At 27.7% G+C, this 72089-nt stretch overlaps 4 protein-coding genes and 1 long non-coding RNA gene across 6 annotated transcripts in view; 3 read left to right on the top strand and 2 right to left on the bottom strand.

Moving 5' to 3' along the window:
- The first annotated feature begins 3104 nt into the window (after positions 1-3104).
- LOC136084100 (uncharacterized) lies at positions 3105-8593 on the top strand. 2 transcript variants are annotated; one of them, XR_010640332.1, is made up of 4 exons: positions 3105-3321; positions 3407-3478; positions 8012-8074; positions 8518-8593. It is a non-coding gene; the product is annotated as an uncharacterized LOC136084100 (long non-coding RNA). The 2 variants fall into 2 exon arrangements; XR_010640331.1 differs by having other exon boundaries at positions 3407-3483.
- A 41329-nt stretch (positions 8594-49922) lies between these two features.
- On the bottom strand, positions 49923-51977 carry LOC136084158 (uncharacterized). The gene has a single exon (XM_065804294.1). It carries the CDS (start codon positions 51975-51977, stop codon positions 49923-49925), a length of 2055 nt encoding a protein of 684 aa, XP_065660366.1.
- A 4654-nt stretch (positions 51978-56631) lies between these two features.
- Positions 56632-57482, top strand: LOC136084157 (uncharacterized). The gene is made up of 2 exons (XM_065804292.1): positions 56632-57183; positions 57282-57482. The coding sequence occupies exons 1-2, from the start codon at positions 56632-56634 to the stop codon at positions 57480-57482; spliced, it is 753 nt and encodes a 250-aa protein (XP_065660364.1).
- A 15-nt stretch (positions 57483-57497) lies between these two features.
- Positions 57498-58325, top strand: LOC136084156 (uncharacterized). The gene is made up of 2 exons (XM_065804291.1): positions 57498-57620; positions 57675-58325. Exons 1-2 carry the CDS (start codon positions 57498-57500, stop codon positions 58323-58325), a joined length of 774 nt encoding a protein of 257 aa, XP_065660363.1.
- Positions 58326-68086: 9761 nt separating this feature from the next.
- Positions 68087-72089, bottom strand: part of LOC136084155 (uncharacterized) — a 20133-nt gene continuing 16130 nt past the window's right edge. The window contains exons 2-5 of the mRNA XM_065804290.1: positions 71249-72089; positions 70793-71170; positions 70415-70666; positions 68087-68133 (exon numbers count right to left, since the gene is read on the bottom strand). The exon at positions 71249-72089 is cut by the window's right edge and continues 1319 nt beyond it. Coding sequence (XP_065660362.1) covers positions 68087-68133; positions 70415-70666; positions 70793-71170; positions 71249-72089 — 1518 coding nt within the window. The remainder of the gene's footprint in view (positions 68134-70414; positions 70667-70792; positions 71171-71248) is intronic.

Genomic DNA, 72089 nt, shown 5'->3' with positions numbered 1-72089 from the left:
CAACTTAATTAAGTTTTTTTTAAAAAAAACTTCCAGCAAAATGGCAGCAAGTAACTATTTAATTTTGAACTTAAGAAGGAGTTAAGAGTTAATGAAATAAGAGCATGAAGGGAAAGATTGAGTTTTGGTTGATGGAACAAGAGATGATAGGTTATTTTAGCAGAGAAGTAGTATTTGTGAAAAAGTTGAATAATTGCAACCTTACAATGATAGGAGAGAGCCTAAAGCTTGGTAGTAGTTAGAGCAGAAATACATTTTGATGTTTTCTCCATCTTTTCTAAATTAGAAAAGGGCATTATTAGATGTTTTAGCTTAAATATGACAGCAGTCTTCCATACAAGGACAAATAAGAATTTAATTTTTAAAAGCAAGAACTTATAGATTGTGACAATCTTATCTAGTTGATAAAAAAATGATGGTATTCTTTTGTATATCAAAAATGTTTTTAATACTAGATTGATTTCTATTGTTTTTAATACAAGATTGATTACCAATTTTATACCACAATTTTTATACTATATTGTTTAAGTAATTACTGTTGTTACAATAAAAATTTAGGTTATTTCAATATTTATTATTATTGTTATTATTATTATAAAACAATTAGGTTCTCAAAAGATTCATTAACCACAAATGGTTACTGATTCTGATCTGAGACAAGGCCTTCTCAAACAGGCTGCTCATTTCCTGAAATGTGCGACAGCTCATTTTCCATAAAATTAGCGAAGGCCGACTTTTTTACGGTTAAATTATTTTTTATTCTTGGTTTTGTAAACAAACTTCAGAAACAAAGAGCTTTATGAGAACAAAACATTTTGATTAAATTTATTTAATTTTCGGATTAAATTTCGGAAGCAAAAAATTGTTTGAATTTTTTTTTACGTCAATAAGTTAGTTACAATAAAAATTTAAGTTATTTAATTTAAGTATTAGAGTTTAGCTAAGAATGACTAAATCTTATTTTTAAAACTATATGTTTATTTTAGCTGTTTAACACTTGTAACAAATAATATATTTTTTGATAAAAACAAACAAATATATTACTTTATTAAAATTATTTTGACTTTTTTGACTCAAAGTATTTTATTTTCAAGTTGAAAGTTTTAACTGTTTATTAAACATTTCTTCCCAAAATCTTTAGAGTGTTTTTTACAATAATTGTTTAAAAAAATGTTTGCCAAAATGCAGCAAACCTTTTTAACACTTCAAACAAGCAATTGAAATTTACTATTATAGTTTCAACAAATACTTGGCACACCTTGCTAATCTTTTATAAGTTTTTTGCAAAGCACTCTGGGTATCCATTGTTAACTTTTTCTCTCTTGATTTTGAATTTATGCATTTCAACTTTTCAGCAAAATAAGTAGTATAGTTCTCTAAGAAATCTATTTACCAATCGTTGACTGAAGTAAAAGGTTTTCTTCGAATATCATTTAATCTAATATCTAGACCTTTTGCTTTACTGTTGACAATAAGCCACCACTTGACAACTGTTTCAATAAAAAGTGCAGTATCTTCAGCATCAGGAAAATTTACATGTGATGCTGCAACTGTTTCGTCACAAAAAACTTTTAGAGCTAATCCAACATTTTGTTGTTCATTTGATTTTGGTGACACAGTTTTTTGTGTTAATGGCAACTTAACTATTCGATTATCTGCATGAAGTTGAATTATAAATTTCTATTCTGCAAGTTGCGCAGTATCGTTATCATTTAGCAGTTTATATTTTAAAGATTGTATTTTTTCAGTGATCCAATAATTTCGAATACATTTTAAAATATGCACTGTGTCATTGAAAAGATAATATTCTGCATTATTTTTTGCATTAAAATATTAAAATGTTTTTTGATTTACTCGACAGTTATCCATTATTAACTCAAGAGCCTTTCCATCTGCAATTATAATTTAATTCTTCACTAAATCCATCACGCTTGTTTGAAAATTTGTTGTAACTTTACAAACTGGAAAAACTTTTATAACAAGTTGTGGGCCACCAAAAAGACAAAGGAGCATTAGTGCTAAAGCTGTTTTTGCTATTTCTTGGACATTTTTTGTTTCACTGTACACAATCCCTATAATCAAACAAAATTAATAACTTCTTAAAAAATAATTTTTTTTTAATGATTTATTTTAACTAATTGTGAGTTCTACAATTATTGAAGCTTATCAAGCAATAGTTTAAAAATAAACTAAAAACAAAAATCTTGGCTTTCCAGTTGGAAGTTAAAAATAACTTACCACCAGAATACTGTAGCACAGGTTTTATGTACACCTCATCAGTCAAGATAAAGCAGTATTTTTGAAATTCCTGAAGTTCTTTAAATATCATCTTTAAATATTCATTATCTTCAAATTTATTTAATTTGTTTTTCATTCGTTGTAACTCTTGTACACATGGCAAACAAGCTTCTTTATGTGGTCAAATTATAGATGCAATGCATCAGAAATGTCTTCTAAAGAAAATGGTGTGTTGTTTGTTTTATTTAATAAAGCTACTTGATGCCTAACATAACTTGCTCACTTACCATCTGTTTCATTATTAATAACATAACAGCATTCTCCAGTTGAGAATAATATTTAATAACTCCTTTGTTTAAAAAGGTTAAAATTGTAAAAGTTGGCCAGTAAAATCTTCTAAAGTTATGTATATTGAAAACTTAGGTACTGACCCACAATGTTCATATGTTATTAAAGATATATTTTTTTCTTTTTCAACAACATAAAATTTTTCTTTACAGTTATTTATCATTGACTTCAAATTTTTTACAATTGAATTAAATAGCGTCCATTTTTTTGAAGTTTTTAAACTCATAAGGTAAACTATTGCTCTCAGAGCACATTAACCCAATGACATCTCACTTTCTAGACACTATTGGAATACAAGACACTGGTATATCTTTAAAGACTGTTGGAAGGTGCACTGGAACAAAACTACCACCTTTGACTTTTTAATTCTGCATCTTTAGGCCAGTGCTGAGCAAAAATTTGCTCATAATCTGTTAGCACAAAGTTTGCATTTAGAAGTTTTTATTACATAACTCGCGATCCTCGGATTTAATGGGAAATCTATACATTGTGACAGTATGAGTTGTCGCGGCCTGAGAGCATGAAACAAAAATTGGTTCGCAAATCGCTTTGTTCTTACTTTTGCAGTTAAAATTTTTTTATTATAGCCTACCGATGTTTGATTGCCATGAACATACAGGATCTGGTGGGGAGACAGTATTTGTAGATGGTAAAGGTGCTGCTCAAAAGTTGAAGCTTACTAATCGCGATGCTGTGGAGTATTTAGCCAAGACATAAATTCCGCCCACATATTATGTATCTTCATTATTTTAATCTTTGATTTTACTTTTTATAATTAACATTTGTTAAATTTATTATTTAAATTCAGTTATTCATTTAGGAAAAAGATTGTTGTTCAAAAGCTTTAGGGCCTATTATAAAGATAAACCCATGCACAAAAAAAGTTTATCAAGTCAGGTTAATTAGTTTTTGGATTAATGTTTAAATCAGTTTAATGTATGTATATATGAACTTTTCGGATATTAAAAATCCAGCTTTTTTAGTAGTAGCAGACAAAAAAGTTAATGAAAACTGATGGAATTTCATAATATATGTGGGGAATCTGTTCCTTTTCAACAAAAAATAAACTTTTTATTCAAAAGTATATGAAAATCCATAAATAATCCGAAAAGCCCTCATGCTACGAAACGCTGCTACTACTGCCCGTTTTAGATACAATTCTCTCTTAAAAAAAGAAAAAAAAGATTAATTTTATTTTCATTTCAAAATCATAAGTTTGATTTTATAATAAAGTTAAAAAAATATATAATTTTGAAATTTTGTCTTAACCATTGATGCGCTATATGTTTAGGTTACATGAGGGCTCCGAACCGGGATTATAGTAGTAGTAGTAGTAGTAGTAGTAGTAGTAGTAGTAGTAGTAGTAGTAGTAGTAGTAATAGTAGTAGTAGTAGTAGTAGTAGTAGTAGTAGTAGTAGTAGTAGTAGTAGTAGTAGTAGTAGTAGTAGTAGTAGTGTTCTGTAGAGCATATAAGTATTGGTGCCTAATATGTTTTTTCATTTCATTTCCACACATGCTCTTAACCAGTTTTTTGATTTGATCCTAGACATTGTCATTGTTGGATTCATTACAATGATTATTCATTACAATGATTAGATTTAATATGATGATTAGATTTAGGTTTAGGTTTAATATAACACCGATCACACAATTCCTATTACTAAAATAATTACATTTTTAGAGTTAACCCGTAAAAACCAAACATTTTTAGGTTCGGGACTTTTTGCCCAAAATGGATAAAGACAACTTTTGTTATTTATTATACAAATTTATAAATAAAAAAATTATAAATTGTTCAAAAGTTACACCTTTAAAATCGTTTTATAGCAAAAGCTTTTACCAGAAATGAGACTGTAATAGATTTGGTTATATCATTTGGATATGACTGTCATAAATACGTCATTTGTAAAATACAAACCTATGTCATGGATAATAATTAATGTATAATATAATTGAGATACTGTTTATTTATTATTTTAATATATTTTTGTGACAATAATATAAAAATGTTATAATTGAGTAAAGTAAATTCGTAAATATATTTTCTCGATTCATCATAATTTTATAGAATTTTACTGGAGACATTCCCATTAAAATTAAAATTAAAAACATTGTTCTGAACCTCTTTTGAAATGTTCAGAATTATTGAAATTTTGTAACTTTATTTTCACTACCACATTTCTCTATATGATTATATAAAAAAAATACTATAAATATGATTAACAGCTTCCTCCATTAGGTGCAACTCTGGTGGAAAAAGGTAATCTACCAATAAGTGGTCGCTGGATTCTGGGTGTTTCAATTGAGGATTATTACCATTACAAAAATCTTCAGCATTACGTTACATTAAACTTGATTGTGAGAGTTTTTTGTAATGCCGCTCTAATAAACCAAAAGTTTTTAACTTCTTTTCTTAAAATGGTTTCATTGTTTTCCATTTGCACATATGGCAAGGTTAGCACTTTGAGATAAACCACACATTATTTGACAAAGTTTAAAACCAGCTACAAATAATCATTTTTTCTAAACTATCTTTTTTTTAAATTTTATCTTTTATTTAGAATGTTCAATAATAAAGAAACATTGTAGTGACTAATTGTAGGGACTTTCAGAAACATTTAGAACTAAAGCTAATAAAAAAGAAGTTTTTACAGAACTTTCTTTATATTTTGAATTTAGAAATTCTTCATAAGTACTCCTGGTTGTTTTGTCATTGCAAATATTTTTCTTAACTTCTAAACCTTCTATCTCATTATCTGACAATAGGTTTAAACTGATCTAAAATATGAAAAATTTTATTTTACCAAATGTTGTACCTTATATTTTAGTTTTAGCTGAATCAAGCTGAAGCATATTTGAAATGAAATAGAAAAATAAAAAACATATTTTATTTACCTTTAGAAATCTTCTTGCTCCATCACGAGTTTGGCTATTTGACGAAAGACGCTTGCTCTTAAGAGCAGTGCCCATTATAGTATTTGTAGAAAGAGAAGCAACATTATGACAATATGATAATGGTTGGAGGTTGGTTGCAAGAGTAGGTCCAACATTGTTTTCAATGCATTTTTGCACCTTGTCTAAAAGGGTAAGGGCATCTTTAGAAGATACGCCCCAGATATGGCAACAGTATTCCATACAAGGCCGTATTTGAGATTTATAGAGATAGAGAATAGAATCCAAAGTAAGAAATTGTCTAGCTCGATAAAGAGATGCAACCTTAGCAGATAACTAATTTTGCAACAGATTTGATGAATGGCTTCCAAGAAAGTTTGCAAGAAATAGTTAATCCTAGAAGATGAAGAGTAGATGACTCATCGAGTACATCACCGTTCATAAATATAGAAAGACCTAAATTATTGCGATAACGATTGGCTGAAAAAATTTGAGTTTTATCTGTCTTGAAGTTCACCAGCCACTGTGAGCCCTATGCTTTTGCAGAAGTGAGATCTATTTTAAACTGAAATGCCCCCTCCAACCAATCAGAGAGTGTTCGCTTCTTATCACAACAAGAATAAATGGTAGTATCATCAGCAAACAATGCCACCTTAGATGTGAAGATCATTATTGTAAATTAAAAAGAGTATAGGGCCAAAGATAGAACCTTGAGAAACCCCTGATATTACAGAATAAGTTGAAGAGTGCTGTCCATCGAGGACAATTTTTATACTACAATTGGAAAGGAAGGATTCAATAATCTTAAAGATAGCGCCAGATACACCATAAGATGAAAGCTTATGGAGAAGACCAGCATGCCAAACTATATCGAAAGCTTTTGAAATGTCAAGAGTGATGGCCTTAACCTCTCCACCTTCACATGATAAAACCTATCGTTTATTACTTTTTTATTAGGATCTTTTCTTTAATCACTATAAGCGAATTAAGAAACTCTTCAATATCTGCACACTTGATAATAGAAAAACTTTTAAATTTGCAAATTTCCTTTTTTAACATCAAATTTTTGAAAATGTGTTATAAAGAAGTCTTTAAGTGCACCGTCAATTACTGGAAGGGATTTTTTCAGGTTTGCTTGTATGCAATTTTTTTCTTTAATTGATGTTCTATTCTAATTTTCTAATTTTTATTTTATTTAATTTTGTCTTAACATTAAGATTAGCTATATTAGTTAAAAAGAACATGATTTTCGAAAAATTGTTTTACCTGAGTTCTTTAGCCAGCTGTATGAGTTTCTTGTTGGACAAAGTAAATCTTTATTGAATCCTTTTTAAATTTATAATCTCAAGGTTGATTTTTCAAAGATTCTACTGATATTTGTAAAGACACTTGTAGCAAGTGATACATGCTGATATTTGTACAGATATTTGTAGCAAATTTACTTTTTTTTATCCTTAATTTTATACTTTTCTGAGAACTTAAAATCTGTTCTTTAACTTTAATTGAGGTTTGAAGTTTTTTATAATATTTTTGTATCTAAAATTTATTTCCACATTTGTGTTTCTTTCCCTTTCCGATGATTGAAAGGCAAGATTTACACATTTTTTTATGGGGGGAAGGCGACTTGGAAAACTTACTACTGCTTCTTGTTCAGGTTCTCCCACGTAAACTCGTTATTTTGCAAATTTTGCAGTGACAGTGACTGACAAATTGTTGCAATGACAAATTGCAGGTTAAAGCTGTAACATTGTTTACCCGTCAAATAAAATACTTGATTTCAAAATAGGGCCCAGTCTATTATTAAATCCAGAAAGAATCTACCTAGTGGGCATTAGACATCCTAAGACGTCCGAAGAATGTCAAGGGGACGTCCAGACGTCCAATGGATGTGTTAGGACGCCCGATGCCCACTGGGTAGTTTTTTTGAGATATATTGTTTCTACATTTATGTATTTATTTACACATATGTAAAATGGATTTTTAGTTTTAAACAATTAATTTTCTCTTTCTCTTTTAAACATTTAATAGTCTTGATGTTTTGTGTGCACAAAAATGGCAAATCTTTTTTCTGTTTGTTTTATGATCACATTTTTTTTTTGAAAATTGTTTTTATTTATATATCTATTATTAAACTTTTTAAAGTAGAAAATGATTATTTTTTTAAATGCCTAAATTACGTGAAGCAAAAATTCATTCAGTGGCCCTTAAGAAAACATAATTATTTTGATAAAAGGAATTTTGTAATGTCAATGAAATATCACGCCTAAGTCTACACATTGTAACAACTCCAACAATGTATAACAATATATGGGGTCAATTCACAAAACTAAGTGGTTGTGTGTTTCATTATTTAAAAAAATTATCATTAGTTGATTTTGATGTTTTCTTTACAAAACTATAAATTGAAAATCTGAGGAAAGTTATGCGTTTTTATAATAAATGATGGAGATCGTGATGTTTTAAATTGCTTGTCATTTGATGAAATTGAAAAATTTTATAATTATTGCATAGCTTTTTTGGATATCATTTATAGCAAGGAACAAGAGTTTCGATTTGAACTAACTCCTGGAAATTTATTAATTGTCAACAACTGGAGGTTTGTTTTTATAAATGAAGTTTAATTGCATATTTTAATTTTTTCAACATTTATATCGTAATGTTTCTAATGATGCATGTATATTAATAAACATCCCAACCGGCACTAAAAAGAACTGTCATTTTAGAATATAAAATGTTAACACCTTTTAGACGTCTAAGTTCAAATAACTATAAGACAACTAATTGTATTTACCTTTGAGAGTACAAATAATTGCTGCCTTAAGCCGTCTAAAAGAAGACTACTATTAGATGTCTTATATTTATCTGAATTTTGTCCTCTAAAAGGTGTTAACATTTGAGATGCGAAAAAAAACGTCTAAGAGACGTGTTTGTGCTGGCTGGGATTAATCTACTTTTCTTGTGCTATCTTCTATTGCAATATATTATTTTGGTCTTTTTCTATTTTTTTCCATAATTTTAGGAGGTCGTGAATTATTTTAGAGTTCTTCATGGACGCACATCATTTACTGGAAAACGTAGTTTGAGTGGTTGCTATATCAGCATGGATGACTACTTATTACAATATACTTAGTACAATTCGTGTCTTACGTGAAAATTTAAGCGGAATACCTTTTAAGTAAAGAAAATAAAAAGTTCAGATATTGTTACTAATTGAAAATATATTTTGACTTTGCTCATATTTTGAATACTTGAACAATTTAATAAGTTATAAACATTAAATGATGATCCGATAAATTTTTTTATTAAGATATTTTTAAAATCTTTATTAAGTTTTTAAGTAATTTAAACATCAAAATATTTGTGCATTGGTTCAAAGAAAAGTTCTATTAGAGTTTTTTCTTTTATTCGTTTTTGGTTATCATTTTAATAAGTTTTGTTTTAATGTAATATATAAAAGAAAAATATAATGGAAAAATAAGTTATTAAGACATGAATAGTTATTAAGACATGAATAGTTATTAAGACATGAATTACACTTAAAAAATATATGTATACTTATTATTCGTTTTATTAAGTTAATAGTTTTTTGATTTGTTAATTTGCGAAAGAGTTATTAAACTAAATTTTGTATTTTAATATATATATATTTTTTTTATGTTGGTTTTATTAGGTTAATATACAATATTCCATATATTTTAGAGCACGATTTGTAAATTAAAATATTTTTTCTACAATAAAAAGTGAAATATTGATGCACTGTCGTTTACAAGCGCTGTTTGGGTACGCATGTGTATGTAAATAATTGTAAGTAATCAATCGTTATCAAATGAATATCGGATGAATAATTTATTAGTTCGATTACTGCATGGTCCGTTAAGTGATTTTTCTAAACCCAAATTGTTTATTATATAGTATTCTCAGATAAATAATTTTACAGTCTTACATACATAATAAGTTCTAATAATTTCGATAAACATGGTAAAACAAAAAGAGGTCTATAATTATATTTGTGACATCACTAGTCTTGACAATAGGTGTGATTTTAACAATTTTTGAACTCTGGTACAATACCGGATTTTAATGAAAGGCCTAAAAGGTTACAAAGAGACAATTCAATTATGTTGAATATTGCTGAATAATTTAATATTGAATATTAAATTAAAACTTTGGCGTATTGATACCATAGTCATAATAATGTTTACAGATATTTGCGGTGATTAAAGCCTGAGAATATCCGCCATCTAAAAATGGGTCTCTAGTCCCATGCATGGGTCTAATGAAATTAAATTTTATTCATAATATCTTTAACTACATCGAAATTAATCGTAGGATTTAAAATTTCACATAAAATAATAAAAGAAGATTTAAATCTTTTTTTATGGACTTTTTCGTGGTATTTTTCATAAGAAATTTACAATAAACGTTTTATATTTTACTTTTACAAACTAACTTTTCTCAATATATAAACTTAATATATAAACTCAATATATAAAAAAAATGAAAAGAAGTTCATTCACACTTTTTGAAAAGAGAATGGTGACGGGAGATGTATGTAAATTAAGATGTATGTAATTTAAGCTTTAATAAAAAAAAAATTTTTTACTTTTTTTTGTGTGCATTATTGTTTTTTTAATTATTAGTTTAAAGAAAAGAGAATTTTTACAAAAAGTTATAGAACATTGAGATAGTTTTACTATTATCAGGCATTTAAATTAAAAAATGAATTTAAGGAAATGTAAAACTTTTTTTGCAAGTTACATCTACTAACTTTGCAACTAAGACAGTATTTAAAACCCTTTTGATTGGTTTCGTGCAAAATCAGAAGTGCGTTACTTGTTAATTGAAAAGGTTTTGAAAAAATTTAAGTGAAAACATAAAGAGCGCCAAGTAGAGTTGAAATCAAAAAAAATTCAGCATTGAAAATAAAACAGCAACTCAAAGCAGGTACAAAAGGAAGGCATCTCTGAAAGAGCAAGTATTGTAAATGAATTTAATTACATGATCTTTTTATAAAAGGTACACACTAAAAAAAAAAGGTAGAAATTTCTACCTTAGGGTAGGATATGTGATATACCCTTAGTAAGGTATAATTTTCTACTTTTTAGGGTAGAAAGTTATATTAAAAACAATTATTTCTCATACAATTTTCTAACTTAAAGGTATAATTTTCTACCTTATAAGGTAGAAAATTATACCTTACTAAGGGTATATCACATATCCTACCTTAACTAAAAATTTCTACCTTTAATTTTTAGTGTGTACGATCTCTTTAAAGTTTTATAAAAGGTAGGATCACTTTAAAGTTTTATAAAAGGTAGGATCACTTTGAAGTTTTATAAAAGGTAGGATCACTTTAAAGTTTTATATAAAGTAGGATCACTTTATAGATTTATAAAAGGTAGGATTACTTTTTAGTTTTTTTACTATTATTAATTGGTAAAGTTATTATTATTTAAATGTAAACAAATATTGATAAACAAATGATGACCAAATTTATTATTAACATTTTACTTTTACTTTTTATTTTACTTGCAGAAAATATAATCACGATTAAATGGTTCTACGATTAAATGCTTCTACGATTAAATGCTTCTACGATTAAATGCTTCTACGATTAAATGCTTCTGCGATTAAAGGCATCTACGATTAAATGCTTCTACGATTAAATGCTTCTGCGGTTGTGATACAATTTAAACAAACAAAAAAAAAGGTTAAGGATGATTTTAAATTCGTTGTTTGCTTTTTTCTTAATTTTGATTTTGTGTATTTTTACATTTGCATTAATTGTATTTTTTTCCATAAAAGCTGCAATTTGTTAACTAATGTTAATTTTTATGGGTTTTTTTTTAATTTTTTTTTTTTTTTTTTGTTTACATTTGACGTAATATATATAAATTACATTTTTTTTTTTCAAATACAAACAAGGCTTCTAAAAGAAGATCAAATGATCTTATCGTCAGAAGCCTTTTACAAAATAGAGAACGTAAAGTATTATAAAAACGCCTTTTTCCAATAAGAGAACGTAAAAAATTAACATAAAAATATTAAAATAGTACTTAGATAAATAGAAACAAATTGTCAACAAGTATAAAACAAAGATTGAACATACATTTCAAAATTATTATTTATCATAAGACAAATTAAAAATATTCTAAGATATTTTCAATAGTGAGAATGAGATCTTTTAATTTAATTTTAAAAACAGAATAAGTTATGGGTAAGCCGAAGTTAGGCAAAATAATTTTGTTCCAGAGATGAGCTGCACGATAAGTGATACAGAATTGATTGAACTTTGTTCGACAGAGTGGTTTATTTAAATAGTTATTATTCCTCATGTTAAATTTGCTTAAAGGTTTCAAAATAAAAAGGTCTTTAAAAATTAAAGGAGATTAATCATACTTCCACATAAAAACAAAAGATAAATTTTTATATACGTTTAGTTTTTAAACATCGAGGATTTTCATTTGATTGAAAAATATTGAGGAATTTGAGAACCGATCTGCAAAATTAATTACACGGATCGCATGTTTCTGACGGCGATGGAGACATTGTAACTTGCTTTGATCAGTACTACCCCAGGCAATAATTCCATAACTTATATAACTATGAATAAAAGAATAATAAAGTTTAGTTAAATTATTTTTATCTAAATGAGTACGCGCCTTATATAGAATTCCAATACTTTTTGAAACTTTCGAGCAGACATAGTTAATATGATGTTTCCATGTGATGTTCTCGTCAATGAAAACCCCCAGGTATTTAGTTACAGAATCTCTTTTTATTTCATTATGGTCAATAAAAATTTTTGGTAAATTTTGGGGTAGAGAACGTTTTTTGGAGAGCGGGTGGAAAAAAATCCATTTTGTTTTGTTTACATTTAATGCTAATTTGTTACTTTTAAACCATTTAGATATGTTTTGAAGTTCTTTGTTCATAACGGAGAATAGTAGGTAGATGTCACTGTTAGAGAGAAATAAGTTTGTGTCATCACCAAACTTAATACTTAGAAGATTTGATGCTTTATGCAAGTCGTTGATATAAATTAAGAACATAAGAGGGCCTAAGATGGAACCTTGCGGAACACCACAGGAAACATTTAAAAACTGTGTATGATTAAGTTCATTACAAGAAACAAATTGTTTTCTGTTGGATAAATAACTTTGAAACCATTTACTAACTCTTTCATTTATTCCGTAATAATTAAGTTTATAAAGTAAAATATCATGATCCACAGTATCAAATGCTTTTGAAAGATCGATAAAAATTCCTAATGTAAATTGAGATTTTTCAAAAGAATTGGAAATCTCACGTACCAACTGAATAATTCCATGCTCGGTTGAGTTATTCTTCTTAAAGCCAAACTGATTGTTTGTGGAATAACTTTATCAATTTTCAATTGATCAGGAAAGACTCCTTGTTCGATTGATGATTTAAAGACTTTAAAAAGAATATATTTTAATTGTTCAAAGCAATCTAAAATTATGTTACCATTGATTTCGTCCGGTCCAACTGCTTTATTTTTTTTAGTGCTTTAAAGGCTTTTTTGAACTCATCAAATAGTAACTCTTTAGATAACTCATCCGAGTGAATGCAATTATCCATCGGTACTAGAAAATCTTTAAATGATGTTTCAGTGTTAGGAATTAATTTAGATAGTTTAGGGCCAATTTCAACAAAGAATTTATTAAATTCGTGAGCTATTGTTTGAGAATTAATTATATTATTGTTATCTACTTTGATCATGTGTGACAGGGAACCTGAGCACGGTTTTGATTTACCGATAATTTCTTTTATTATTTCCCAGGAGCGTTTACAAGTATTTTTGGCTTTATTGAGAATTTTAGAATAGTAATGTTTTTTTAAGTTTTTTCAAACTTTTTAAAAGGATTTTTATAGTCTTTGTATATTTTCTCATTGGCGAATGATTTGTTTTTTAGATATTTTATGTATAATTTCTGCTTGACTTTTGATGATTTTTTTAAACCTTTGGTAATCCAGGGAGAACTAATGTTTTTTTGATTTAATGTTTTTTCATGTAAAGGAAAATTAGCATCATAAACTGAGTAAAATGTATTAAAAAAATCATCGTAAATTTTGTTTGCGTTATCACTAAATATTTTCTGTTCGTATTAAATGCTAAAATTCTTTATAACAGTCTTTTTAAAGTCCATAGACTTAAAAATTCAACGTCTAGGTAACAGAAAATAAATATGTATAATTAAAGTCTAAACAAAAGTATCTGATAGAAGATCCTAATGATCTTATCCCCAAAATGATCTTATCGCCAGATTAATGATCTTATATCTAGTACCTTTTTTCAAAAACAATATGTGTTACAATACCAGAAAGAAAATACTTATAATCAGGATTGTACCAAGGGCGGGGCCGGCCGGGCCGCGGCCTGAGGCGCCGATATTGGGAGGACGCCAATTTTAATATATTAAAAAAACAATAATCAGTTTATGAAACAAATTTTCACGGCGTTGCTGCTGTTGATAAGAAAATTAATTAAAATTCCGCCTCTAGACACAAACTCCTAAATATTAAAGCTCATTTACTGAACACAAGAGCGCCCTTTAACACTAACATACCTTTGATAACTTTTGAACATTATGATTCTATTATAAATCGAACCGAAAAATTATCTGGTGCTGAATTTAAGAAGAAAAGAAAACAGCGTCAAGAAAGTGACGAGAAACTACAAAACGGTTTCAAAAAGTGGTTGGTAACAAACTCAGTGAAAAAAAAAATTATTTCAGATGATATTTGTATTGAAGTTAATGACAATTCAACAGATTCTATAATTGACTTAAGTTCAGATTACCATTTGGAATTAATTGAAGAGGAGATTTTCATCAGCCAAAGTCAAGAAGAATTTTGCACAACTGATTCAGAACCAACAATGGAAGATGGAAATGCCCAGCTTTCAGCCCAAGCTGAAATGGACGAGGATGAACTTCATTCAGAAATCTCAAAAATTCCAGTGGCCTCGGAAGAAAATTTTCAACACAGGGATCCAGCAACATGGCCTAAAATAATGGACAAAACATGATGTTTTTTGACTGAGCATGGGCCAGAGCAAGACAGAAAAGAATTTTTTCCAAACACGCTGTGTGATTTTGAGAACAGAACGCGACAATTCAGCTCAAAATGGTATGAAAAAATTCATTTCAATGATGAAAAACTTCTTCGCACTTGGCTGCAGTACAGCAACAAAAAAAAGATTCTTTATTTTATTTTTGCTGTTTGTTATTTTCAACAACAAAAACCAACAATTTCTCAGAAATTTCCAAAGGGTTTGTGAAATATGTGACTGGAAAAAACTAAACCCAAGAATTCCTGAGCATGAAAACAGCAATCAACACCAAAAATGCTATTCTGATTGGAAAACTCTTGAAAAAAACCTCAAGGAAAGAAAGACCCTGGATTTTGATTTGCAGAGAGTTATCAGTGGAAAAATGAAAAAGTGGAGAGACATCTTGAAATTGGTTGTTGATGCAATTTTGTTCTGTACCAAGAACAATCTTGCCCGTCGGGGAACAGCAGAAGACATTGGTCAACAAAACAGTGGCATTTTTCTGAGCTTAATTGAGTTGATTAGCCATTATTATCCTTTAGTGGCTGAACACATTGCGTCCGTTAAAGCAAAAAAAACCACAACATCCTACTTTTCTCCTCGAATTCAAAATGAGCTGATTGAGTTACTTGGGCAGAAAGTCAGGAACGAAATTTTGTCATGGCGAAGTCGTATGGGCTAGTTTTTTAGTCATAAGTCAGTTATAAATCCATGCGTAGGTGTTTAATCCATCATGGTTTTCTGGAGTATGACTGGGCTGGCTTGGTGTAGTTAAGAGATAAATCTTTTACGCTGGTTACTAACAACACAAGACTCTACTGAACGACATAAACAGCACGGACTTACACATTGCACTTATACACCCTTATGCACATACAGTCTGTTTACATCGTTTGCATGGTTTTTGTTCTTTTATTAAGATAAACTATCTTTGTTTGAACTCATTCTTATTTAGGTAATATTTTCTTTTAATATATAGTATGTGGTTGGAATGTTAAATGCAGAATTGTATATTATGTATATGTGGTTATCATGTGTGATTGATTTTTCATTTAAGGATTCATATAAATATATAAAAGAGCGATTCTTATAAACTAGCGGCTTTCAATATGTTTTGTTAATGTATTATTTTTCGTTGTTGTTTTGTTATGTTCTCAAAGTGGTGCTTAGTTCGGACCGTGGAGAAAACTTTGCTTTTTGGGGTTTCCATTTAGATATGGTTTTAAGGTTGCTTTTAATTTAAAACGTAGAGTAATCTTTGCTTCTTGACAGGGAGTTTTTATCATGAAAATATTTTAAATTATTTATAAGTTTATTGGTTGAGCATGTATTAACTTATATTAAAACTGTGAAAATTTCTTTTAGTTTAATTATTTTACGTCTATGTTACCATTAAGTTTATCGTTTTATGGTGTCTATCATTTATTTACAAATCCACAAACATTAACGCTGTGTTTGCTGTCTATCTGCTTTTTTTGACTTTAAATTTTCTTCACTAGTTATCTGTTACCTCTTACTAATGTTGTATTTGGTTATTACAGGCATCTTTGATAAATTATTTTTCTTCAGGATCAACAAAGAAAACTGTTTACTCCATCTATCGAAAAAAGAAATTTTGTACCATTTACTCTGGCTAAATTGTTTTCGTCAAAACCACATAGCAACATGAGGCATTATAATAAAGATATTATTCAGGCTAAGTCAAATTTCTCACATCAATTTAATAATAAATTAGTTACCAACATATCAAAACACGTCCTAGCAGACGATGAAAAAGAGCTTTTAAGTTTAGGATTAAATTTTGTTACTTCAATTACAAATACGTCACTTAATACTCACATAACGGCTTTTGGAACATTTAAAACAACCTTTCTCCAACAACTCTATTTTGGAACCGAAGAGATAACGAGGCATCCATTTCAAAAAAAATCAAATTAGTCTTCCCCTATGACGGATAACAAAACTATTATAAGTTATCTTAACTTAGTAGAAAGTGATATAACCGCACTTGTTTTCTCGCAACTACCAAAAGATGAAAAAAATTTAACTCCTGAACTTATTCACGCACTAAACTCCCTCATGCTGTGACACACAACACAGATGACTCAGATCATCAGGTATGTCCACATCAGTGATGAAACCTGTACAATTAAGGAAAGCTTTGTGGACTTCATTGAATCTCACCAAAAAACCGGAAAAGGTCTTGCAGCAGAGATAACTGAAAAATTGGAGAAAGATGGTCTAAAAATTTCCGATTGCCGGGGCCAAGGCTATGACAATGGAGCCAATATATCTGGAAAATACAATGGCGTCAAAGCTCACATCCATTCTCTTAATGAGTCAGCAAGATTTGTTTCATGCGCAACTCACACTTTAAATCGTGTTGGTGTTCATGCTGCTGAGGTTTTTTGGAAAGATTTTTGGAAACGTTTTTTGGAAACGTTTTTTGGAAAGATTCAAGCCATCTTAAACTTTTTTTCAAGCTCAACGTCAAGATGGGAAAAACTGATGAAAACGTTGACCATCTCATTAAAGGGAAACAGTGACACAAGATGGTCTGCCAAAAAAGAAGCAATCACACCATTGCACAGACAAATCAAAGACGTTCTTTAAGTTTTGGAATCCATAATCCACAATCACATGACAAATGCTGTCACTGCTGTCAGCAGTGCAAAGAATTTCTCATTCAAATTGATTTTTTGTGTTTTTTGTGTTTGTTGGATTTCTGGTGTCAAATTCTTTCCCTAATTGACAGGGAAAACAAACTGCTTCAGTCAAAAACCATTTCAATTGACATTACCGCAAAAAAAATGAAAGGATTGAAGGCTTCCATTCAGAATCTTCGAGATGTTGGGGTGGAAAACATTATCAAAGATGCCACAGAAAAAGCTTACCAGAGCGAAATTGATGGTGACTTTCCAATCAAGAGGAAGCGCAAAGTGAAGCGGATGGCACTTTATGAAGCTGAAAATGACTCTCACCTTCTCAAAGCAAAAACAGAATTCAGATCTCAGTGCAACCTTGTATTTGACAGCATTATTTTACAAATTGAGTGGCGATTTGAAGCTGTGTCTGCTGTATCCTCTGATTTTGACTTCCTCAATGGGCATTCACTCTCTAAAAGTTCAGTGGATGAACTCAAGAAAAAAGCTGTAAATTTATCTCAAATTTACAAGGCAGATTTAGATTCTTCCGATTTCCAGTCAGAAATGGCAAGCTTTAAATATCAAGATGCCGCAATGATGGACAACTTTGAAAAATCTAGCCCGATTGAAATTTTGCAGCTTATTCATAAATATTCTTTGACCGATGCTTATCCCAACACGGCAATTGCTATTCGCATCTTCCTCACCATACCAGTCACAGTTGCTACGCGTGAGAGAAGTTTCAGTGAACTTAAGCTCATAAAAAACTATAAGAGGTCAACAATGGGCCAAGAACGTTTGTCTAGTTTGGCTAAAATTTCAATTGAAAATGAAATGACAAACAACATTGATTTTGATGATGTCATTAATGTATTTGCTACAAGAAAAGCCAGAAAAAAAACATTGAACTAAAGTTTGTGCAACCTTAATGACAAATTTTACTTATAACTTGATGTGATAAATATTGTGATCAATAAATCATTTTTTTCGTTTAATTTTCTTCTTTTTTGGGGGGTGGGGTGTGGGGGTGTGTGTGGGGTGGAGGTCTGGGGCGCAATTTCCTTTTTTTGCCCGAAGCGCAAAATTCGCTCGGTACGGCCCTGCATATATTTCTTTATTTTTCTTTCATATATTTCTTAGGATTATTTATTTCATTATTTATTTATTTTTCTTCAGTTTTTTAGCGTATATAGTTTTACTTATTATTTTTTGTTAGTCATTTATTTATTTTTAATTATTATTTATTTTTAATGATATATAAATTTTTTTATACAGTTATATATTATTTGTTTTTATTTTCATTTTAGCCAATTATTACATATGTTTTATTCTACCGTGTGTTATTATTTTTTTTAATATTAAGTTTTTTTTTTTTTGTTTTTTTTTTTTGCTAAAGGTAATTTTTTGTTTTGTTTAAAATGTTTGTTGTAACTTTTGTTTTGTTTTGATTTTCTCAGTGTTTTTCTGTTCATATTGTATTTATTTATTTGGTCATAATATTTGCAATATATTTTGATTATTATATTATAACAACTATGATTATATTAATATATTTACTAAATCTTTATAATTTTTTTAGCAATAGTCGTTTTTATGTCATTGTTAGTTGTTACGTTTTGTCAGTTTATTACTGTTTGTAACTGTAACTTTGTAAGTAAAAACGATAGCTGTATGAAAGGTAATACCGATTTATTTAAATTATTATAATTACTTTATTATTATTACTATTATTATTATTGTTATTACTATTATTTATTATACTATTATTATTATTTTTATTACTAAGATTAATTGTATATAAATAAACTAATTTTTTAAGATATTTACTTGAGATTAGCATTTCATTACTATTTGTAAATAGCCGTGAAAATTTATTTTCAGAATATATATATGATATGATATATGAAACTGAATTACAAAACAAACACAATTTACTTCAGCCATTTCGATTTTTATCTCAGAATATATGCAATGACATCGCAAATGGTGGAACGCTTTTTTCAAACGGTTGAAAATAACTTTTTGTAAGGAAAAAAGTAAAAGGGATAAGAAAACATTTATAAATTTAACAAAAATAAAATCAACAAAAAAGAAAAATAAATAAACGTTTTAAAAGAAAAAAGAAAAAGAAATATCTGAAAGAAAATAAGTAAAAAAGTAATGAAAATAAAAGTTGAAAAAAAACGTTAATGAATGAATTTTTAAAAGTTAACTTAGATAAATCAAATCAAAATCAAATCAAAATCAAATCAATATATTTTTACTTTAATAATAACTGTATATATACAATCGTGCGGGACATTTACAAACAGTTATAAACTGATGACGCGTAAAGACCTATGATGGTATAAATATAGCATAATAATAATGATAATAATAATAAGTAATAAAAAATGAATAAAAATAAATAGTAATAATAATAGTAATAAATAGTAATAATAATATTAAATACAGTAATATAATAAGTACTATCTATATATTTTACTATATATTTATCTATATATATAATAGTGATTATCATAAGGATAATGCAAAAAAAAAATAATAAATAAAAAATATAAACATCATAACAATATCAATAACAAAAAATGTAACAGTAAAAAGAAGGAAAGAAAGGAAGAAGAGTCAAAGAAACATCTGGTATAGTATGTAAACTTATCCTCTTTCTTATAATAAATTACAATATTTCTAGGGGTTATATATACCCTCGTTATTCAAGCAATATAAAAAACCGTTAAAAAAACAAACAAATAATAAAACTTCAATGTAATGTGTTCTTGCGTCTTAAAAAAGAAAAATAAGGTTTCCAAAACGACGATGTGACGTAATCACCGTCACCTTTATTCAAACCGCCTTCACCCGGAGAACACTGGTGAAACTGTATTTCCAAGGACTCTCTCACTTTTCTCATAAAACAGTCTTCCTCTACTTTAACAGTGTTGTTATTATTCCAGCCAAAGGCACCATGGCAATTTCTGGAATGCCCCGCTACGGCCGAATTTTTCCATTTTCCCTCAAAAGTATGTTTTTGATGTTGGCAAATGCGAGTTGAAACCTTGAGTTTTGTTTCACCTACATAGAGCTTTCCACACGAACACTCCAGTTTGTAGACTCAGGAGTCTACAGGGTTAGGGTTAGGGTAAGAGTTGTTGGGAAGTCGAGGGTTGTATTTTGAGTTATTAATTGTTGAAGGTTTTTTGGTGATTTAAAAACTGGAGTATAGCCTACACTTTTAAGTATCTGTTTTAATTGATTTCTTAATTTAGGTACCCATGGTAGAGAAATATAATTTGGTTCTAGTTTTTTGATGTTATTGTTGTTGTTTTGTTAATTATTTTGATTATTTTGCTTATTGTTTTTTATTTTTTTGACAATGTTTTGAAGTATTTTTTTATTATAACCATTTTCTCTAAACATTTCTGTTAGAAACTTTAATTCATGATTTATGTGTTCTTAACTGCATAATGCAAAAGCTCTTTGGATAAAACCTTTAAATACAGCATAAATTATTTTTGGATCGTGACAAGAATGCGGCTTTATTTGCACATTAGTTATTGCATCTTTGCGATAGATATTAAAAAGATATGTTCCGGATTTGTTATTTGTTATTGAGAGATCGAGAAAGTTTATTTTGTGTGAATCACTTTCTTTTTCAATTGTATACTTGATATTTGTGTGTTGATTATTTAACAAGTCAAGAAAACGTTCTGATTCTGCCTCATTTATAAAACGGGAATGGATATCATCTACATACTTTTTAAATGATTTTACACATATTGGTGGCGTAAGATATTGTGCCTGTAGTAACGCTTTTTCTTCATAATGTTGTAGAAAACTCTCTGCCATTACTACCATTAATGATAAACCTATAGGACCAGCATCTTCCAATGTGTGTATGTTGCTTTCATGTAAAAAATAACAATTTGACAAACACAAATCTAAAAGTATTTTTATTTCTGAAAAAGATAATTTTGATTTAAAGACAGGAGTGTTACGGAGTTGTTCTAATAAAATATCGATTGATTCTTTAACTGGTATTGAAGGGTAAAGATTAACAATATTGAAGGAAACTTGAAATTCACCAGGATCGATATACCATGATTGAGCACATTCAACAAACTGTTTTGAATTTCGAAGTTTAGTTTTGTTAAGATTGGAGGTAGGTTGGATGAGATTTACTAAATAATTTGATAATTTATATGTAGGTGATCCTATTGTGCTTACTATAATTTGCATTGGGTAGTTATTAGTTGGTTTGTGTGCTTTGATGACACCATATAATCGTGGAGGAGTGGCGTCACTTGGATAAATTGATCTATATTCATTTTTTGTAAACTTTGTTTTTAAGATTTCGTAAAGTATTCTGAACTTTGCGAAGGAGTTTTTGAGTTGGATCATAGTTTATGATTTTAGATTTTCCGAGTTGTTCTTCAATTTTTTTAAGAGCATCGGTTTTATTAATTCGAACAAAGCCTGATCCTTTATCGAACGGATAAATACTAATTGTGTTGCTAGACTTAAGTTCTTTGAGAGCTTTAAACTGATCCTTATCTAAATTTGTAGAAACCGGTTTTTGAATTTTCAAAACTCGAAGTACATTTTGTTTAAGTTTATTTGCATCAGTATTTTTATTTGAATACTTTAATTTTAATGCTGCCGTTTCAGTTATACTTATTATATCCATATATGGAACTTTACTCGGAATAGGAACAAAGTTAGGTCCTAAATCTAGTAATTTTTTGTGATGTGTTGGGATATTATCAGCACATAAATTAAGTGTTACCTCTTTTATAAACTTGTACTTTCTTTGGTTATCATTATCTTTATATCTACTTTCCTTGATTAATGAATTGGTTAATGAATGAAATATATAAAAAGAATGGCTAAGAAAGAAAAAAAAAATATTTAAACATCGGAACCACGATCGGCAAATCAAGATTTTTATTATTTTTTCATATATTTCTTTAGTTTTCTTTCATATATTTCTTTAGTTTTCCTTCATATATTTCTTAGGATTATTTATTTTATTATTTATTTATTTTTCTTCAGTTTTTTGGCGTATATAGTTTTACGAGTCGTTTATGAGCGTTATGTTTAGGTGCGCATGTGCCAGAAGATTTGAGAAATTTCAGAGATTTTAAAATGGCTGCGGTTCTTAGCTACATAATCTTTTTTATATAGCAACTGTTATTTTTAGTTTATTTTTGTAAAAATTAGTGTTGCAACCATATTACTGATCTAAATCAATAAATAAATGCCTTTTTTGTATTAGTAAATAAATAAATACACTAAACAATTATTTTAAAGTGTTTTAATTTGCATTTTGGCTAAAACTTTTATTTGTAACATTGAGTGATTTATTTATTTTTTTGAAATAAATTTTGAGAATTTCTAACTGTACAAATTAAAAAAAAAAATTTCTTTGTTATTATTATTACTTTCTTTATACTTGACAATTTTTTGGTCGTTGCTTAAATTTAATTTTTCTGTAAAAGTGTATTTTAACTCGTTTAGCTTTTTAAGAGCTTAGTTTTTTTAATAAGTTTGTTCTGGTGCATTTTAATCAATTATGTTATAAAATTAGGGATATAAAAATGTAATAAAGTTAAAACGAGTATTATAACTTTGACTTATAATAACTTTTAGCACAAGTAAAATACTGTTTACTTACATACAGTTACTTTATATTGCATGTATTTAGAAACATGCTGTTGCTAAAAAGAATTTGCATTGCTATGAGAAATATTATATATATATATGTATATATATATATATATATATATATATATATATATATATATATATATATATATATATATATATATATATATATATATATATATGTATATATATATATATATATATATAGTATATATATATATATATATATATATATATATATATATGTATATATATGTATATATATATATGTATATATATGTATATATATATGTTTATATATATGTATATATATATATATATATGTATATATATATATATATATATATATATATATATATATATATATATATATATATATATATATATATATATATTGAGAGAGAGAAAGAAAGAAAGAAAGAGAGAGAGAGAGGGAGAGAGAGAGAGAAAGAGCAATGTGCAATGTTGCATAAGGAGTTTACATAAGCATAAGCTATGTAATAGCTTATGCTTATGTAAACTGCTTATGCAACATAATACATAAGTTTTATTATATTTTAGGAATTAAAAGGAGCAAACAAGACAAGCATTTTTAAGAAGCACATTAAAATACATTGCTTACATGAAATTTAAGTTAATTTGAATTCATATTAAACTAAAAATCAATCGAGTTAAAATATTACTTGGTTTTTTTACATATACTAAATCTAAAATAGATCTATTTTTTATATATACTATTTTTTTAGATGACTATAATTGTCGTATATTGGAACAACTAATAAGTTGTTCCAATATTTTAACCCTATAATATTTTAACCCTATAATATTTTAACCCTATAATATTTTAACCCTATAATATTAGAAATATTAGAACATTATTTTTAATATTATAGGGTTAAAAATAGTGAATGTAAATTTAAACTTACACTTAAAAATAGAGAGTGTAAATTTTATAGCTAATTTTGTTTGTACTATAATCTCTTCTTCTTTCGTTAAGATTTCTAAAGTAGATTTTTTTCAGTTTTCATTGTCTAAAAGGTGCCCTTATTTAGTATTAATTTTTTTAATGTAATTTAACGAAAGAAGTTTATTCCTTAAAGGAAGTTTATTCCTAAATTTCCTTGATTCAAATTTATTATTTTGTTTAAATTTTTTTCTCTAGCTGAATCTATCCAAAACGATTTTATAAAATGATTTTATAAAACACTTTAAGAAAACAATTTGATCATTAAAAGTACAGTACCATGTTCTTGTGTGACAGAAGCTGAAACTAGATTCTACATATTTTTAAAGTTTCAAAAATTTAAGATTTAAAAACTATGATTGTATAAAGTAGGTACATTGTATGTATAATTGATATATGCTAATAATCTACAGATTGATTATATTGAGGAATTTCAGAAATTCAATTGATAATTAAATCAAAAATTCAATCAGTATGATACAACTTTTTAAATTGTGTAACACTGATTTTTTTGTTGTTGTTATTGAAAATATAGTTAATAAATTTTATATAAATTTATTTCCCTCCCATGGGACACAAAGCTCCACCATCTACCAAACCTGGCCTTTGAGCCAATGTACAGATTCAAACGTGTTTACTTTGAATTTAAAGATTTTAATAGTGTATATTATAATATATTAAAATTATACTCTCAAATATTTTTACCTTTTTAATTAAACTGTTAATATTATACGAATGATGAGTTTAACTTCATATATTTTTTTATGCCCTTTTAGACTACCTGTCTTAAATACAGAAAAATGTTGAATTAACAAAAACTTTAAATCCTGTTTGTTTTTAATGTTTTAAAATTATACCTGAGGGTATTGAGTTTGTAGTTATAAAGCTGTCTAATTATATAAGTATTGTGACACTTTTTTTGCCCTTTTTAGATTTCTACCTCCCCATAAGACATTTTGTGATATTTTTATCAATCCCCTCCCCCCCTCATTCTCCTTCCTCTTATGTGACGTGACATTTGTAAACAAAATATATCTGAGTTTTTGCTAAAAGTTTACTAAATGATAAGAATTGAAATTGAATTAAAATTCAATTTTAATTCTTTTATAGATTTCAAATTCAATTATATCACACAAAAAAATAGCCCTTAGCATTAGCCCTTGACGTACACATTATAAAGATCTTAATAAGGCGTACGTTAAGAACGGATACAGAGGATTGAGAAGTTATTCTTCCAAAGAACTTTAAGAAACGTTGGATGTCATAAAATTAACGTGCAATGGGGAAAGGGGTGTGAAACCAGTGGTTTTGCTGCGTACATATTTTATGGACATACAAAAAGTTGTATTAGTGGCGGATTTAGTATAGTACCCCTTAGAAAATGCTTTTGAAAACAAGTAGGAAAATGTAAATACATTAACTGAGAGTTTTAACCAGTACCTAAGTTAGGAACTTAAGATCTGAACAAACCGCGAAAGTTGGGGCCGTTGCAGTTAGGGGTCGCCCAGAAAGTACTTATGGTTCTTTTTTTGACCTCCCCTTCCACATTTTGCCATACGCTATTTCGAGTACCCAATACCTCCCTAAAGATACCTACGCTTTTAATTTACCAACCCAACATTTTATGATATTTTTTTAAATTTAGTTTCTCCGTACTTTTTTAATTGACCTATTGCCCCTCCCCCTTCTATCTCATATTTGCAAATTGCTGACCCCCTCTTCCTCTCCGAGCGTACGTACTTTATGGACGATCCCTTACCTATTTTTAAAGTGCTACGAAATAGAAAATTTTAAATTCTCAAAATAACAAAATTTTCTATTAAATAAGATTTCAAAGTTCTTTCCCCAGGGTTGCCAATAACCGGTGTAAGATTGACAACCCTTAAATTAAAGGCACATGATTCATTTAAAAATCCTTAAATAAGTTTACGACTATTAGGGAACTACTCATCAAATCAAGAAAATAAACTATATACTGATCAATTCTTTAAAATATTCGGAAATAAGGATAAATCTAGTTATTTTATAAACATGGGTGGGTAAGGGGAAAAAACGTATTATCTGTTAGCATGATATTATATACTGATATACTAATATATACTAATAAATATACTAATATACTAAATATGATATACTAATAAATATACTAATATACTAAATATGATATACTAATAAATATACTAATATACTAAATATGATATACTAATATATACTAATACAGTGCTGGAGTAAGTGGGGCTATACACTCGGCAAATAAAATTAACCTCCAAAAAAAATTGCCTTTGGCCACAAAAATGCATAACTTGCTGCTGCTATATAGTGTTGCTAATAACATTAATTAATATTATTAAATATCAATTTGATTACAACAAGTATGAAATGGAACTAATAAAGAAAAAAATGTATTTGATAATTTTTATATATTTTGTAGTATTTTGCTTCTCTGCTTTTTTATTTTTTGTTTAATATTTTAATCCCTTACATATATATTTTTACATTATTTAGACTTTCTTTTTTAATAATTTATAGTTGCATTATATTCTTTTTCTCAAGGTTGGTTTAAGCTTTCTGTTTATAGGGTTAGTTTTTGATGGTGTGATTCAAGAATACTTTTTAAGACCTTTTTCTTTAAACGCGTAATGAATGGATTCGCCTCATTTTTCGTAGTAATCAAACCCAGCACCTCATTTTTTCAAAAATGGAATAGCATTATCTTCCAGCATGTGTAACTTTGATAACACTGAATCATATGACCAATTATCACAATAAAACTGTATTAAATCAGCAATATGTTTTTCTACAGTAATAGTAAAAAGTATATCTCTTTTATCTAATATAAATTTTATTTCTCAAACATACTACAAACGCTTAAATATGTATACTAATATAATACCCTATAAACTACTTATCAACCAATATTTTTTTTAAGAATATCTTATCTAAAAACAAGACATTTAAAATATTATACTTTAAAGAATATTGTTCTAATTCTAATATCCTTTACAAAGAGTAATAATTTATCTATTCAAAATTATCAAATTGTGTGCTCTTGTTCATCTATTAAATTATCTATTTGTCTGGAATCACGCACAAGTTACCCTACCTCTCTCAATCTGTTATTTCTTTATCGCTATAAAAAGTTCTCGTTATTATCTTCCATCTTTTAGTAACCTTAAATTATAAATCCTAAATCATTGTTTACAAATATATTATTACTAAACATCACGGGTACAGCAATAATTCACAAACCGATGCATAAAATCATGGAATAATTTACCTCTTCACTTTAAATCATTAAACTCTATTACTGAAATCAGTCTTTGAGATGAGAGATACTATTTGTAAAATGTTGGGCTCATTGTGGGTTATTATTGTTATTATTACTTTTAGTGTTATTTTATATTATATAAATATTATTATAACATTGTTTTACTATTATTCATATTATTATTACTTATTGTTATTGTTTAATATTTAGTTTTAATATTTGTCAAAATTATTTTTACTATTATTATTGTTATTATTTGTTATTAAATGGATTATAATTATTAATATAAATATTATTGTTAACATTTTTTTAGCAATTGCAAGTTTCCAAATACATGCAATATAAAGTATGTAAAAAAAACATTACTTTTCAATTAGCAAATTTAATATTAATAAATAATTTTATTATTATATATTTATTTTTATAATATGATCGTTTAAAATGCACCAGAACAAAGTTATAAGAAAAAATCTTAGCACTTAACTACTCAAACGATAAAAATACATTTTTCTACCAAAATTAAATTTAAGCAAGAACCAAAAAGTAATCAACTATAAAGTAAAGAACATTAAAGAAGTTGAAGAAAAAATTTTCAAATTCGTACAGTTAGAAATTCTGAAAATTTATTTCAAAAAAATAAACAAGTCGCTCTCCTACAGCAAAAAAGCTTTTACAGAAATACAACTATATGCATCTTAATTTGTTTTTAAATTTATTTTATTTGCCTAATATTAAAAATATGACGCTTGTTCATTGATTTAAAAAAAAAAAGTTTATAATACTGAACAGCACACCAAAAAATGCAACTAAATGGTTGTCATCTAAAATTCACTTCGTAGTTATGAACCGCAGCCATTTTAAAAGCTCTAAATTTTTAACCAAAAACTGGCGCATGCGTACCTAAACATAACGCTTTTTCCTAATATCTAAACGACCGTGTTTAAAATGTTTGTTGTTTTGTTTTGATTTTCTCAGTGTTTTTCTGTTTATATTGTATTTATTTATTTGGTCATAATATTTGCAATATATTTTGATTATTATATTATAAAAACTATGATTATATTAATATATTTACTAAGTCTTTATAACTTTTTTAGCAATAGTCGTTTTTATGTCATCGTTAGTTGTTACGTTTTGTCAGTTTAATACTGTTTGTAACTGTAACTTTGTAAGTAAAAACGATTGCTGTATGAAAAGTAATACCGATTTATTTAAATTATTATAACTACTTTATTATTATTATTATTATTATTATTATTATTATTATAAAAGAAGGCTCCAGAATGGTTGCCCTAACTTCTCTCCGTCATTTTATAATAAGTTTATCTGAGAATATGGTGTTGTCATCCGAAGTGCATTTGTCAATGATATCCAGGATGATATCTACTCACAATTATAGTTGATGGTACACCCAATATATTTCACATTGAGCAGATATCTTTATTATTTGTATTCTCCTTTATGAAAGAGAAAATAATCGCTGGCAAATCAATGAACCATTTTCACTTTCAAGATGAAGAAAATGTCGATATAGCTAAGCTTCTCACTAATGTGATTTTAAGGCTAGGTATGGATAATCGGTACTGTCGCAGTAAGAGATAAGATAATGGATCCAATACGACAGGTGCTTATAAAGTAGCTCCAGCCTTAATAAGATAAAATTATGTTCTGAAGCTGTGCACATTTCCTGTAACGCTCACAGTCTGAATATGGCTGGTCTGCACGCAGTTGAATCATTCATTGATATCAATATGTTCTTTGAAAATGTTTAGTCTTGGTAAGTATTTTTTAGTGCAAGTCTTGTCGGATGGAAGATTCTCATTGAAGTCAAAGGAGTTTTACTGCATAGACTTTCTATGACAAGATAGAGCTCTCGTACCGACTTGACAAAACCACTTGCCTAAAGTTAGCAAGTCTTAAAAATGCCCAGGAAAACCTTCATCTGACCAGTTAGCAACTCAGCTAAGCATAAGCTTTAAAAAACAATTATCTTCTTTTGAATTTGTGTTGTTAGTTATAATTTGGTAAAAACCGTTATTGCTGCTAACAACGTTAGTCTTCTTCAAAAATCTAAAGCATTTTCTATTGATGACGAGCTACATTTGATTGGACAGCTGCAGAAAAATCTCAAACAGATTAGGGGCTTTTGGTAACAAATTTTCCAAGGGACTATCGCTGTAGCTGGACCGCTAGGGTTAAAAACTGAACTTGCTTCTAAAAGAAAGCGTAAACTAAGGCGCTATCACAATGAGGCATCAAGCACAGGCCATTACCACGACAGCCAAACAAAAGAGTTTAAACTAACTGTCGGATCCAGTAAATTGATTCAACATTTGAGGCAAGCAGAATGTTTTGCAATATGTTTTTTCACGGCTTTATCTGAGAAATGTAACCTAGAGAATCTTATTGAAGAAGTTCGCTGTTTTAGCAATACCCGCAAAACATTTTTTAAGCAAGGAAATACAATGCAGCTACTCAATCAAACCTTTGAGAAGAAGCTTGAACGCCTTTTTGCATATATTTACATCATGCTCTAGATTTTCAACGCTATTCCTGAGTCAGTTGCTGAGGGTAAAAGAACATTAAATAAACTAAAAAATGTTAAAAACTCAAACGATCCTGGAACTTTGACTTTGTTCCAGGATCGCGTGACTGATATTTGATTATTTCAATGAAAAATATTTTGCTAAAAGGTGAGTTACGACATTGTCATCAATGTTTGGGCGGTCAGAAAAACTCAACAAATTCATTTTTAAGCGCTTATTCAACTTTTCTTGAAACTTTTGTTGATTGATTTTTTGTTAATTAGTTTTGTAACTAATGTTTTAATTTTTTTTATCAATTTTGATAAATGAAATGTTTCTCAATCCAGAGAATTAATAAAGCAAAAATACAATGTGCTGTATCAAAAATTATTGTTTGCTGCGTTCATAAAACTTTTAAATTTGTAACATTTGGTTCAGAATAATGACGCGGTTCTCCATTGTTGACCCGATGCAAATTTTAAGTTGCAAATTTAGAACGTGCAACAATTCAAAAATTAATAGTAAGAACGCAAGGTCAAAAATACGATCATTATTGGATTATGAAGATTACTTGTCAATAAGATATCATTTCGTACCCCTCACTAATCGAGCTTTACCTGACAGAATAATGCAGTGCATTGATGATTAAGCAGACCATGTAAATTTAACTCTTTTAAGCACTGGATCACAAAAAGGCTCAACAACTGGATAAAACGCTGCAAGATGTCTCGCTTTTGGTTGAGAAGAAGTTTCGAATGGTAATGTAGGCCGCTTCGGACTTGCCTTTGAGATAATATTACTCCACCGTCAACTTTAACAAGATGCAACTCAAACTTCATGGCTTTTTAAAGTGAAAGTTGATATCCTATTTAACGGACAATCTAAGAGATTTTATTTAATGATACGTTTCTATCTAAGTCTGTTAAAGAGTCATATTGCTGTTTATGCGGTTCTTTGTGCAACTTTAAGAATGAAACAAATATGTTAAATAGCGAAAATGGCTCTCAAGCTGTAACACCTAACGTATTTTACTCTGAAACCTTGAAATTTTTTGCAAATGACTTTGTTATAATCGCTCGGTGACGTAAGTTAAAAATGTCTATCAAAAATCCATTGACCGACAAAGGAAAATTTTTTAGCCGGTCATCTCTGATAAATTTTTATATCTTTTTTGAATTGCAATAGAATTCTCATGATTCACTTGCATATTTGGCTACCCGAAATTTTTTCTTAAAAACACAGAGGTATTTAAAAAGTAGCAAAAGTGTTCATATTTCTCAGACCACTTGGTAATAGGAGCACCTTAAATTAGATTTAAAAAATAACACTCAATAAAAAAGTACCAAGCTGAGAATTAAAACTAATTATTTGAATATAACGATTCGCTATTAACAAAACTTATACTTAAAACATCAAATTTTAAACCACTTTTTGTTGAAACAATACTACTATGTTTTCCGCAACAACAACAAAAAAAAATCAGTTCTTTATTTTTACAATTTTATCAACTTAAACCTTTGAACGATAGACATTCAAATTTTTTGAATATAAATTACAAAAAAATATATATATTGTTAAAATATTAAATTTTTTTAAAATGTTTTTTTTTTCAAAAAGCAATTAAAATCACTTCTATTTTAGGATTTTAAACTAGGTAATTTCATTGAAAAACACTGGGTAATTTGAGCATGCTCATATTTAGGGATGGCACTTTTACCTATTTTGATGTAAAAGCCCGAGTTACTTTTACGCGTAAATTACTTTACATAACTCATATAAAAAAATACAATTTATTGACATTTAAAAGTAATTCGTTTTTTTTCTACATAAATTATATACCATGTAAAACTTAATTACTTAAGTTAAAATTTTTAAATGAATAACTGTTACTTGAAAAAGTAATTTACTTTTACAAGTAAAAGATATTTGCGTTTTTACTTTTAATGGTAAGTCGTGTAAAGTAACTTACTTTGAAAGGTAATTTTGGTTATAATTATGTAAAAAATTTGTATCGAAATGTATTTTACTTTTTAAATGTAAAAAAAAATTTTTTTTGAAGTAAACTTACGTAAATATAATATATAAAAACATTACTCTTACTTTACAAAGTAAAATAAAATTACATCATAACAACAAATTACTTTTACGTGTAAAATTGTAACTAATTAGCAAAAACAGCTTACATAAAAGTAATTTGAAAAAAATTGCTATTTTCAATTACAAATAAAAGTAATTTTTTTCTTTGAAATTTTATACTTTACTTTGTAAGTAAGTAAAATGTAAGTTATATTATTTACTGTCTCAAAGAACAATCATTTCATGTTGATGTAACATAAATTTTGAGATTCAAATCTTCTGGTTAAAACATCAGGTAATACTCTGAAGTATGAGGGCAATGTTTGTGGTGGGGCATCGGGAGAGGATTTTTTTTTTCACGTATATCGTAAAGAGTAATTCTATTATAATTAGGGGCAAATATAGCCAACACGCGCGTATACCAGTAGTGTAGAGACGGGCTCCCTGTCGCATGAGTTTTCAAAAAATTATAAGTCATTTAAACTATCTGATATAATTTATATGATTAAAGGATTGTTTATCAGCTATAATCTTTTATTGCGTTTTATCATATATAATCTATTTGAAAAAAGAAGGTAAGGAAAGCTGTTCAATTATTTACTATCGGTTGATAACCTACAATTTGTTGCGTTGGTGTCCAACCCGCACAAGGGTCATTAGAAAAATAAAACCTTATTCAATTAAAATAGTGCTTTAGAATGAACTTTTAAGTTCTTTTCAAACGTTAGTTTGACTTCACAAGTTGTTTGTCGGTTATCAGTTGTCGCGGAATCTTGCGATTTCTTGCGATTGATTTTTCACTACCTTCCAGACTAGCTAAAGCTCTGAAACTTCCAGCATTTGTGTAGACTTAATAAAAATACGTGTTGAAATTGTTTTCGAAGGTAACTGGAGAATTTCACTTTTTTGAATCTTTTTTTTTTATATATATATATTACTTTATCTTTCAGACTTACTTTGATTTTACTTTATCTTGACAGCATTTGTGTAGTCCCGATAAACATGCATGCTAAATTTTTTTCCTGGGCAAGGGGGTCGTACCCTTATTTTTTTTCTCTAATACTTTGTTTTTCTTTAAAGTTGGGGTTTATAACTTTTTAGAAAGAAAGATTTTTTGCAGAAAGGCTTTGGAAATATTTTTTGATTTATATGTTTTTGTAATAATTTTTTTCGGGAGGAAATAAGTTAGTGGCCCTGATAAAAATTTACCGTAAAGTAGCCGGGCATATTTGTAGTTATGCTGCTGCTTTTCGCTTCTCTTAATCAGCGCGGTTGTTGTCAGAGCCATCCCGAAGAGGTCTCTCATTGGGGAGGGGGATCATATGTGTTTTTTGCCAACAAGAGACACACACGCACACAAAAAAAATTGGTTCTTGATATTTGATATTTGCCAACTATACATCAAAACTTGCCAACTAAATGTACAAATGTGCTAACTCACTTGTATATATAACAGCTTTGGGGTGGGGAATACCCCTCACCCCCCCCCCCCTTCGGGACGGGCCTGGTAAGCCCTGGTCTTAACAACCACTCTAACAAAAATGAAAATAATTTTTTTTTGTTTATTTAATAATAGCTATTCATAAAACTGTTGTCTGGAATGAACTAAATTCAATTAGTCTATTAGAGACAATAATTATTCCTTTATTATTCTATTATCTAACAATTAATCTAGTTAGTCATTTCCAGAAATAACTTTTATTTTGGTGAAATGGTTTTTAACAACCACGCTGAATAAAAGAGGCCAAAATACAAAACTTAGAATAAAATTGCAAAATCTAGAGCCATTTCCAAAGCAAGAACATTAAACCAGACAGTTTTTTAAAAAAAACTTTTAAATAACTGATGTAAATTAACATCAAGGTTAATTTAAAAAAAAATTAAAGTTAAAAAAGTATAAATGTAAAAGTGTAAAAATGTAAAAATGTAAAAAAAAATTTATAGCTTTTTTATAACCACAATTTTAATTTATTTAATATTGCGTATTTAGTAGGATGGTTCAAAAAAGCACACTTTCAGGTTTAAAATTATATGGTCGATTGTGAAGAAAAGTGTCTTGATGTTATTTTATCATACAGATGAAATAACATCAAGTCTTTCTTTTTCAGTAAATTTTTGTTACTTTTTTTTTAACTTTAAATTTTCAAAAATTTAAAGTAAAAAGTAAACAAAAGCAAAATTTTTTTTTAATACATGTTATTTTACAACTGCAAAGTATTTACATGGACCAATCACAGATTGGCGGTTAAGATATACAAATATAAATTATAAATATAAAGTTCGAAATATACGAAGTAAATAAAAATATAGTTGTATACACCTCCGAGACATGATTTAAACAAATACCAATTACAACAATATAATAACGTGTACGTAAAAATAATCCGAGAAATATACCACTATATTATTCCAATTAAAATAAAAAATACAATAAATAAAAATAAATCTGCTGATTTTTCGGAGGAGTGTTAAGATGTTTCACTATAAGTTTATTTACCACATTTCAAAATAATGTTAGTGTATAAATATGATAAAATCGAAACTTGTGTAAGATTGATAAAAAAAGTTACATATTTGAAGTTATAGGAAGCTCGCAGAAGACTTAAGTCAGTCTTGTCATCGAGTACCTTTTTCAAAGACGTGTAATGCACATAAAAAATCAGTTGCATACGTGGTAAATATGTATGTGTTACATATATACCTTGTTATTAATATTTTTTTTATCGATTTGTATTAAAAGTTAAGTTACATTTATTTATTTTTTTATTCAAATTTAAAAAAATTCCTTATATATGTTTAATTTGATTATTGATGTTTTTAGCTTTATTTTTAGAGACTGTTCGTTGTTTAAGTTAATAGTGACTAGAGCAGCCGTGGCGCAGTGGTTAGATTTCTGGCTCATAATCCAGAGGTCCGAAGTTCGATGCCAGCTCTCGCCCAACAAGCGACATTGGTACGGAAGGAGGCGTGATCTTTTTGCTAAATGCTCTCCTGCGGTGCTCTGTGATAAGACCGTAAGGACTTCTGGGAGCACCTAAAATAACTACAACAAAACATTTGTTTCTGGAGACTAATTTGTTAAATAAATTGGGACCACGGTATGTAATTGAGAATTTTGAGAATTTTGTTGTTTCAAAAGGTATCTTAAAGTTGCCTGTTGCTTTTGTTTTATATTTATTTATATTGTTTTTAAAATAGTGATTTGTAAAATGTTCTGAGCCAGACTTTGTTTATATTTAAACATGAATAGTATATTTTGAAAAATATTTATTTGAAATATATTTAGTGCGTTCACTTGTTCCACTAAGGGTTGAGGAAGAGTAAATTTTTTTTTGTTGTATACTATGATGTTATGTTTGAGTATTCTGCCATTTCTCACAGAACTGATTTTTAAAACTACTATTAAATTTTTTTAAATATAGAAAGTTTTAGACAAAACAAAAAATTACCAAAAAGTTTTTAATGATTTAAAACTTTTTATTAAAAGCAAAATTTTATCTGATAAAATATCTCTCACTTTTTATTTGTCGGGTTTTTAACTTAATATGGATAACTTGACTATTTCCTAAAAATGCAAAAATATTCCAGCACAAATTAAAAACCTAATTTCCCGTTAACGGTAAAATTAATCATGAAAATGATTTCTTTTATGATTTACTTTAAATACTCAATGAAAAAATTGGGTTAATGACGTCACTATTTTCAAAGATATTTAAAGCAATAAATCAGGAATTTTTATGCTTAGCAGTTAAGTTTTGATTTTAAAAATAGTCTAGAACATCATTTTCAAACCTAATAATAATAGCAAGCAAAAAAAATTTGGACTAAATCAAAATTTACTCTGAGGGTTGCAGGGGAACTCTATGTCATTGTTGATCGCAAATAATTTATGATAGTCTTTAGTCTACTGAAATATCTCTCATCCTTAGCACGTAAGACAACAAGATTCAAGTAGGTTTTGTAGAGTATTGACAGATTAGAAATGCATGATGTAATCTGTTTCTCAATTAAAAATAGAAATGCGTCTTTTATTAGCATCGTTGTCGCTACAGTAAATTTCACATAAGCTTCTAAATAAATCTGTATTTTCTTCAGATAAATTTGACGGATAAAAAGAAATACAGTTGCTAAGGTCATTAAAACTTTTAAAATTATCTAATTGGTTATGAATAAATTCAAACTTTGAAACAGGTTTCACCGTTAAAGCGCGTAATTGAACCCAATCATCAACCCCTTTGTCTCGTCAAAGTTCTTCTGTCGTCCTTTTTTTTTAAATTAACATTAACCAATGCCATTAGTTAAAAGCAGTTGCATTTATTTTTAAATAAGTTTATTTTATTAAATAGGCAGTTAAGTTGGGTATATAAAAAAAGTTAAAACAATTTATTTTTTATTGTTATTATTACTATTTTATTATTATTGATATTTTTATTTTTATTATTATTGAATTGTTTTTAAGTAAAACTAATTTCGATGATATATATATATATATATATATATATATATATATATATATATATATATATATATATATATATATATATATATATATATATATATATATATATATTTATATTTATATATATTAGTAGAAGAAAATCACTTAACAAAAATTTTTTCCATTTAACACTGTGTTTCATCAACAAAGATTCATCAGAAATGCTTTTCTTATGAATCTTTGTTGATGAAACACAATGTTAAATGGAAAAAATTTTGTTAAGTGATTTTCTACTACTAATTTAATTGCTCTGTTCTTTTAAGAACATTGAACACTCTTTTGTGTAGAATACTTTTTAAAGTTGTTTAAATATATATATATATATATACATATATATATATATATATATATATATATATATATATATGTATATATATTTATACAGAGGTGGATCCAGGATTTTTTGATGTTTGAGGTCAAACTCCAAACATTTATACGTTTATACTTATGCCAAATAGTAATGCTTTGCAAAAATTTGTGATGATTGGAGGCTGAGAATAAAAAAGCCGCAAAATTTTTGCAACAACTGCCCCCAATGTGAGAGCAACAAATTAATAAAATATTTTTTTGCTATTCTTATTTAAATTTATATTTGCCGATAAATTTTAAGTTTCGTAGTATCTCAGCGTTCAAAAATTTTGAACGCACAAAGTTTGAACTTAAATCCCCCTAATCTCCCCTTAAATTGGCGTTATGAACATATAAAATTGTGACCATATAAAAAAAAAAAACCATATAAAAGTTATGACCATATGAAATTGAAAATTTTATATGGTCATAACTTTTGAACGCTAAAAAATTATTCAATGAAACTTAAAAATTTACCAACAAAAATAAATTTAGATGAGAATAGCAAAAAAATTATTTTATCTTCTTGAATATATATATATATATATATATATATATATATATATATATATATATATATATATATATATATATATATATATATATATATATATATATATATATATATATATATATATATATATATATATATATCGTTTGATTTAGTGTTGTATTAAATTAATACAAAACTCTTGTTCGTTGAAAAATGCTCAATATTTAGGAAATTTATTTTGATTATATATAAATTTCAAAACAGAAACGTTAACTACGATATTAACTCTTCTAAATGTCCTCCGCAAAATAAGGAAATGTGTGCTTTCGAAAATAATTTAATTAATCTTGTTAAAACCATCATATTTCGGAAAATCAACAATGTTTTTCAAGAAAAAAAAAGCAAACGATGTAAAATCTATACGAACCTCAAAAAAAACTTTAACTCTAGCCGACAAAACATCAAACATGTACAAACTATCCAAAGATCAATATAACCATCTCCTTAATAATGCAATTACTTCCACATATAAAAAGGCGAACCCTAAAGATCAAATAAATAAATAAGGTAAAAAAATCTTAATCAACCATGATGTATACAATAAATCGAAATTAACGGTACTGCAGATTGTTTCGTAACTCTAAAAGTCCATAAAGAGAACTTCCTAGATAAACCAACTGTTAGACTTATTAATCCTGCTAAATATTAGATTAGAAGAATTTCAAAATTTATTATATCCAACATTAATTCCGAGCTGAGAAAGAAGCTTTTTTTGAACCAATGGCAAAACACTCAAAATGTTATACATTGGTTTTAAGCCATGAAAGAAAAGCAATTCTGTAAGTTCTTAGTCTTTGATATTAATGATTTTTATCCATCGATTAATGAAAACCTACAAAAAAATGCAATAACTTTTGCAGAGCAACATCTAACAATAAATAGCGAACAAAAGAGTTTTATACACCATGCAAGAAAATCATTATTATTTAGCAATAGAACTGCTTAGATTAAAAAAAAGGGAGGATTATTCGATGTCACTATGGGGGCCTTTGATGGCGCGGAGATTTGCGAATTAGTTGGGGTTTTTTATTTTGCATCAAATCTCGCAGTTTTATGATGAAAGCAATTTCGATATATATCGAGATGATGGATATCTATGTTTAGGAATAAGAGTGGTCAGGAAATGGAGAGGATAAAGAAACATTTTGTGCAAATTTTAAAAAATAACAATCTTCTTATCTCTATTAAATGTAATTTGAAAATAGTTAATTATCTTGATTTAACGCTAAACCTTAACGATGGTTTTTTTCAGCCATATCGCAAACCAGATAAATACTAAAATATATACATATTAGTTCTAATCATCCACCGAGTGTAAAAAAAAGTATTCCTAAGACTATTGAATTAAGATTATTAGCAGCATCGTCAAGTGAATCGATTTTTAAAGAAAGTATTCTTCCTTATCAAGAAGTCTTGAAAAATCGGGTTACAATTGCGAACTTGCATACCATCCAAGTATAAAATCAACAAACGGCAACCATAAACGAAAGATAATTTGGTATAATCTTCCTTTAGTGCAAATGTTGTTATAAAAATAGGTAAGTATTTTTTGAACCTCATCGACCTCCACTTTCCAGGTAACCACAGACTTCGTAAAATACTTAATAGAAGCACAATCAAAATAAGTTATTCCTGCATGCCAAACATAAAATCCATTATCAACTCTCACAATAAAAGTATTTTACATAAGGAGCCTAAAACTAATGAAATAGAAGGCAACTGCATTGACAAAACCAAATGCCCAATGAACAACCATTGTCTTTCCAACAACATTGTTTATCAGGCCACCATATATTCAAACAATCCGGAATATAAAGAAAAGGTGTATTTTGGACTTGCCGAAACATCTTTTAAAGTTCGGTATGCAAACCACTTAAAATCTTTTAATGCAGTTAGGTACAAGAAAGATACAGAGCTATCAAAAGAAGTATGGAAATTAAAAGACAAAAACTTTATACCTTTTGTCAGATGGAAGATTGTTAAAAAATGCAAACCATTCAACCCAACATCAAGAGTTTGTAACCCTTGCTTGAACGAGAAGTTCCAAATTTTGATGAATAAAGGAGAAAACCTATTAAATACAAGGAGTTAAATGATCTCGAAGTGCAGGGACAAAAATAAGTTTCTTATTTCCTCTTTTGATACCGAAGATTGATCCTGGTTGGCTTACGTCACGTTTACGTCGCGTTATACTTTCAAAACTTTTGAAAATTTTGTTTCCATGGAGTCATTAGAACTCACGCCACCGTAATATATATATATATATATATATATATATATATATATATATATATATATATATATATATATATATATATATATATATATATATATATATATATATATATATTAATTTGTTTTTTTATTCCTTTAAAAAAATAAAAGACGTTCTCCGTTTTTGAATCATTGTATTTTATGAACATCTGTCACTGTTCAGTCAGAGTTTTTTTTCTGAATTATAGAGACTACTATACTATAAAAGTAAAGTTTAGTTAGAGACCGCCAATCCGTTACTGTTTATCGGATTGTCGGATTGTGCACCGAACTATCTATGCTTAACGGTTCAAATTACTTACGATTGATTTGATCCGAAAGTAACGTATCGGAAAAAAGTCGTTAAAATTTTTCGGATTATTTTTTCGGACTGCAACCCGATTCGATGCTTTCAATTTGGATTGCAATTCGAAATTTTTTTTCGAATTGGAATCCGAACCGATATTATTTTTACGGATTTATACTGATTCAGAATAAAGAATGCTTTTGAAATAAGATTCATTTTTATTTATTTACAATATTTAAATATACAATGTGACGAAATGATTTTCATATTAAGAAATAAAAAAAGTCAAAATCACACTGAAAATGAATTATTTTCCAAATTCATTTCCTGGCCACTCAATGTCTTGAATTTTGCTGAGTTGCTTAGTGTTTTCTGTCATATTTACCAACATCTCAACCTTTGAGATAGAAAGATTCGGTTCTTCTCAAGCTGTATATATTCCCTGCTGTTAAGAAAACTGTTTCAGATGTTGATGATTCAGCTGGTATACAAAGGTTTTATCTGGCAAACCTTGACATTATTGGGTAAATATACTGGTTTTGTTTCCAGAATTCCAGTACATTTGTATTTGCCGGAACTGGTTTTGAATTCAAATACCCTTTTATTTCAGCAGAAATTGCTTTCTTGGTGCTTGTTTCACCTCCAGGATTAATGTAACCTGCACCAAACACTTTCTTCCTCAGTTGTTCAGTGAAATCAAAGTTTTCATCATCTTCATCATCCAACATTGAATAGGAAGGAGTGTTTTGGCTAGCCAAAATTTCTTTTTTTGACAGTTCTTCCATAGCTTTCTTTACTGCAGTTTTGACTACTTCAAAATTTTTCCCCTCATCCACAAAGCACATTCCCTTGCTGTTAGGATTTAAAAAAATGTGCGATAGAGAATTCAATATTCATCAGCTCACTTTCGAATTTTTTGTTTAGATCTTCATTGAAGTAGTGAGCAAGCTCTGATGAAACTTCGGTTTCTGGCTTGATTATCTCCCTTGCTAATCTTCCTCTGATGTTGTATAGACACTTAATAACGGAACAAATGCTAACATTTTTTTCGTTACTGCATTTCTCAGAGAATTCTGAGGAGTCTCTCAAAAGCCGGATGGATTTCACTTCATCTTCTGTTGGTAAAAGATCTGCCAACTTACAACCTCCAGAAACAGTAGGGTTCGGATTCTTTAAAGAATGCATCGCCGGAAGAAGATCCACCACAGACTTCATTTGATGGAGGTCAGAGTCCCATCTTGTGGTGAATCTCTGCACGAACTTCGTTCTGGAGTTATTTAAGGCCTTTGCAGCATTAACTAAAGTCATTGCTTTTTGAGAGGACTGGTTTAAGTGACCTACTAATTTTGTTATTTTGTGGTTGAGAATTGACCACTTCGGACATCTTTTATCATCGGCAACACCACTGACAACTAGATTTAGACGGTGGTCAACACACCAAATTGCACTTTGAACACCAATTAATTTCCTAATATCTGCTTGGACATTAGCTGCACCGTCGACTGTTATCCAGGTCTTGATTCCAAAATCAAGTTCAAGTTTGTTGAGAAATTCATTGAGCTTCTTGGCAATATTGAAGCCAGTGTGTTATTTGGGGAAATAGGACATTTCCACCAAAAAGCGCTTTAATTGGAACATTGAATCTATATAGTGGAGTGTACGGCTCATGAAAGACAAATTGGTGTGATCAGTGGTCCACACGTCGGATGTAAAGGCCACTTCATCAAGATTTGACTTGTCTGTATTGAACATGTTTTTTACTTGTTCCTTGATAAATTTAAAAAGGAGAAGAATGTATCTTGTAGATATATTCTTTGCTGTAATGGCTCTGAATTGACCGTTCGTTCTAGTTTTCATTATCCGGGTGAATGCGTAAGTTTCTACAATAGAAAATGAGTCGACTATCCTCAATCACCCATTTAGTGATGTCAACAACAGTTCTTATTTGATTGATGTCAGTAACTTCCCATTCTGGTTTGGTAGCCTGTTTTCTACCTTTCCGTGTCTGTGTGTTGGGAGTGCCACTAGTTCCACTTGGTCCAGACTGTGGCGATGCTGGTGCATCTTTTTGTGTCTGTGGACATTTCCTTATTTTTCCTCTTTCTTGAGTTTGCTCAAAATCTGAGTCTTCAGAGGTAAGCTCATTAAAAATGTCTGGTATTGTTGACTTTTGCTTGTCTTTCCTTTCTAATTGTTTATATAAATTCAAGTGTACTCTTTTCAAATGATTCCTTAAAGGACTTGTGGTACTTTCATTGATTAAGTATCGTTTGCTACAGGCCTTACATTTTGCCTTGTTTTCCTCCACGTTATTAAAGAATTCCCAAATATTAATAGCTAAGGCATCTGAAAAAGAAAAAAAAGAAAGTAAAATAATAACAAAAAAGAAACGAATTGGATTAAGTTTGCCAGATCGGATCAGACGAGTATTTCGAATTATTTATTGAATTTAAAATCCACAAAAACGGATCAGGCAGGGAGCGTGTTCAGATTTTTTGCATAAGTGTTGTGTTAGTTCGAAACAGAGAAATTTGTATTCACTAAACTTGCGCATCTGCGTTTAACAAAACTTACGTAAGTTTTTTCGTAAGATCAGCGTAAAAAAATCGGTATTCACCAAACTGAAATGGCCTTCACCAAACTTTTTGAAAACTGGCTTGCCTCAATTTAAGCAAGAAAAGATACGTTAGCTATGAGCTGCTTTAACATAGGCATAACGTTAAAATCACTTAATATTAGAAATGGTGTAATGTTATTATGATTCATATATTGTCAGATTAATATAGATTTTTACAATAAATTATAATATATACAATTTATGTATATCTTATAACAAAGTTAACAATAATCATAGATGCTAACACAAACATAAAAGCATCGTAATAATTTAACAACTAATTAACTTAATAACACCTAATATTTAGGTGTTATTGTTATAAATTATAGTAATAGAGCATCTTGTATTATAATATCATAATATTATTGCTATCTTTTTGTATAATATGATCAAATTATTATCTTATAATTGTAATATAACGACATAAATTAGGACCCTAATATATTTCAATTATATGCATTATGGTGTGATATTATAAATAAATATTGGTATAACAACTTTATGACAAACATTAAGATGTTATATTAACAAATAACTTAAACCTAATGTATTTAATTTATATATTAAGATGTTATTATACTATTAATATAACATATCATCTTATATAAAATAATAGAAACATTGTTATATAAAATAAGATATTATAGTATATTATATATTTTTTAGAGTACAAAGTATATATTATATATTTCAGAAGATGTTATATTGTTATGATGCAGTTATATATATATATATATATATATATATATATATATATATATATATATATATATATATATATATATATATATATATATATATATATATATTAGGTACGCGTAAATCCGGATTTTACAAAGCCGTTTTTTCGGTCAAATTCTGTGACACGTTTTTCACGTTAGTTGAAAAGTTGCATAGAATGAACTTGTTTTGTTCTGTTATTTTTTAGAAATATGTATCAACATAGATATTTTTTGAATACTAGAACAATGGAACTTTAATTTTACATGGATTTCTTTGAGTTAAAATTTTATTTATTATGAATTTATTGTTGTTAAAAATTTGCTTGTTTTTTGGACATCAAGTATATATCGAAGGAATGCTTGTTCATTTTTCTAATATGTTCACTTAACTTTAAAAACCTTTTTCTTACTACCTGCCAAATTTCATTGAAAAAAAAGCATACTCAGACACTTTAAAACTCTACTCCAATTAGGTAAAATTTTGTTGTTGTTTGGACATCAAGTATATATCAAAGAAATGCTGGTTCATTTTTCTAATATATTCTCTCACCTTTAATAACCTTTTTTCTTACTACCTGCCAAAATTCATTGAAAAAAAAGCATACTCAGACACTTAAAAACTTTACTCCAATTAGGTAAAATTTTGTTGCTGTTTGGACATCAAGTATATATCGAAGGAATGCTGGTTCATTTTTCTAATATATTCTCTCACCTTTAATAACCTTTTTTCTTATTACCTGCCAAATTTCATTGAAAAAAAACATACTCAGACACTTTAAAACTCTACTCCAATTAGGTAAAACTTTGTTGTTATTTTGACATCAAGTATATATCGAAGGAATGCTGGTTCATTTTTCTAGTATATTCTCTCACTATTAATAACCTTTTTTCTTACTACCTGCCAAATTTCATTGAAATAAAAGCATACTCAGACACCTTTACATTATACTCTAATTAGATAACTTTTTAAGCTTCTATAATGCGATACACTCGCAGTGAGGAGGATTTTAATGTCATTATATTTATCATTATTTAAATATATTATAATTTATTTATAAAAATTAAATTTTTTTCTGCTATCATGGGGCCAAAAACAAAGTTTGTGTTTTATAGTGAATCCAAAAAGTATTTAACTGCTAATTTTGAATTGTCGCAAATAGGCATTGACTCTAATACAGAGTGTAGTACAGTTTGTAGAAATGGACATACTTTTTTATTATTTACAAAAAATAGTGTTTCGCTTCTCAAAACATCTCAACAAGTCACTACACATTTTAAGATAGAAATATGTAAAAATCAGGTTAGAAGTCTCATAAATATTGAATTGGTCTAGAAATTATAACAAGGCTTAAGACAGTAAACGTTTTTATGAATTTTGCGATAAACGCTTTTTAAGCCATATATCAAGTTTGCCTAATATTGTATTATCATCAGACTTCTCAGATGTTTTATATACCAATATGAATGTTTTATCTCCTTTAAACAGTTGAACATCAACATCTGCACATCTGCAGGTTATAGTAAATTAGACATAACTAAACATATATTTAGAGAGAAATTAGGCCCTATAAAACAAAAAAAGTTAACTCTTATAAATAATGTTGGAACAAGGTAGCACTTTTAAAAGCTGAATTAAACAGCATGTCAAATCAATTACGTGTTCTAAGACAAAATGTTAAACAAAAAGTAAATATAATTAAAGGGTTAAGGGCAGAAATACCAGATCTGAAAAAATACACACAAAAAAATAAAACTACAGTGAGCAGATTCATCACTTAAAAACTGAAAAAAAAGCTTGGAACTTAAATGAAAAGCATAAGTTAAGGCAACTCAAAACTAAGCATAATGCTGCTATTTTTTACAAGTAACAGGGTAGTTGCTAGTTTGGAGAATAATTTGCTCCAGATTAAGGAGGAAAGAAGTGTAATTATGCCAGAAGATGAAAAAAATATTTATTACAAATAAGAATAATAATTTATAATATGCTGTTGTGTAATATAACCAACAAGTCACATTCCATATCTTATAAGCAAAATAGGGTATTATATGGGTGTTATTTTTAATAATATTATTCATCGAAATGCTGTTGAGCAAAGAGCTCGTGAACTTGGCAGTATTCCAGATTTGCAAGCAGCAAAGTGGGCTATGCATAATAATAATCCTACTCTTGGGTTTGATGCTACAACACAAGAAAGTGTCCACATTAATAGCCATAACTTAACATCTTAAGATAAATGTTTTGTGTTTGCTCTAGATCAGTTACCAGGAGGAACAGCATTTAATTATGAAAGTCATATATGCACTTCAATTGATTATGGCATTTGTTTATTCAGATTTTTACCAAAGTAGCTTTGATGAATGTCATAACTCGATTATTGAAAATATATCTAACAAAATGTCAGACAGAGTTGCAGTCAACCATTTTACTATAAGCAAAGTTTGTGCAACCTGGGGCAAGAATTTGAATGAGCTGAACTGCCATTTGCACCCTCTTGACACAATTGCAGTTTCATGTCACTCAGCATTACAGTCTTTTGAGTGTGAGAGTTGTTAGTTATTTTGAAATGATTGTATGGCAGTTAAAATTGTTTTAGCCATAGACAAAATGAGGTTTATAGACGTCAAAGGTGATTGAAAAGGATTTGTAAGTTTTTTAGATGAAAATGATCTACTACGAAGTATTATTTCCAGATATCGTGGAAATCAGCTTCCTATTCTTTCTCATAATTGTTTCATTTTTATGAACCATTACAGTAAGTTTAAACATTTCCTCACTGTTGGAGCAGTAAAATGTAAAAGTTTGAAAGCAATTCTAAGAGGCCCATTTTGTAATAAAACTGCCATAAAAGAAATGCGTGGGCTTGCATTCTTTGGAAAACTCCCTACTGAGCCTTGAATGAAAAAGCTTTATGTTTTAGCTGAAGAAGCAACTTTTGATAATTTTTCTGGTAGTCAGTTATTGAAAAAAAGTTTAAAAGTTGAAAACGATCTACTACGAAGTATTATTTGAAGATATCATGGAAAGCAGCTTCTTATTCTTTTTCATAATTCACATTTTCATCAGGCATTACAGTGAGTTTAAACATTTCCTCACTGTTGGAACAATAAAATGCAAAATTTTGCAATTCTAAGAAAGGTATTTTGTAATAAAACTGCAATAAAAGTAATGTGCGCGCTTGCATTGTTTGGAAAACTCCCTACTGATCCTTGAATGAAAAAGCTTTATGTTTTAGCTGAAGAAGCAACTTTTGATCATTTTTCTGGTAGTCAGTTAGTGAAAAAAAGTTTTGCAAATAATTACAAATAGTAAATATAACCCAGCTGCTCACTTTTGCAGAAGAACAGATTTTTTTGCCTCTAACATTTTAAAATCAATATATGCTCCATTGCTAACCACTAACACTCGTATAAGCTTCATTGATAACCAGCTTAAAAAAATTGCTTCTGCTTTTCTTGATGATGTGCAAGTTGTCTTGAACCGACAATATAAAAGGTATTTCTCACTTTCTAATACACTAAAGACACTCGAGAGTAAGAGGCGCAAAAGGGAGGAACTTGGTAGATATATCTTAATATCGAGAGTAAGAGGCGCAAAAGGGAGGAACTTGGTAGATATATCTTAATGATGTTTTAATTTTGTTTTTTTAAATGGTTTGTTAATAAATGAACACTATTTTTTATAATTTTTTTAAACTTATTTCATAATAAAAATTTTAAAAGTTAAATTTACCAGCTTCATCCACGTCATCACTGCCATCGGCCACCCAGAGTGAAAACCAAGACCTCCTTGGTAAGTTTTTTACTGTGTTTTAATTTTTGTTTTTCATTTTAATATTTCGAACACTCATTTAATATTTTTGATTTAAATATAGACTTGTCTAGGAGCGATTTCTTGGTTTGGCGCTAAAGCCACCCTGGGCCTAAATCAAAAAGGGCCTTCCGTATATGGGCCTGATGATGGAAGAGGGATGGCAGAGGATTCAGGAATGTAGTTATTAACAACTATAAATATACTTATTAATAAGTTTATATAGATTTACTTAGCTGAATCTATATACACTTATTGATAGGTGTATGTATAGTGTATATGTATATATTTATTATAAGTTGATACTTGTATATAATCTTTTTGTAAATTAATTTTTGTATATAGTTGAATTTGATTTTTTTAAGAAAAATTTGTGTTTTATATAAACACTACTTATTATAACAAAAAAATAATATTTAAGTTTTAACCCACCCTACCTAAGGTGTTAGAGGTGTGGAGCTTCTGAATAATACCCTCTAGCACCCTTTTCACGCATTTATCCCTAAAACCTTTCTTTCTTTTGATACTAAATTGTATGCATTTTTATATGAAGATGCATATATAATAACTTTATATTGGGTCAGAGGGTGCGCCCGAAGCCAAAAGGACTTTTAGCCTATCGACCTAAAGTATCCAAATCTTATTTGATGGTACTCTGTTAGAATATATTAAAAAATACAAGTAAAAATTATGAATTTCAATTAAATAATAATATTTTCTTTTAAAAAATCTACATTTTTCAATTTAATAAAAAGTTTTGTAGACGCCCCTCTAGCCTCTTTTGTACACCCTTTGTATATATATATTGCCCTTTGTTAGACCTATCTTTTGATACCAAGTTCTATGTATTTTGATAAGAATTGACCAAGTTATGACGTTTTAAGTTAAAAAAACCTCAAATTTGATCACAGTTTCTTCAAGAAGTCCATATATCAAAAATTCGGTACTCAAAATGCCATAAATTTTTGTAGAATTGTTCAATTTTGATAATTTTACCTTTAAAATACTGAATTAAAAACCTTTCCAATGATATATAACAACCTAGTGTTTGATTAATTTAAAAATTTCATGTCACGTACCTATATATATATATATATATATATATATATATATATATATATATATATATATATATATATATATATATATATATATATATATATATATATATATATATATATATATATATATATATATATATATATATATATATATATAAATATATATATATATATATATATATATATATATATATATATATATATATATATATATATATATATATATATATATATATATGTATATATATATATAATTATTGAATTATTATATTAACAAAACAACAACTATATCTTTATAAATATTAACAAAACACTGTCCAAAGCAATGTCTATAATTATATATCTATATATATATGTATATATATATATATATATATATATATATATATATATATATATATATATATATATATATATATATATATATATATAGAATTATTATATTAACAAAATAACAACTATCTTTATGAATATTGACAAAACACTGTATTGTATTAACAAAAAAGCAACTAAATCTTATAAATATTTTATTTCAGTTTTTTGTTAAATGCTACATGTCTCATTAAATTTAACGATCATAGTTTATTTAGTTGTTTTAATAGCTTTATTTAGTTTTAGTATTAATGGAAATTTAGTTAATTTGGTCAAGATCAAATCTAGCGTTAAGCTCAATATGTTGCTTTAAATGATTACTATGATGTAGAATGTGTTCAAAAATTTCATTTGTATAAAAATAAATAAAAGTAGTCAACACATTAACAATGATATGTCACCAATCATGTTGAGGAGCAACCCAATTTCTTCAGAATCAAAAATTCTAATATCAATGAGGCTTTTTTCAAAAAAACTGTGAGTTTTCAAAGAGTAATTGTTAAAAATTGCTAGTCAATTCAAAAAAAATTAGTAATAAAAAAGAGCAATCTTTTGATTATTTATTGTTTAATATCGTTGTTCTTAATTGACTGTTACGAATGAAGTTTGAAAGAGTTGATTTATCGACGACTTACTTAAAAATAGCTTTTTTCCTTTTTCAGAGGTGTCAAATGGTATCCTTGATAGAGGTTTTTATCTTTCCTATTTCTGAATTAAAAAAGACATTTGAATATAATCCATTTGAATTACCTTTTTTAATTTTTTTGGATATAAATCTTCCTTTTTCCTTATGAACCTCTCCTTAACCTAATTTGAAATTTCTTCTCTCTTTTTACCTAATCTAAACTCTTGATTTCTTTCCGCACAACGGCAAAAAAAAAAAAATTAAAAACAAAAAAAAAAAATACAAAAAAATATAAAACCAAAAAACACAAAAAAATATAAAATCAAAAAACACAAAAAAATAAAAAATTAAAAATACAAAAATAATGTATATATTTACGCTATATTGTAACAACATATATTGTAAAAACATAAAAAACTTAGTTAATGTTATTAAAAAATTGTATATATTTATTATTTTGTAATAGAAAAAAAAAAAAAAAAAAAAAAAAAAAAAAAGTAGTGACAATGATTTTAAAAACACAACAAATTTATTAATATAGAATAAAAGCAAAATGCGAAAATATTAAAAAAATCCTTTTTTTAACAGCTAAACAAAAATAAATTTTAAATCGCTTCACAAAACTTAGCAAATGTCTTAAATGAATAAAAACATAAACTTGCTATACTTATGTAATTAATACAAATGTTTTTTGTCATGTCATAAAGTAGCAGTTTAAGAAAAAAAACAGCGTTTGATAAGATTTTCAGTTTTAAAATGTATTTTACAATTTCAACAACAATCTCAAAAATATACCAATTCAAAATGGTCCTTATGAGGTTTAGTAAAAGAAGTATATTAAATTAGGCAACAAAATACATAAACATAATATAGTGATACTTTGCAAATAACTCAACATTGAATTGCTGTTTCTTTTCAAAATAAAAAAATTAAAATTTCAATAAAAATATTTAACAGCAAAATAATTAAATATATATTTAAAAAATAAAGCAAACAATTACAACACTTTTATCAGGATACCGATTCGTCCATCGTTTTTGGATCATTAAGTTACATTAACATTTTTCAACATTGTTTGCAAGAGTTGCTTGTATCATCTGTATTTTTTTTTTGTTTAGATTGGATTAAATTTTTTTTATTTGGTTTTGTTTTATTATTCATATTATTTGCTTTGTCAGATAATGGAACTTTAGTCTTTGCAATCAGTTTTTTCTCAGCAATCTGAGATTTCAATAATTTACACTCTTCTTTTTCCTTCAACTTTTGTTGAAGTGCTTCAAATCTCTTTCTGGACCGATTCTCTTTTTCTTTATTTTTTTCTCTTTTAGTTTCTATCTCCAGAATCTTAGCATCGCAGGCTTCCTTAGATGTCAATATGAAATATGTTGGTTGCAGGCCACTTTTTGAAAATTTTTTAGTAGTTGGCAAAATCTTTTTTGGGTATGGTAATATATCATTGTCATCGTCCTCAGTGTTTAACAGATTATTTAAACCATAAGATGTAGATGCATTGGTGAGAAGAGTATATGTTGTATCATTAGACTTATTATTAACAAGCGGTGTTGAAACATGGTCAAGTGCTATTGTATTTTTTGGAAGAGCAGTTAATACATCAGGAGATAACATTTTCAAACTTTTCCAACTCATAAAAGTTTCATCACTCTTAATGTCAAATCCTTTATCAAAACAAAAAGCAAAACATTGGCGTTGTTGGTCTGTTAAAACAGATTCCAGATCATCAATGGAATAAGTTGGTAAAACAAGACTAGAACTATTCACTTTTTTCTCTACACAATTGGATTCAATAGCAAAATCTATTTGTACATTACTTACTGCAAAGTTTGTTTGATGTGGTTGTAATATAATTTCAGAAGTTTTTTCAGATTTTTCCAAAAATGGATTAATAATATGCTTCTTATCTTCGTCAAATCTTATACTTTTTTCATATTTAGCCTCAGTTAATTGTGATGGTTCATAAAGGTTGTTTGGCAGATAAGCCTCTGGTGGAATTTTATTGGGATTGAATGGAAATATACCACAGGCATTAAACCCTGATTTAATGTTCTTTTCCGATAAGGCTTTTACCCATGCTATTCTAAACAAAGCACAAAAATTCCTATGTGACACTAAAACACCTGGATACATATTCATCATATCTTGGCAAGCAACATTATAGTGTTGTTTGAGTGGTCCAAATTCACTCCGATCACAAGGTTGAAGCCAATGTGATGTGTGTGCTGGAAGTTCAGCTATAATGATGTTATTCTTGATAGCTGATTCAATCAATTCTATGAAATTATGAGAACTATGACCATCCAAAATTAATATTTGAGGTCGCTCAGGTCCTATATTTGTTAAAAAAGATTCCGAAAACCAAAGTAATGCAATACCTTGTTTAGTCCACCCAGAATCAGAAACACTCCAAGTACTTCTTTCAGGAGCTGAAAGAACTTCAAAGCCATTTAAAGCTCTTCTGGTTTTACCTTTCACAATAATGTGAGGAGGTATGTGAGTGCCTGAGGCACTAATTGTTGCAATTATTGTTATTGTTTCACAATTTCCACTTGTCCAACTTTGTATATATCTTGAACATGACTTAGTAACAACCTTGTCTGGTGTATGTTGCAATTGCAAACCAGTTTCATCCATATTCCACACACAATGGGGTTTGCAATAAAGACCCATCTCATCCATAACTTGCTTCAGCGCGTTAAAATAAATAGAAACCTTTTCCTTGTCCATACACTGATGGCGAATAGCAGCTGTACCCTCAGGAACTCTTAGTCGAAGAGTTAAATGTCTTTTTTTAAGTAGAGACCACCATTTTTTAGATGGCAGACCATTCTTGAATGGAATACCCCGCTTTCTTGCTATATCCCCAGCATATTTCATAAACTGACGCCTTCCAAAACCAATACCCATAGATGCTCTTTTAGATGCATATTCAACAAGCTTAAGCTCATCTGCACTTCCAAGTTTTGTAGAACAACCTGGACGTGCACCCATTTCAGTTTTTCCATTAAGACGATTTTGCAAAGTGCAACGAGGAACCTTGTAAGTTTTAGATGCAGTACGTTGAGTCATTCTTTTTTCTTTGACTGCAGCCACTGCTTCGTCCATTTGGCTTTTTGTCCATTTTAAAACATTTACTCCTTTCCTCGGGTTAAAGTTACAGTGTTTTGTTTTACTTTATTTTTGCACATTTTTTTTATTTGAGAAACTTTATATATATATATACATATATATATATATATATATATGTATATATATATATATATATATATATATATATATATATATATATATATATATATATATATATATATATACATATATATATATATATATATATATATATATATATATATATATATATATATATATATATATATATATATATATATATATGTATATATATATATATATATATATATATATATATATATATATATATATATATATATATATATATATATATATAATTTTAGCATGAAAATAATAAAATAGAATAAATAATGTAGATAATAAAAATTTGACTCAACTTTATAATTAAAACATTTTATTTTAACTAACTTTGTTTTTTTATAACAAAATTTATATTACAATTAAGACCTTATTCATGGCCAAGAATAGGTTGACATGTGGCCATGATTAGGTCATTATTTATGGGTAACAAAAACTAAAAAAGTGACAACTTAAACACAATCAAACGAAGTAATTTTTATTTCAAATCAAAGTAAAATGTTTTTATTACTAGAATAAACCATTGCAATTGAGTTAAATTTTATTATTGTTATTAAACAAGATAAATCAGCGAGACGTTTTTTCGCATTTTTGTTTTCACGTTCGGAATATTTTCCACAATATAAACAAAGTTAGTATAATTTTAAATCTCAAATAAAATAACGTAGTGTTGATCTTATGTAAAGGACTGAGGTTCCAAACTTAAAAGTTAGATTAAATTTTCATTTTCAAAAATTTGGAAAGCCACCAACTCAATATTTAAGACAATAAAGTTCATTGAAAAGTGGCCAGGAATTGGTGCTGGCCAGGTATAGGTGGTTTTACCCTATAGCAGATATGTATATTTTTTTTCTTTCAGCAATTTTATTTTTATTATTTCATTTTTTAGAAGGAAAATAGGGGTATGGATGTTATTTAAAGTTATACTAATGCTATTTCCTTAAAATAGTTATTACTACTTTGAAATTTCTGTGATGCTAGTAACTATTTTTGTGTATTTTTAGAAAATTTAGAAAAATTAAATACAAGTTTTGTGCCAACACTGACATGGCATTATAGTTTTTATGAAAAAAAAAAAGGGGGATTATAGTTTTTATGAAAAAAAAAAGGTAAGGAGTATTGTTTGTAAATATATATTTTGTTTACTTTGAATCTTTTTAAATTTTCTCGCATCATTTTTAAAATTTTTGTTTGTACAAGTTTATTGTTTGCATTTATGCTTTTTTGATATGTATGTGTATGTGGTAATAAGTGCTTTATAGTTGTTTTATCAATGTATTTTTATAATAATGTAAAGCGTTTTTTATTGTTTGTGTATGTGTTAATATGTGTTATATAATTGTTTTAAAAATGTGTTTAAATATGTATATAAGGTATTGCACAATTTAAATGTGTTTAAATATGTATATAAGGTATTACACAATCCCTATTACACAATTTGTAACCCGTCTTCATGCTTTTTTTTTGGAGAGATACTGTTTGTAAAATGTTGAAATTATTGTGGGTCATTATTATTATTGCTTTTGTATTCTTATATGTGATATAAATATTATTATAACATTATTCTATATGTGTGTATGTATATGTGTATGTATGTATATGCGCGTGTATATGTGTGTGTACATATGTATGTAGGTATGTGTCTATTTGTGTATATGTGAGTGTGTGTGTATGTATGTGTGTATGCATGTATATATATATATGTGTGTGTATATATATATATATATGTGTGTGTATATATATATATATATATATATGTGTGTGTATATGTGTGTATATATGTATTTATATAAATGTATGTATGTACTTATGTATGTGTGTGTATGTGTATGTGTGTATGTGTATATATATATATATATATATATATATATATATATATATTATATATATATGTGTGTATATATATATATATATACATATATATATATATATATATATATATATATATATATATATATATATATATATATATATATATATAAATAAATGTGTGAGTGTATGTGTGTATATGTGTATGTGTTTATGTATATATGTGTATGTGTATATATTTATATATGTATGTATGTGTTCATGTGTGCGTATATATATATATATATATATATATATATATATATATATATATATATATATATACTTATATGTTATATATTTTTTGTAACATTGACTTTTATTATTATTATTACTATTGTTATTGTTAAATTTTGATAAATACTAGTGTTGTTCCTTATTATTATTGTTTTTTATCATTATATAAATATATTCCTAATAATTACTACTATCATTCATATTTTATTATATATATATATATATATATATATATATATATATATATATATATATATATATATATATATATATATATATATATATATATATATTTATATAATATCGATTTAATTTGTATTTACTTTATATTATTATAATATCAGTTATTACTAATATTATTTTTATATTATTTTTATTATTATTATTAACCTGTTATTATTACTGAAATTATTTTAATTTATAGTTATTATTTATATTATTGTTGTTGGTATTATTTTTTTGGTTAACATCGTTATATAACTTTTACAGTTACTATTATTTCTTCCTTTTATTGAAATTATCACCTTTTATCTGACTTTACTTTTCTTTTTATTATCACTATTTATTGTAATTAGATTTGATAGGTGTTTACTTGAGGTTAGTATCATTACTATTTGTAAATATCCTTGATGTAAGATTCTTTATTCAGAATAAATTTGATTTGATTTGATTTGATTTAAGGTATATATTTAACCTTATATACATATTTAAACACATTTATTGTGTTTAAAGTTGGTACATATGTTTATATTATGTTGTTTCCATGTTTTCAAAGTGCTGTGACTTGGTAATTGTGTAGAGTAAGATTTGCCAACTTTGCCAGCCAAGTGATACTTAATAATCTATTTTAATAACATTTTGCGTAATGTTGTTATTTATGTTTTTTTATATATGAATGTTATCTTACTTAAGTTATATTATATACATATTATATTAACTTATGGTGTGTGCTATTGTGTGTTGTTGATGTGTTGCTTTTTTGTTATCTTTTGAGTTGATGGACATTCGGCTTATCTTCTTGTTGGCGTCTATTGTTAAAAATGGTAAATAGGTAATTTTATTAAAAATCACTGCTTTAAATCATTCAATAAAAGCTAATACAAATTAAACCATATATACAATTTGTTTTATGTCAATTTGATTTTTTGTCTTTAGCATTGTTTACTACATGATTTTACTATAAATATTTCGGAATCATGATGTTCCAGCATAAATTATTTTGTAAAAGCTAACATGAAATAATAATATTTTACAACTACTACTCTGGTAAATTACTACAGCTTTTCTCTATAAGGTGCATTGATTTTAAATTTTTGTATGTAATCTTTATATTATTTATTTACTTATTCGTTACATTTTTTATTTTAGATTTATCAGATGATGTATTAATGTGGTATAGAAGAACAAAATATTGTAAAGTTTTGTTAATTTAAAAAAAAAACGTTAACTAATAATTTTTTTTGAAGAAATAATTTTTAAGTTTGCAACAAAGGGTTTACAACGTTTTCTTTTTTTAATTTTTTTTTGTTAGCAGTATGTTTATTATTAGAATAGCATGTTTTTAATAATTTTTTTAATTATTATTTGGTTAGCTAATTTTTTTTCAAACATCTCCTAGCTGATATATACATTTTTTTAAAGTCATAAGATTATTGTAAAATTTATTTTAAATGACAGTCTGTTATACATAAAAATTATCTTTGTGTGCTATTTAGAAAAGAAAAAAAATTATATAGGAAAGATCGGAATCTTCAGGTTTCGTTTAAGATTTGTTCATACTACTTTCCATAAAAAGTGAAGTTTAAATGGATGATATTAAACTAGACGATATTAGTTTAGAAAATGGAAATGTTAATAGGCAAGTTGTTTGTCGCACAAATGAAAGAGATAGACTTAGGCAAGATGAAATTAATAATGGACAAAATGCTGCTCGGCAAATAATTCGAACCCAAATGAGGAGGGCTTGGTTAGGCGAGTTGAAAACAATTGTCGCAGAAATGAAAGAAATAGGCTTAGGCGAGATGAAATTAATAATCGACAAAATGCTATAAATGCTGGTCGGTGAGCAGCAAACAATTTGAATCCAAATGAGGAGGGTTTGGTTAGGCGAGTTGACAATCAACAAAGTACGAGTGTTGCTGCTAGATACGAAAGAATGCATTGTATAGCAAGAAGTAATTCTATTCCAGATTATAATTATTTAAGAGAAATGAATTATATTTGCCAGCATTGTGGTGCTAAGAAATTTCCTGACAAAACACATTTTTTATGTTGCCATAATGGAAAGGTAGTTTTGTCGCAACCTTCATCATTTTCACAAGATTTAGAAGATTTATTTAAAGGAAACTATGCCGGTAGAAATGCCAATCTGAATTTTTTAAAGTATATTAGAAGTTATAATGCCTGTCTTTCTTTTGCTTCATTTGACGCTAATGTAGTTTAACACATGCATCATGGACCGTCATGTTTTAGAATATGTCAAGTTTTTCATCGTTTTGGTAATTCAAGAACAAATCAAGATGTTCCGCCGACATATTGTCAACTATACATCTATGATCCACTTGCAGCAGTAAATTTTAAAATAAAACAACGTGGTAATAATGTTTGCTTAAATGACTTAATGTTTCGATTGCAAACTATTATTAGTGAAGAAAACTCATTTGCTCTTGCATTTAAAAACATGGCTGAAGTGGAAGATGAAGAAATTCGTCGAGCAGCTCTAGAAGGTTGCTCAATGTCAGTTGTAAAAATGTCTTTTCTTGAAGGGCATGATAGTCGTCGCTACAATCTCCCTTCACATAATGAAGTTGCAGTTGTATTTGTTGGTGAAGATGGTGCACCACCTGCTTCCAGGAAAGTTGTTATTAACCCAAGAGGTCATCCTCTTAAAACTATATCAAGTACGTCTATAAATATGATTATGCCAACCAGCATCATCGAGAGGGGTGATGCTTGTTGGAATAATCAATTGGTTCACAACCCTGAACGTGCTACATTGGTTAGAAATTATGTTACATTATTTCATTATTACAATTATAAACTTTCAGTTAGTCAATTTTTTTTCTTTACTCTTTTTTGGCAAAAAAACTGCTTCAGCAATATGCTGTTGATGCGTATGTTAAAATTGAAGGCCAGCGCCTTGGTTTCATCAGAAACAGCCAAAACAAACTGAGAAGCGAGCAGAATGATGTCTTAAACAAACATATAAACAACCTTGGAAATGATCATATTGTTAGACCAGGGCGTGTTGTAGTTTTGCCATCGACTTATGAAGGAGGTCCTAGAGCTTTAAAATAAAACTTTGAAGATGCTATGGCTATAATTAAAAATTATGGTAAACCAGATCTTTTTATTACTTTCACTTGCAACGCAAAATGGCGCAAGATAACTGAAAATTTATATCCAGGTCAGACAGCAAATGATAGACCTTACTTGGTTATTTGAGTATTCAAACTCAAATTAAATCATCTTCTCAATGACATTTTTAAGCACGGTGTATTTGGGAAAGTTGTAACACGTGTTCAAGTTATTGAGTTTCAAAAGCACGGTTTGCCACATGTTCATATTTTACTTCACTTTGCAAATTATGATAAGCTTGAAACAGCTCATGATATCAATAATTTAATACCTGCAGAAATTCCAGATCCGATTGTTAATCGAGACCTTTATGACGTTGTTAAAACTTGCATGATTCACGGTCCACGTGGCATACTGAATCCAAATTCTCCCTATATAAAAGACGTGGTGTGCAGCAAAAACTATCCTAAAGAATTTAATGCTAACACAGTAGCAGTTCATTATGGTTATTCACGCTATAGACGTCATGATAATGGTTTGGTTATCAATATTGAAGGTAACAATGTAGATAACCGCTGGGTGGTACCTTACAATCCATGGTTATCAAAAAAATATCAAGCTCACATTAATGTTGAAGCTTGCATGTCTGTTAAGGCTGTTAAATATTTGTACAAATATATCTACAAGGATCACGACTGTGCCAATATTTTAATAAATGAACAAATTAATCATGATGAAGTAAACACTTTTTTAGATTGTCATTATGTCAGTGGATATAAAGGCATTGTGACAAGTTTTCGAGTATCCAATAAATCATACGTCACACACTATTATACGCCTTAAAGTTCATCTACCTTAAAATCAATTAGTGTAGTTAAGAGAAGGGGCAAAAAAATGGCTTTAAATTGTGCAGCTCAACGTGATGCGTACCTAACGGCATGGTTTAAGTTAAATACTGAAAATGAATGAGCACATTGCTATTTGTATGTAGACATTCCTTATCACTTTATATTTGATGATAAACATTGTAAATGGAAGGTTAGGCAAAGCGGTGGTAAAAAAGGTGATAGTGAGAATGTATAAAGTTAATCCAACTAGAGAATTGTTTTTTCTTAGACTGTTGCTTTTGCAAGCAAAAGGTGCAACATCTTGGGAGGATGTGCGTTAATGGTATTGTCCTTGAAACATTTCGTGAACCATGTGTTTTAAAAGGTATGTTACAAGATGACACTGAATGGCAAAATACTCGTACTGAGGCGGTATTAACACGTATGCCAAAGCAAATTAGACAGTTGTTTTCAATTATTTTGACCTTTTGTGAACCTGACAATCCTTTGCATCTCTGGAATACATGCAAAGCTTTTATGATGGAAGATTTCATTCACCGCTCAGTCCCACTTCTAATAGCTGAACAAGCTACTCCATATCAAATTAAAAAGATTATAAATCAAAGTGGTAAAACGCTGGCTGATTACAATCTGCCTGTTATTGATGAGTTTATGCAGCTAAACCTAGAAAATTTTGATGAAAATGATCAACAATCAATTGACAATGCCAACCAAATGAGACTGTTGCTTAATGTCAATCAATTAAATGTATGAAATGCTTTCCTTGCTGCACTGAATGAGCAACCAAGTGTAGAAAACCAACATTCTAAATTATTTTTCATGGATAGTCCAGCTGGTAGTGGAAAAACCTTTACTTATAATTATTTGATTGCTGAAACCATAAGTAGGGGCTTTAAATCTGCTACAGCTGCATGGACTGACATAGCAGCAACTCTTCTTACAAATGGATCTACATTGCAGGGCTTATTCAAACTACCTGTTCCAATATTGGATATTAGCACATGTAGTTTAACTCCTAACTCTATACACTGGCATTTTTTAAGAAAAGTTACTTTGTTTTTGCTTGTTTAAACATCCATGATACCTAAACATGCCTTAAATGCAATTGATAGGTTGTTAAAAGATATTTGCAACAACAACTTTCCGTTCGGAGGAAAAGTCATTCTTTTTAGTGGTGACTTCAGGCAAATTCTGCCTGTTGTGAAAAGAGGACAAACAGCTGAAATAGTAGAATCGTGTATAAATTGTTCTTTGCATTGGCAATGGGTGCAGAAGTTTGCATTAACTGAAAATATGAGAGTGCAAAATGGGGAAGGTGAATTTCTGCCGGGTGAGATCAAAATTTGTTTAAGTGCTGATCAAATTGATACTGATGACCTTAATGAAAGAAATAACTTTCCTATTGAGTTTTTGAACAGCTTAACTCCTTCAGGTATGTCACCTCATTGTTTAAAATTGAAGATTGGGTGTGTAATTATGCTACTCATAAATTTAGATCTCAAACTGGGTTATGCAATGGTGCTCGAATGAAAGTTTGTGCTCTCCAAAATAATTATATTGATGGAGAGGTTTTGACCGGTTTTTTTGGTGGTAAACGGGTTTTCGTCCCTCGAATTCAGTTGGCTTCATCAGATTCTAATTTACCTTTTTTTTTAAAAGATCGTCAGTTTCCTGTCAGATTGGATTATTCAATGACAATTATTAAAAGTCAAGGTCAAACATTAGATAGAGTTGGTTGGGGTATATCTCAAAAAACCGTGTTTCTCTCATGGTCAACTATATGTTGCATGTTCAAGAACTAGAGCATTTAATAGTTTGTTTTTCAAAATTGATAAACATCTCATTCAAGGTATTGTAGGTTGAAAGTGTTACCAAATAATGTTATATATTCTAATGTTCTTAATTTATATTCTTTAGATTTTCAATTTGAAAACTTACTGTTTGTAGGTTGTAAGCACTTTTTGCATGTATAACTTTATTTATTATTTTAATTTTTTTTTTCATAGTTTTTGATAAATATATCTGTCATTTAATATTGTTATAAAATGTGTTTATATGTGTTATATAAAACAATATTTGTTTATAGTTGTATATATGTTAAAATTATGTTGTTTCCATGTTTTCATTGGCATTATGTTGAGCAAGATTAATAACCTTGCCAGCCAAGCGGTGTACTTATAGCAGAGGTGTGGCAACATTTAGTGCCATGCAGTGTTACTACTTTAGAGCTAGGTTGTGTTGTCTATTCCTTTTTAATTATTCTGGAAACACATGTTTGTTAATGTTTGGCGTAATGTGTATGAGAGAGTATGCAATCTTGATCTTTAAATCTAGGGCGTTTTAATGACACAAATTTGAAGTAATTGAATAAATAATATTGAATATAAAAGCAAATATACTTTTATGTATTTATATGTTTTGTAATAAGATAAGTATAGTTAACTTAAAATTGGTTTTTTAATTTTGTCTTTCATATTTTAATTTGGTTTGTTATTTTCGCTGGATTTTAGGATCAAGGGTGTAAATATTCTATTGTTATGTGTTATTGTTGTGATGTTTTGTGTTGATAGACTGCTTGGCTTACCTACACGTTGGTGTCTATTGGTAAAAAATTCATTATTGGAACTTATTGCTTTTAATTATTTACTAAAAGCCAAGACAACATTTTGCAATTTAAATCTTATTTTGGTTTTTTTTTTTTTTTTTTTTTTTTGAGTATTTTTAATCCTTTTGTACTTCGAAACATGTTTATGTTGCCATATCAACATAGGTTACTATAAATAAATATAGTGATTTTGAGTTATTATGTGGTGTTTTTTTTTTTTTTTATTATTTTTTTTTTATACTTTTTTTGTAATTAAGGTATTATAATTCCATTTTTTTTTCTTTAAGATTTACGATTGATAAAATAAACCCTGATTTTTTTTTATTGTAAATTTTTGTCACTTAAAATGATATAAATATATGCAATTAGATCAATTTTTTTTTAAATTTCTCTTTTTTATGCCTAATAATTTGTTGTACGTAACTTAAGGGATGTTTTTAAACGGGGACTCGCAACTAAAAAAATAATAACTCTATTAATTAAAATATTTCTATTCTTCTGGCCACCATTAAGGCAAAAACGAGGAAAGGGGGTCCTTTATTAGTGTCAAAATATTTAAAAGAATTAAATTCCGAGTAACACAAAGAATTTTTAGTAAATGGTAGCAAATTACCGTTTACTAAAAACTATTGAAACAAAGAGGCCATACAAATAATATAAAAATGGTCTGTGTTAAACAGACTTAACAAGACCCGGGTGCGGTCAGCTTGGTTTACAAACATGAAATTAAGTCACGTTAAAAACTATGAACCTAACGTAACCTTTAAAAGCCAATTTAAAACATTTTTGGTTGCTAAATGTGATAGTACATTGTAAGAATAAATGTGATAGTATAGTAAAAAAACTATTTTAAGATTTTTTGGCTCATAAAATGGATTTAAGACTTAATTGATTGCGGTTAAACTGCAATAAAAAACGGTTAGAAGTTTATATGGCCCAGACGAAATATGCGACATAAATATCAAATTTGTATTTTACTCATTCACAAAAAATGCAGTTCAGATAAATTGGCTCTTATGTCCAGATATGTTCACTGCACATATTATTAAATAAACTAAAACTTTAAATTGTGGAAAACAGTCACTATAAATTAAGTAACAGACCGATCACAACCCGTATTACGGGTTGCTTTCTGCTAGTTACAATAAATACTTCATTTTTTGCAATAAACACAATATTGAGAAAATGTAAGGTTTTCGCAGATTTTAAGTTTATCTTAAGAAAATAAATACTATAGAAATAAAGTCATTCTATAACAAATGTTAAGACCAAATAATTAAATAATATTTTTTTCTTAAAAGTGTTTTGTTTTTGAGAAGAAACAAAGTTAATAAAACAATTCTTATTGTTTTATAAAACTCTAATCACCTACCTTGGCTACGCGCCAGAAAATAAGGATTTAGTAGTTTATAAGTATTATTAACTTTTATTTTTCACGGTTCCATATATAAAATAATCTGTTTTTTTTTTCATTTGCAACTTTGTAATAAGTTACAATAAGTTTAAGTACAAGGTGGGCAAAACGACGGCTTAAAAACGTCAGATAAACATCAAAGTTGGCGTTGGATTGACGTCGAATGGCCTCTGGTTTATATACTTTTCCTCATTTTCAGTTAAATGCAAAGTTTTAAAGTAAAATTTCAATTCTACTTTTAAAGTAGCATCGAGTACCCTAAGTTTCTCGAGCTTAAGTTACTTCTTTTTTTTGCGATGAACAAAGTTAGGAACACATTTAAAGGATTCCGGCCCTTCCGAAATAGCAGGTGAAGTACATATCTCTCTTACTTTAGAGGCTAACATTGGATATCGTTTTCGTACCAAAATTCATCGAATTTCCAAGCTTTTGCTTTTATAGTGTAATTAAAAAAAGATAACTCTTCTTTTATATTTTGCTTTGAGTGTGTTTTTTTTCGCACAGATTAAAACCACACAATGTTGCAAGCTTAGCAAACCCATTTTTGCGTTTATCAAGAACTTCAAGTGAAACATGAAATTGTAAATCAATACTTGAATCAATCACATCTAAAAATGAAAACAAGTATTTATATATTCCCAAAATGTGGTCTATTTTTTAACAACGCTGAAAATTTTAAAAAAGTAAAATTTATGTATAAATTTAAAAAGAAAAAATGTTTTTTAACAAACATAAATTTTAGGTTTATAACTAACCACTACTCGAATAAATTTGTTCATTTTGAAAAACAATTGTTTATATGCGTTGATCTTTAAGGTTATTGTCGGAGTATGCGTTGATCTTTAAGGTTATTGTCGGAGTGCTGACTTTGAAAAAGTTTTTATAAGTTTGCTTTCTGCTTTTTGATATTCTTTTTCTGTAAGACGCTCGTTTGTTGTTGGATCAAAGAAACATGCAAGCATACTTTGCAAATTTTGTTTCGTAGACATCTTTTCAACAAAGTATACCTTCATGAATTTGAGAAGACTAGTTCCTAAAATGTTCTCTCTTTCCACCGTTGGAGATGGTTGTAAAAGAAAACATTCAGCTTAAGATTTATTTTTTTAGAAAGTTCATTAACGTATTTTGGAGAAATTTTGCCGAAGAAAATGTTGGAAAATTTTTAGTTGAGAGAAATTTAGTTGCTTTAAAAAATGGAGCAAGATTGTAATGTAAAATGTCTTGGAACTTCCAGTCGTCTGATAACAAAGTTAGTTTCTTTAGTTTATTAATTTATTTTTCTGTTAACTCATCGATAGTGCCAGGATCTATGGTAATTTTATTATAAACATATTTCGCTTTTATTATCTTACTAATCATCAAAAACATTGAGTTCCAACGTACATTAAATCTGACGATAAAATTTTTAATTCCAGCCCCTGCTTTTTAATCTCACTAAAAACAAATTATTGTAAAAAAGAAGTTCGTTTAACAAGAGCTATCGTTTTTCTTAACTTGAATAATATGCTGGATGAATTAATAAATAACTGATCAACAGTTTCATCGGTTGCTGCCTCCTCCTCCTTGCTACATTCTTCATCATCAGAGCTAACGTCTTCTTTGCCATAAGTGCACGCAATTTCTTCTTGATCGTCAGATGAAATATTTCCATTAGATTCAATATCGCTTTCATTAAAATTATTGTATTATTATAATACATAAGATCATTATAATATATAAGATCTTCATCTACATCTGCTGTGCTATCTAATAATTTATGTGATAGTTTAGTCCACAATTTGATTCCATGGTTCAAAACAAGAATTAAATTATGACAAATGCATGAAAGTCGTAAAGCAATATGTCCCATCGCCTTTATAATATCTTCAGCGTTGTCAGTTGTAATTGAAATAATTTTAGATTCAATTTCAAGTTTATTAATTTCTTTTTGTGCAAATGTACTATTACTTTATTGCCTTCCGTAATACCTACGAAAGCAAACTACTTTTGATTTATATTTAAACTTTTTTGTTCGATAATGCGCTGGTATGCAAAGCCAATACAATCCAACTCAATTTTTCCGCAGATCTGTAGCTAGTGCTATGCAGGTAACTGATTTAAGCTTAGCATTAAGATCATTCTTGTATTGATAGCACCGCTTTCTCAATCAATTGTCTTTCAATGAGGTGGCTTGTAATGCGGAGCAAAAGTGTTTAAAAGTTGCATAGCAGATTTATGAAATTCATTGAAAGGGCGGCTATCTTGAATAATGCAATTTATTATGGCTTCATCTATTTCATCTCTGTTCTGGGTTTCGAGGAATTGATCTTGAGCAATTTTTTTTTCTTTTTGAGAATCGTAAAGGTACTCCGGTTTTTTATGAACATGAAAAATATATTTCCGCAGATTTGGCTCAGGCTCATGTATGTGGATACAAGCCTTCCATTTTCTGGACACATCAAACTAATATACTTATTAGCTTCGGAAACAAATGAAAATAGTGACTTAATGGGAAATACCTTCATTTTACAGACTGTTTTTATAAGTTCATCATCGCCGGTATCAGAGTTCGAATCTATAATATAAAAAAAGCTTTTCAGAATATATTTCACGAACTGACGGAATTTTAAGACCAATTTCAAACACATAACTGTACAAGAGTATTTTTACCGGTTATAATTTTTTAATATTATTATTACTACACTCTGTTTTCATTAGCTAGACATGTTCATATTTTATTATACATAATATGTTTACGAATATACCTGAACATGAAATACTGCCGCCGGGTTGACCTCTAGATTCTTTAGTTTCTATGTTTCTTTGAGATAAAGACAAACGTTTTTGACAATGTATGTTGATAAAGACTTGCGTTCCAAATAAAGATCTTTTAGATAACCTTCTGTCTTTATCTTTTTTTCCAGCCATATCTGTCAAAATAAAAATTAAGCGGTACTGGTGCTTGGATCTTGTTTATATTATTTATAGAAATTCCATAATGAAATGAAAATAGAAAAAAGAAATATATATACCACATATTTTTACTAGAATAATACATTTTAATATATATAAATGGAAATAGGCAAAATATTAAAGTTTACTCCGAAAATGTATGAAAAATTTGCAGCTTTCTGATTTTTGATATTTAACAGTACTTTGTAGAAGTGGAACTCCAATTTTTTGAGCTTTGTTAACAGTTTCGCTAACAAAAAAAAATGAATTACTCAATGCTGCTCTTTATTTTTTTTTTTTTAATTTGGTTTCCTCTTTTATTATTTTGTACTAATAATGTAATATATTGCTAGAAAAAGACTCTCAATATCAAGTTTTTACTTTAAGTTATTAAGAACATTGTTGTTTTTTCCGCTGAGAAATTCTTGTATCTGTTCAAGATATTTTATTTTTATGCTTTTTATTTAATGACATGTCAGAACATAATTTCTGTTTCTCAGAATTTTCAACTTCTTTCCGAAAAATATAGCTTAACACTTTAGATAAAATTAAAATATTTTTTACGATTGTATTACTTATAACTTAACAAAATTTTTTTCATTTAACGCTGTATTTCATGTGTAAAACGTAAAAAATTTTTGTTAAATGATTTTCTACTAATATATAATTGCTTTGTTGTTTTAAGAACATTGAGCACTCTGTTGTGTAAAATACATTTTAAAGCTGTTCAAATATATATATATATATATATATATATATATATATATATATATATATATATATATATATATATATATATATAATTAATTAGTAAAAAACACTTATCTGACTTTAATCTTCGACTTGAAGTTTCACCATTGCTGGATCATCAGAAAGAGTTACTAAATCTCAAAAAAAATTCAATTTATAGAAACAAATATTTTACAGGAAGTTATAAATTATTATAAAAAATTTTTAATTACTATATTTTTTTTTTTTTTTTTTTATTATTTATTAACGGGAAGTTACAGAAAGTAATTATGAAATAATTTTCTTTGTAATGGGGATAATTTAATTTGGTCATTTGTTTTTATAATTTTTTAAGAGGTATTTATTTTCGTGCCTACATTTAGAAATTAATTCAGATTTTTTATTTAATAAATTTTCTTGATTTAAATGAGTAATTATTTCAAATTTTTATAGGCAGGGGCAGATTTTAGAATAGACCATTGTAAATTAAAAGTTTTATTTTTTTCTTTTAAATCCCAAATATATTTTGACAGCATAGTCTCTTTTGAATATTTTTTGTGTTTAAACGATTGTTTGTGGTTGGCATAACGTTTTTTTCATTCCCCCTCGGTTAAGCCAATATATTGTTTATCAGGGTTGTTTTGTGAGGAAACAATGCACTTGTAAATTACATTTTTCGAAAGGCATTTTCCATTTAGAGGGCAATCTATTTTTTGTTTACAATTACAATAATCAGTGTTTTTTTCTTTTATATGTTCATTTTTATTAATTAACGCGTAGTTGTGGCCTTTTATAATTCTTTCTAAATTTTTTGTACAACTATAACTTACTTTAATGGTATTTCTGTTAAAAATCTTATGTAATTTATTAGAGGGAGGAAAATGTTTGTCTACTATTTTTAGAAAAATTTTACCTATATTTGTTGAAACATTTTTGCTGTACGGGGGGTTGAACCAAATTATGTTTCTAATTCTATTACGCTTTTTTGCAATTTTCTTTTCAAATTTTAGCTCGAAATTTTGAAAGCCACTTTTTTTAAGGGCATCTTCATAAACGCGTTTAGAGGAGTTAAAAATATTTTCATTAGAAGAGTTTTGGTTTAGCCTATTGTTAATTGAAATTGGAATTTGTTTTAGAGTTTGAGGGGGATGGTTCGAATTTACATTAATATACAATAATTCGTCATTAGGTTTTTTGTAGGGCTTATAGGAACTTTCTGAGAGGTTAAATGTGACATCAAGAAAATTCACTATTTTTAAATTTATATTTATTTCAATTAGGAAGCCAATATTTTTAAAAACTTTAATAATATCTTAATATATATATATAACTTTAATATATATATATATATATATATATATATATATTATATATATATATATATATATATATATATATATATATATATATATATATATATATAATATATATATGTATATATATATATATATATATATATATATATATATATATATATATATATATATATATATATATATATATATATATATATATATATATAAAGTTATCATAACACTCGTATTAATTTAATTTTTAATTAAAAATAACTATTTTTGTCATGTTTCTGTTCTGTGTTATATTTCAGTGAACGTGATAAAGGTGTTAACTACCGTAATAAAACAACTACTGTGGTAAAAAAGCAATCAAATATACCATCAGTTCCGTATTATCAGCACACCTAGCACCGAGTGCGCAATTTTATTATAGGGCCCCTTACGTTTGGTTGCCCTAAAGATATTAATTTTTCATTATAGAATTTTAAAATTTGAAATATAATAAATATTCTTGACTTAAAAAATGTTTTTTTATTAAAATATACTAAGTGTTTGTTTGTTTGTTATAAATCTCATTTTAGATCAACAGCAAAACGTAGCAATATATACTTCCTCTAGTTTATAATAAAATCTTATTTAGAGGGTGTGTAACTTTCTTATTTAGAGCGTGTGTAATATTTTGAGTTTTAACATTTCACTTCAAACCGCTGATTGTAGTGCGTTATTTACTGAATGAAAATATATAGACATTTTTTATTTTTTTTTAAAGAAACTTTTTTAACTTATACTATATTATTATTAACTTTTATATTTGTAGTATATAATATAACTAAATATAAAACTTAGTATATAAACATAATAGCAATAACTACAAATATAAAAATAAGGAAACAAAAATAAATGTATAGCATTTAATGTGAAAATTACAACTACCCAATTCATGTTACATATTTTAGCTAATGTAACAGGATAAAGTGGAGAAATTTTGGTACATAAAGCTATTTTATTGTTTATAGACGCTAATTTCCTAATTATCCTTTCTCTTCGGGACGCCACTGGCCGCTAATTACTGCATATAAATTTTCGCAAAGTGTACTGATTTCTGTTATCACCACATAAAGTTGACTCAAAAGATACAAAGCAGCTTTAATTTCACCGCTTACATGTAAGAAACTCTTTAAGTATGCTCATATTACCAAGGTGCTCATATTGACCTATTTTCCCTAAGCTAACGGGTGATGCGGAAGTTATCGGACAAAATAAAAACGTCAATAACTTATTTATAAATAAAAAAACAAACTACTATTATATTTTTTTTAAATAAAGCATTTATCTTTTAATAAAAATATATTATTTTTTATATGAAAAAACACCACCATCTGAAATTGATCTCAATTTTGCTCTGACGCCTTTCATATGCGAGTTTAAAAGTTTAAATCAATTTCTTGTAGTTTTAGTTTAATGCGATCAATCAAAACTTGCTCTGTTGAAGCTTGCCAATCTCCCTCGTAAACCTTCTGTGCCAAATGTCCCCAAAAATTATCAATTGGTCACATTTGGGGTATTTGGTTCTTTATCAACGAAACAAAAATCGACCAATTGTCGATTGATTTACACCGAATTTAATACCTATTTTTCTCTGACTGACCCCTTTTCGATTGTTGACAAGACTCGTTAATTCGGCTTTCTTTTCTCTAGTCCAGGATGTCGGACGACCAGGGTGCTTTCTATCAGAAAACGATTGAACAGTTTCAAGTCTTTTTAGGTTATCATATATTGTATTTCAAGCAAATCCTTCCTTTTCAAAATGATTTACGATTTATTTTTTTTTATATTAGGTTTATTTACAAAAAACATTTTTAGTTGCTTTCGGAAAGATTCTCGTTCAGCTGCATTTAACCTCATTTTAAATAATTGTGTTTCAAATAATAAAGTTTATGTTTCATAGAACGCTTATTCCTACGCATAAAACCACAAAAACTAATTATTATGCTCGAATAATGAAATTAGGATTCGTCCGATAACTTCTGCATCACCCGTTAAAAATGGAATTACATATATATATATATATATATATATATATACACATATATGAAATTAACATACTGCAACACTTATTCAGAATAAATATATGTCAGCAAAATATGTCCAAAAAATAATATTATTTTTTAAACGAAATCAATCTCAAAACATATCATGTTTAATAAAGACTCTTCTTGCTTTGTTGGGACTATTCTTATTCGTGTAACCAATCTATTAAGATGGCAATATTTTTAGTGTTATTATTTTTTTAAACGATGATAAATTTTATTTAACATCAATCTAATTTAAACTAACAAGAATAGAAGAATTAAATCATCATCACTTACGTAAAGAAAATTATTATCGTGAGAGTTTACAAATGTAACTTATACCGTTTTAAACATTCTATGCTATAATTCCTATGGGAATCAAATTCCTTGGTTCACGTTTTGAATATACTTTTAACAAATATATATATATATATATATATATATATATATATATATATATATATATATATATATATATGCGTGTATATATATATATATATCGCAATAACACACTTTTATAAATTAACTAAACCAATTTAAATACTTTAATTATTTGAGTAAATAACTAAAGTTAGTAAAAACCATAAATTAGTTTCATTTTTTAATTTATAATCAATAATAAATACAATTTATAACATGTAAATAAAAGCAAAAGAGCTTTCGTTTTATTTTAAAAAAATGCGCTATACGAATGATAACAAAAATTAAGAAAATTTTTATAAGAATTAAGAACGGAGTTCTACAACTTTTAAAGAAAAATGTTTGTCAATTATACGTTAAGTATAACACTTTACATACATTAAAACTAAAATAATAGTTAAAAAATTAAACAACTTGTTTGCTGTTCTTCTTTATTTTTCAAACAGATTGCGATATTATTTTTTGTTGACATTGTATCTGGATGGTTGATACCTAAAATTTCAGTTCGTATTTTATCAACAGAATAATAAATTTCTAAAGCTTCGTTATATTTTCCCATAGCGTTCAAACAGTTTGCGATATTATGTTTTGTTCTCATTGTATCTGGATGGTTGATACCTAAAATTTCAGTTCGTATTTTATCAACAGAATAATAAATTTCTAAAGCTTTGTTATATTTTCCCATAGCGTTCAAACACTTTGCGATATTATGTTTTGTTCTCATTGTATGTGGATGGTTGATACCTAAAATTTCAGTTTGTATTTTATCAAAAGAATAATGAATTTCTAAAGCTTCGTTATATTTTCTCATAGCGTACAAACAGCTTGCGATATTATTTTTTGTTGGCATTGTATCTAGATGGTTGATACCTAAAATTTTAGTTTGTATTTTATCAACAGAATAATAAATTTCTAAAGCTTCGTTATATTTTCCCATTACTTTCAAACATTTTGCGATCTTATTTTTTGTTCTCATTGTATCTGGATGGTTGATACCTAAAATTTCAGTTTGTATTTTATCAACAGAATAATGAATTTCTAAAGCTTCGTTATATTTTCCCATAGCGTTCAAACAAGTTGCGATATTATTTTTTGTTCTCATTGTATCTGGATGGTTGATACCTAAAATTTCAGTTCGTATTTTATCAACAGAATAATAAATTTCTAAAGCTTTGTTATATTTTCCCATAGCGTTCAAACACTTTGCGATATTATGTTTTGTTCTCATTGTATGTGGATGGTTGATACCTAAAATTTCAGTTTGTATTTTATCAAAAGAATAATGAATTTCTAAAGCTTCGTTATATTTTCTCATAGCGTACAAACAGCTTGCGATATTATTTTTTGTTGGCATTGTATCTAGATGGTTGATACCTAAAATTTTAGTTTGTATTTTATCAACAGAATAATAAATTTCTAAAGCTTCGTTATATTTTCCCATTACTTTCAAACATTTTGCGATCTTATTTTTTGTTCTCATTGTATCTGGATGGTTGATACCTAAAATTTCAGTTTGTATTTTATCAACAGAATAATGAATTTCTAAAGCTTCGTTATATTTTCCCATAGCGTTCAAACAGTTTGCGATTTTATGTTTTGTTCTCATTGTATCTGGATGGTTGATACCTAAAATTTCAGTTCGTATTTTATCAACAGAATAATGAATTTCTAAAGCTTCGTTATATTTTCCCATAGCGTTCAAACAGTTTGCGATTTTATGTTTTGTTCTCATTGTATCTGGATGGTTGATACCTAAAATTTCAGTTCGTATTTTATCAACAGAATAATGAATTTCTAAAGCTTCGTTATATTTTCCCATAGCGTTCAAACAGTTTGCGATTTTATGTTTTGTTCTCATTGTATCTGGATGGTTGATACCTAAAATTTCAGTTTGTATTTTATCAACAGAATAATAAATTTCTAAAGCTTCGTTATATTTTCCCATAGCTTTCAAACAGTTTGCGATATTATTTTTTGTTGACATTGTATCTGGATGGTTGATACCTAAAATTTCAGTTCGTATTTTATCAACAGAATAATAAATTTCTAAAGCTTCGTTATTTTTTCCCATGGCGTACAAACAGCTTGCGATATTATTTTTTGTTCTCATTGTATCTGAATGGTTGATACCTAAAATTTCAGTTCGTATTTTATCAACAGAATAATAAATTTCTAAAGCTTCGTTATATTTTCCCATAACGTACAAACAGTTTGCGATATTATGTTTTGTTGACATTGTATCTGGATGGTTGATACCTAAACTTTCAGTTCGTATTTTATCAACAGAATAATA

The sequence above is a fragment of the Hydra vulgaris genome, chromosome 08 (assembly GCF_038396675.1).
Source record: "Hydra vulgaris chromosome 08, alternate assembly HydraT2T_AEP".
NCBI classification, from domain to species: domain Eukaryota; kingdom Metazoa; phylum Cnidaria; class Hydrozoa; order Anthoathecata; family Hydridae; genus Hydra; species Hydra vulgaris.
The sequence above is the reverse complement of the archived record's forward strand: the minus strand, read 5'-3'. Positions and strand labels throughout refer to the sequence as shown.

Excerpts from the sequence above, each read along its gene's own strand:
- LOC136084158 (XM_065804294.1), bottom strand. The coding sequence starts at position 51,977 with ATGGACGAAGCAGTGGCTGCAGTCAAAGAAAAAAGAATGACTCAACGT.
- LOC136084157 (XM_065804292.1), top strand. The coding sequence starts at position 56,632 with ATGCATCATGGACCGTCATGTTTTAGAATATGTCAAGTTTTTCATCGT. Across the intron at positions 57,184-57,281 it reads ACCCTGAACGTGCTACATTG|CAATATGCTGTTGATGCGTA; the intron begins GTTAGAAATTAT and ends AAACTGCTTCAG.
- LOC136084156 (XM_065804291.1), top strand. The coding sequence starts at position 57,498 with ATGGCTATAATTAAAAATTATGGTAAACCAGATCTTTTTATTACTTTC. Across the intron at positions 57,621-57,674 it reads CAAATGATAGACCTTACTTG|CACGGTGTATTTGGGAAAGT; the intron begins GTTATTTGAGTA and ends GACATTTTTAAG.